The sequence below is a fragment of the Oncorhynchus mykiss genome, chromosome 10 (assembly GCF_057628025.1).
Source record: "Oncorhynchus mykiss isolate SJ-2025 chromosome 10, ASM5762802v1, whole genome shotgun sequence".
In the NCBI taxonomy this organism is placed as follows: Eukaryota; Metazoa; Chordata; class Actinopteri; order Salmoniformes; family Salmonidae; genus Oncorhynchus; species Oncorhynchus mykiss.
The window spans coordinates 54,533,222-54,587,685 of record NC_143031.1 but is presented as its reverse complement, the minus strand read 5'-3'; the positions used below and the strand labels follow the sequence as shown (position 1 = coordinate 54,587,685).

Sequence of the window (54,464 nt, the reverse complement as noted above, 5' to 3'; positions counted from 1 at the left end):
ATCTCTGTGCATTCAAATTGCCATCGATAAAATGCAATTCTGTTCATTGTCTGTAGCTTATGCATGCCCATACCATAACCCCACCGCCACCATGGGGCACTCTGTTCACAAGGTTGACAACAGAAAACCTATCAATCACACAACGTCTGTAGTTGTGAGGAGTTGTGAGGTGCAGTTGTGAGGTGCGCGTAATGATGAGTGCCAGGCGTGATGCTGAAACCCAGGACCTGTGGTGTCAGGTATGATGGCATGGAGCAGCACGGGATGAGGGTCAAGGACCAGTAACACATCTGTAAATGGCATTCTTAATGTCTCCTCGGATCTCTACCGAATTAGGTAACTCCGCTTTTAGTTTTAATGCACCTCATTGCTGGAACCAACTGCAAAATACACTGCAATTGGACGCTCTGATGCAACTTGGGCAATTTAAAATGGTGCTATGTTTAGGTCTGAATGTATTAAAATTGTATTTGTTTTACCTTTATTTAAACAGGAAGTCACCATTTAGACCAGGGTCTCTTTTGCAAGGGACCCCTGCACATACAATTCATAGACAAATCAAAAATACAGCACAATCAAGAAAAACAGCCACAGTCCTTAGCAAACAGATATTGCAAATGCCTTAGACACATATGTCAGAGTCAAGGCCCGCGGGCCACATCCGGCCCGCAAGAAGGTTTTTTACGGCCCCTGGGATGATCTTGATTTATTATTAGAACCGGCCCGCAGCAAGCCGGCAGCCCGCAGATCTTTTACACGCACCAATACTACATTTCCCACAATGCAAAGGTGACGCACCGAGCAGTAGGCTGCTTCATTTCAATATTTATTGGCACAGCAGTCGTCAGCATCACAGTAAAATTAACTTTCAGATACCCATCAAAAATGGCAAAACGGAAGGTGGATACTGAGAACCGGGGGTTTCAAACAAGGTGGGAGTCGGAGTATATGTTCACGAAGGTAGCTGGAAAACCTGTGTGTCTTCTGTGTGGAGAAAGTGTGGCGGTACTGAAAGAGTATAATCTGAGACGACATTATGAAACGAAACACGCGGACAAAAACAAGAATATGGACATGGAACAAAGGCTACAAAAGGCAGAGGAATTAAAACGAGGCCTCAAATCTCGACAGGCTCTGTTCAAAAAAGCCAAATCACAAGGCCAGGCTGCTGTCAAGGCCAGTTTTATTTTGGCAGAAGAGATCGCTAAATCAGCCCGGCCATTTACGGAGGGGGATTTCATCAAAAACTGCATGATTAAAGTTTGTGACGAAGTTTGCCCAGAAAAAAGGCAACTCTTTTTAAATGTGAGTCTGAGCAGAAACACCATTGCCGAGAGAGTAGACCAGTTGTCCATCAATCTAAAAGAGCAGCTTGTGAAAAAGGGAAAAGATTTTATTGCATATTCCTTGGCTGTGGATGAGAGCACCGACATTTCTGACATTGCCCAGTTGTCAATTTTCATCCGCGGAGTGGACTCCAGCCTAAGCGTGACAGAGGAGTTTTTGGCTTTACGTCCTATGCATGGCACAACTACGGGGCATGATTTGTATGAAGAGGTGTCAAGATGTGTAAATGAGATGGAGCTGCCTTGGGAAAAACTCGTGGGTTTGACAACCGACGGAGCACCTGCGATGTGTGGACACAGGAGCGGACTGGTGGCGAAGATACAGGAAAAGATGCAAGAGGAAAACGCGACAGGTGAGCTGACAGCTTATCATTGTATCATACACCAGGAAGCGTTGTGCGGTAAAGCCTTGAAAATGGAGCATGTAATGAGCATCATCACGCGCACAGTTAACTTTATCAGAGCCAAAGGTTTGAATCACCGCCAGTTCAAGGCATTTCTGACGGAGTTAGAAACGGAGCATGGTGATTTGCCTTATCACACAGAGGTGCGATGGCTAAGCCAGGGAAAGGTGCTTCAAAGATGTTTCGAGCTTCGTGAGGAGATTTGTCTATTCTTGGACAGCAAAGGGAAAGACACAACACAACTCCGAGACGAAATGTTTCTGTGTGAAATGGCTTTTCTGTGTGACATTACGAGTCATCTGAATGCAATAAACTTGCAGCTGCAGGGTCGGGATCGTGTCATCTCTGATATGTACAGTACAGTGAAGGCATTTAAAACCAAACTGACTCTGTGGGAGACGCAGATGCGGAAAGAAAATTTGAGCCACTTTCCCAGCTGCCAGACCATGAAAGAGAAGCTCTCTACCAGTGCGTTCCCGAGCACACAGTTGGCTGATAAAATAGGTATGCTTACCACTGACTTTCGACGCCGATTTGCTGACTTTGAAGCACAAAAAAGCAGGTTGGAACTGCTCGGTAACCCATTTGCTGTTGACGTGGAAAGCTCACCACCAAACCTCCAAATGGAGTTGATTGACCTCCAATGCAATGATGCACTGAGGGAAAAATATGCGGCAGTGGGTGCTGCGGAGTTTGCCCGTTTCCTCCCCGGCACAATGCCCCAGCTGCGCATCCAGGCTGCTCAAACGTTGTCTATGTTTGGCAGCACATACCTGTGTGAACAACTGTTTTCTTTGATGAACCTGAACAAAACATCACACAGAAGTCGACTTACTGCTGAACACCTCCACTCAATTCTGAGGATTTCTTCAGCTCAGAGCCTTACCCCGAACATTGATGAACTTGTGGAAAAGATGGGACACCACCAAGTATCACCCTCAACCTCAAACAAGTGAACATTACTGTGCAATCACATATTTAGAGTTTTTACTCAGTTCAAGTTTAAAAGTTAAAATTTAATATTTGTTTTCACTGCATGTTACTTCTCCTTAAACAAAGTGTTGTTTTTGATTAATAGATTTTTGCACTTTATTTTTTTGTATTTCAATCCAATTATATTTTAAAAATATTTCAGTTGAGTGGATGATAGAAAATTTCTATTATTGTTTTTTCTTTGAAGTAAATTTAGCCCACTTTTGCTAAAATAGAAAATATAGTCTACTGATGGTGCCTTGAATACCGGTTTCTTTCATTTAATGTTCATGTTATGGGGATATTTATATAAAGGAAATTTGTCTTTTGTGTCTGTTGAAAATTAAAGATTACTGACAGAGCCATAAGAAAATATTGCTTTATTTATCTGATCATATTGTAATATATTTGTTAGGTTTTCAGTAGGTTCAATTAGGTTCACTAGACTATATGCGTCATTTAAAAATTTTTCAATGAACATTCGAACAGTCCGGCCCTCGTCTTGTAGCTGATTTTTTTATTTGGCCCTCCGTCCATTTGACTTTGACACCCCTGCCTTAGATGAAAGAAAGAATTGTTCTGCCATATTTGTAGACTTGTCAAAAGCATTTGATACTGTAGACAGTGTTATTCTGTTGAATAAGCGGCCCTCGATAGGGTTGGGTAGTGATGCTTGCCGATGTTTTCATAATTATCTCAATGACAGAACTTAGGCCATCAAGGTCGATGGGGTCAAATCTGAGTTCCTTGAGTTACATAAAGTGGTGACCCAAGGTTTGATACTAGGCACACCACTGTTTACAATCTATATAAATAACATTGGTAATGGTGTAAAAAATATATTTATTTGTATGCAGACAATAGTGTTGTATTCCATTGCTCCATTGGTTGGCCAAGCCTTTTCACATTTGAAGTCTAATTTTCAAGCCTATTATTGTCAAGCACTATTATTGTATCTAAAGTTAGTGCTAAATGCAAAGTCCCATAACCCAAATTTAAATTAATTTGTAATGACTAGTTTGAACGGTACACAAATTGAGTTCCTTCCTACAAATATCTTGGTATCTGGCTTGATGACAAACTGTCATTTAAAAAACATGTCACTGAGCTGGTAAAGAAGTTGAAGTTCTTTTACAGAAACAAAGCAAGTCAGACTTTTGTTAATATGAAGGAAATTGTCCAGGCTTTTGTTACGTCTATTTTCGATTATGAGGATATTATCTACACTCTAAAAAGAAAAAGTACCTGGAGTATCCTATACGTGTTCTTCAAATGGAACCTGTGGGCCCTGTAAGTTCTTTGAAGAACCCTTTAGGGGTTATTTCAATAATCCCTTTTAATGGCTCCTCAAAGAACCCTTTGAAGAACCTTTTGGGTTGATTTATTTAACTACGCCCCCCTCCCCTATTATTATTAATAGTGATAATACACATAACAATAACACAATATTTTTGTTCTCAGTGTTTATTATCATTTTAGTGCCAAAGCATAATTAAACAAATCCAAATATGAGGTAAACTCCAATGGATATATCCTCTGGCGTGTTTTGTATTTGTATTTATTATGGATCCCCATTACTCTTCCTGGGGTCCAGAAAAATTAAAGCAGTTTATTCAATTTTAAAACATTACAATACATTCATGAGGTAAACTCCAATGGATATATCCTCTGGCGTGTTTTGTATTTGTATTTATTATGGATCCCCATTACTCTTCCTGGGGTCCAGAAAAATTAAAGCAGTTTATTCAATTTTAAAACATTACAATACATTCATGAGGTAAACTCCAATGGATATATCCTCTGGCGTGTTTTGTATTTGTATTTATTATGGATCCCCATTACTCTTCCTGGGGTCCAGAAAAATTAAAGCAGTTTATTCAATTTTAAAACATTACAATACATTCACAGACTTCACAGACATATCTACAGTATTAAATCCATGTGTATGTATAGTGCGTATGTTATCATGTGTGTGTGTGTGTGTGTGTGTGTGTGTGTGTGTGTGTGTGTATGCGTGTGTCTGTGCCAATGTTTGTGTTGCTTCACAGTCCCCGCTGTTCCAAAAGGTGTTTTTTAAATATATTTTAAAAATATATTTTTACTGCTTACTTGATGAGGAATAGAGTTCCATGTAGTCATGGCTCTATGTAGTACTGTGCATCTCCCATAGTCTGTTCTGGACTTGGGGACTGTGGAGAGACCTCTTGTGGCATGTCTTGTGGGGTATGCATGGGTGTCCGAGCTGTGTGCCAGTAGTTTAAACAAAAAGCTTGGTACATTCAGCTTGTTAACACTTCTTACAAAAACAAGTTGTGATGAAGTCAATCTCTCATCCACATTGAGCCATGAGAGATTGACATGCATATTATTAATATTAGCTCTCTGTGTACATCCAAGGGCCAGCCGTGCTGCCCTGTTCTGAGCCAAATATGAAAAGATAGATGGTATCATCATAAAACAATACCAATTTAGATACTACAAGGGACACCCTTACCTTAAATTGAGGATATCTTTACATTTTTCAGTCAAGTGCCTGCACCTGCTGTCCTTTCAAATTCAAGTCCAAATGTTTCAGTTGGGCATAACTAAGGAAGAAGAACTAAGGAGGTTCCCTTTAAAAACATTTAAAAAAAACTTTATTTAACTAGGCAAGTCGGTTCCTATGGGGTTCTTGGAATAACCTTTTGGGGACCATTTTCAGTGCCAAGAACCCTAAGGTCCTTTGAAGAACTTTTAGGATCTTAGAAGAACCCTTGTTGAACCCCTAATTTTTTGAGTGTATATGCATGTAGCAGTATCTACACTTAAACCACTAGATGCTGTTGTGCCCTTAGGTTTATTAGTGGTAATGGTTATATAACTCATCATGCCTGTAGATTGCTACTAATGAAAATGTGGTGAAGGTGAGTTGGACTGATTTGATTGACTTAAAATCAATGTCCTGCCAGGGCAATTCCATGCAAGATTGCCCAAAGATATTTATAGCCTTTCACCTTGGAGTTGTGTGCACATTTTTGTTGTGATGTTTCAAGCCATCCACCTATAAAAGTGACATGATTGATTGTAACAGGGTTGATGATTTAATCTTAAAGGGCAACTGTACTTACTGATTATGCCTCGGTTTAGATTTGTTTCATTAAGAAATTCCAGCGGCATACTGAATTCAACCGTCAATTTGTTTTCTGGGTGTGGTTTGATGTGGGGGTCTCATGGTCATGGCTAGAAAGGATCCAGCTTTTGTCAAATTTACCTCAAAAGTTGACATGTATTGCATTTTTAGCTAACCCTAACCCTTTTTCCTAACCTTAATTTAATAATCTTAACCTGTGTAAATTCTCCTAGCCTGCTAAGAAAATTCAATTCTGACATTAATTTGACAAAAGCTAGATCTATTCTAGCCATGACCTTGCCTCGTGTATGTGTTCTCAGGCGGGAAGAGTTAGCAAAATGATTTAGCCAATAAGCTTCAGCCAGCTGGTGTGCAACCATGGACAAATTAGTTTGAGTTAGGAAAGTCTATTTCCGGGGCAAGTTAGGGACCGTCAATAAATTACACACTGTAAATAAAACATTATTTTCATGTTGCACACATTTTAGGTCTCATTAAATACTTTCAATATTTGTTTATACATTTATACAATTTACAGTTGGTTTGAGGTTAAGTCATTTCAATTTGGAGCCATTGGAATTTGAATGTATTGTCCCATATTAAATCAAAACCAAATCAATTTATTTTTATTGGTTACATACACATGGTTAGCAGATGTTAATGTGAGTGCAGCGAAATGCTTGTGCTTCTAGTTCCGACAGTGCAGCAACATCTATCATGTAGTCTAACAATTCCACAATAACTACCTAATACACACAAATCTAAGTAAGGAATGGAATTTGAGTATATGAATGTATGGATGAGCAATGACAGAGCGGCATAGGCAAGTATGAAATACAGTATATACATTTGAGACGAGTAATGCAAGATATGTAAACATTATTAAAGTGATTAGTGATCCATTTAATAAAGTGGCCGATGATTTCAAGTATGTACCGTTGAAGTCGGAAGTTTACATACACCTTAGCCAAATACATTTAAACACAGTTTTTCACAATTCCTGACATTTAATCATTGTAAAAATTCCTGTCTTAGGTCAGTTAGGATCACCACTTTATTTAAGAATGTGGAATGTCAGAATAATAGTAGAGAGAATTATTTATTTCAGCTTTAATTTATTTCATCACATTCCCAGTGGGTCAGAGGTTTACATACACTCAATTAGTATTTGGTAGCATTGCCTTTAAATTGTTTAACTTGGGTCAAAGTTTCAGGTAGCCTTCCATAAGCTTCCCACAATAAGTTGGGTGAATTTTGGCCCATTCCTTCTGACAGAGCGGGTGTAACTCAGGCAGGTTTGAAGGCTTCCTTGTTCTATAGGATTGAGGTCAGGGCTTTGTGATGGACACTCCAGTACCTTGACTTTGCTATCCTTAAGCCATTTTGCCACAACTTTGGAAGTATGCTTGGGGTCATTGTCCATTTGGAAGACCCAAGCTTTAACTTCCTGACTGATGTCTTGAGATGTTGCTTCAATATATCCACATAATGTTCCTCCCTCATGATGCCATCTATTTTGTGAAGTGCACCAGTCCCTCCTGCAGCAAAGCACCCCCACAACATGACGCTGCCACCCCCGTGCTCACGGTTGGGATGGTGTTCTTCGGCTTGCAAGCCTCCCCCTTTTCCCTCCAAACATAACGATGGTCATTATGGCCAAACAGTTCTATTTTTGTTTCATCAGACCAGAGGACAGTTCTCCAAAAAGTACGATCTTTGTCACCATGTGCAGTTGCAAACCATAGTCTGTCTTTTTTATGGTGGGTTTGGAGCAGGGGCTTCTTCCTTGCTGAGCGACCTTTCAGGTTATGTTGATATTGGACTCGTTTTACTGTGGATATAGATACTTTTGTACCTGTACTTTTGTACCTCCAGCATCTTCACAAGGTCCTTTGCTGTTGTTCTGGGATTGATTTACACTTTTCACACCAAAGTACGTTCATCTCTAGGAGATAGAACGTGTCTCCTTCCGGAGCAGTATGGCGGCTGCGTGGTTCCATGGTGTTTATACTTGGGTACTATTGTTTGTACAGATGAACGTGGTACCTTGAGGCGTTTGGAAATTGCTCCCAAGAATGAACCAGACTTGTGGAGGTCCACGTTTTTTTTTCGGAGGTCTTGGCTGATTTCTTTTGATTTTCCCATTATGTTAAGCAAAGAGGCACTGAGATGAAAGGTAGGCCTTGAAATACATCCACAGGTACACCTCCAATTGACTCATATGATGGCCGGTTCCCCTCTTTCCACTGGGATTCTCTGCGTCTAACCCTATTACAGGGGTTGAGTCACTGGCTTACTGTGCTCTTTCATGCCGTCCCTAGGAGGGGTGCTTCACTTGAGTGGGTTGAGTCACTGATGTGATCTTCCTGTCTGGCTTGTGGGCTATACTCGGCCTTGTCTCAGGATGGTAAGTTGGTGGTTGAAGATATCCCTCTAGTGGTGTGGGGGCTGTGCTTTGGCAAAGTGGGTGGGGTTATATCCTTCCTGTTTGGCCCTGTCCGGGGGTATCATCGGATGGGGCCACAGTGTCTCCTGACCCCTCCTGTCTCAGCCACCAGTAGTTATGCTGCAGTAGTTTATGTGTCGGGGGGCTAGGGTCAGTTTGTTATATCTGGAGTACTTCTCCTGTCTTATCCGGTGTCCTGTGTGAATTTAAGTACGCTCTCTCTAATTCTCTCTTTCTTTCTCTCTCTCGGAGGACCTGAGCCCTAGGACCATGCCTCAGGACTACCTGGCATGATGACTCCTTGCTTTCCCCAGTCCACCTGGCTGTGCTGCTGCTCCAGTTTCAACTGTTCTGCCTGTGATTACTATTTTTTGACCATGCTGGTCATTTATGAACATTTGAACATCTTGGCCATGTTCTGTTATAATCTCCACCCGGCACAGCCAGAAGAGGACTGGCCACCCCTCACAGCTTGGTTCCTCTCTAGGTTTCTTCCTAGGTTTTGGCCTTTCTAGGGAGTTTTTCCTAGCCACCGTGCTTCTACACCTGCATTGCTTGCTGTTTGGGGTTTTAGGCTGGGTTTCTGTACAGCACTTTGAGATATCAGCTGATGGGCTATATAAATACATTTGATTTGAATTGGCCTATCAGAAGCTTCTAAAGGCATGACATAATTTTCTGGAATTTTCCAAGCAGTTTAAAGGCACAGTCAACTTAGTGTATGTAAACTTCTGACCCACTGGAATTGTGATACAGTGAACTTTAAGTGAAATAATCTGTCTGTAAACAAAAAGTAGATTTCCTAACCGACTTGCCAAAACTAAATTAGTTTTAATGACTCCAACCTAATTGTATGTAAACTTCCAACTTCAACTGTATCCATGGAGTAACCATGGTAAGTCTGATGTTTAGACAAATGTGACTGACCGCCTTGTTTCGGACTTATGTAGCAAAATTTGAAATTGTGTTTTTTACGTTGGATAAAAGTAGACACACAGGGCTAGAAATGGAACAATGGGAAAGAAATTCTGCTTTGAAAGTTGATAAACTTGCAACCCCACTTTTGAGAAAATGGCCCTTTTCTTTGTCTACACCCATTTAACATTGTTCACACCCTCTCAAACCTTAGCCCCACCTGTCTCTTTAAGGATTCACATGAGACTGTGTGCTAAACAGAGTGAGTAGTTTAGTAAACAACCAAAGATTTCAAGACTAAAAATGGTCAAAGTAGTTGTCTACAATAAGGAACAATTCCAGTTAAAAATACACTATCTAGTCCTTGGCCTATATCCTAATCTGACTTGGTGCAGTTCTTCACATTACCGTCTCTGGTAAACAAACACTATATCAAATAAAATGTGTCAAATGCACAGGATACAGAAGGTGTTAACTGTACCGTGAAATGATTACGTGCATAGTAGCAATGTCAAATCCAGATAAAAATATTTTATACATATTAAACATTTTATTAGATGACACTTACCCGACATACTTGGCGAAATTCATGGGGCATGTGAAAGAAATGCTATAACCAACCCCAAGCCACATCTAGCTAAGTGGATGGGTCACAGTTGTCTAGAGTACACTACCGTTCAAAAGTTTTAGAACACCTACTCATTCAATGTTATTTCTTTATTTTTTACTATTTTCTACATTGTAGAATAATAGCGAAGACATCAAAACTATGAAATAACACATATAGAATCATGTAGTAACCAAAAAAGTGTTAAACAAATCTAAATCTATTTAATATTTGAGATTCTTCAAATAGCCACACTTTGCCTTGGTGATAGCTTTGCAAACTCTTGGTATTTTCTCAACCAGCTTCATGAGTCACCTGGAATGCATTTCAATTTCCAGGTGTGCCTTCTTAAAAGTTAATTTTTCAAATGTCTTTCCTGCTTAAAGCATTTGAGCCAATCAGTTGTGTTGTGACAAGGTAGGGGGTATACAGAAGATAGCCCTATTTGGTAATAGACCAAGCCCATATTATGGCAATAACAGCTAAAATAAGCAAAGAAAAATTACAGTCCATCATTACTTTAAGACATGAAGGTCAGTCAATACGGAACATTTCAAGAACTTTGAAAGTTTCTTCAAGTGCAGTCACAAAAACCATCAAGCGCTATGATGAAACTGGCTCTCATGAGGACTGCCACAGGAATGGAGGACCCAGAGTTACGTCTGCTGCAGAGGATAAGTTCATTCGAGTTTATTTTTTATTATTTATTGAATATTCGAAACATACAATATACTTCCAGTGAAGCCGCTCAATAACTACATCATACCAGTCATCCAACAGATTCCCATTCAGAGCGACACACAGAAGCATCCAGGGTCAATGCCCTGCTCAAGGGCATGTTGACCGATCTACCACCAGGACAAAAAACGTGAACCCGAACAATCCAAGTTCCCCCCACAGTTCCCCAATAGCTGTCCCTCAACCATTCGAGACCCCTGCCACAGTCCCACCAGGAAGAAAAAAATAAAAATAAAAAATACAATTAATTCCATTCCCCACCCCCAAGAACCCCCCAATGTACCAACAACCAAGAGAATGAACTAAAGAAAAAAAAGGAAAAGACAGAAGAAAACAGCAAACAACAATGCAAAACATAAAACTAAACAATACATTTAAAACAAAGGACATCAAGGACAACTAAAATCACAACAGCAATGCCAACTGTATATGTTTGTGTGCATGTCTGGCACTATTACATGTTCAGTATATCACAAAAGTGAGTATACCCTCACATTTTTGTAAATATTTGAGTATATCTTTTAATGTGACAACACTGAAGAAATGACACTTTGCTACAATGTAAAGTAGTGAGTGTACAGCTTGTATAACAGTGTAAATTTGCTGTCCCCTCAAAATAACTCAACACACAGCCATTAATGTCTAAACCGTTGGCAACAAAAGTGAGTCCACCCCTAAGTCCTCTAGTAAACTTTGATTAAATTTCCAATATCCCCGTCCAATCTATAAGTGTTATGTGAATGCCAATTAGATGATGATCCGACCGCATTCTGTCTCCTATTAAAACTTTTTTAGCCTTTGATGCAAGAGAGAAAGAGACAAGAAATTATTCAAGACGACTAGCTTGATTAATTCTCCATGTATATCTCACTAGGCTATGTATATCAGATATACTATGTATATCTCACTCACTAGGTTTTTTAGTCTCCAAATATCCACCATTTCTAATGTGTCCATAATATTTGTGATTTCCTTAAGTGATGATTTTTTGTAGAGTGATTACCTTTACGGTCCATTGAGGTACTCAACACTGTGTTATAGTCTCCTACCATAACAATTAGATAATTTGTTGTCTGTAAGTTCAATAAATTGGTATAAATGTTTTGAAAGAAGTCTGGATATTCCTGATTTGGACCATGTAGATTGATGAGCCAAATGTATTTTTCGTCTACTTTCATATTCAAAAGGATCCACCTTCCTTGTGAATCATTCCTGACTATTTGCACAGTCAGATCAACATTTTTGTTAATTAATATCATCACACCCTTTGAGTTCCTTTGTCCATGACAGAAAATTATTTATCCACCCCATTCCTTTTTCCACACAACTAGAGTGAGTTTCCTGTAAACAGTATATGTTATATTCCTTTTCCTTTAGCCATGTAAAGACTGATCTTCTTTTTTTATAATCTGCTAAACCGTTACAATTATAACTGGCTATACTTATTTCACCCCTTACCATAACTAGATACTATTCTCAGTCTAAATTGACCATAATTAGTGCTTGTAAATTTACTGCCATCAGAGGTATTATGAAGGTCAAAACTAGAGCTTTCAAATGTTTGATATTTAGAATTGAAGAAATAGGTTCCAGCAATATTCATTTTTTTCCCTTGCCTGTTTGCCTGTGAGCCAATGCCACAGATGTTAGAAAATTGAGACAAGATATTATGTGTGTAGCAAATCTGAGTAGGTTGATGTGTATGATATTGGATGTGATATAGTGAGAGTGTGTACGACGTCTGTATAAGAGTTCATTAGAGTTACCAGCCTCAGAAATTGCACACTGAATAAATGCTTCACAGAGTTCAAGTAACAGACACATCTCAGCATCAACTGTTCAGAAGAGACTGTGTGAGTCAGGTCTTCATGGTCAAATTACTGAAAAGAAACCACTTATAAAAGGACAAGAAACACAAGCAATGTCCATTAGACCGGTGGAAATGTGTCTTTTGGTCTGGAATCCAAATTGGAGATTTTTGGTTCCAACCACTGTGTCTTTGTGAGATGCGGTGTAGGTGAACGGATGATCTCCACATGTGTATTTCCCACCGTAAAGCATGGCGGAGGAGGTGTTATAGTGTGGGTGTGCTTTGCTGGTGACATTGTCTGTGTATTTTTTTTTATTCAAGGCACACTTAACCAGCATGGCTACCATAGCATTCTGCAGCAATATGTCATTCCATCTGGTTTGGGCTTGGTGGGACTATCATTTGTTTTTCAACAGGACAATAACAATAACCCAACACACCTCCAGGCTGTGTAAGGGCTATTTTACCAATAATTAGAGTGATGAAGTGCTGCATCAGATGACCTGGCCTCCACAATCCTCCAACCTCAACCAAATTGAGATGGTTTGGGATGAGTGTCTTTTGCAGATTGAAGGAAAAGCCGCCAACAAGTGCTCAGCATATGTGGGAGCTTCTTCAAGACTGTTGGAAAATCATTCCAGGTGAAGCCATTTGAGAGAATATCAAGACTGTGCAAAGCTATCATCAAGGCAAAGGGTGGCTATTTGAAGAACCTCAAATATAAAATATGTTTTTATTTGTTTAACACTTTTTTGGTTACTACATGATTCCATATGTGTTATTTCATAGTTTTAATGTCTTCAATATTATTTTACAATGTAGAAAATAGTTTAAAAAACAACAACCCTTGAATGAGTTGGTGTTCTAAAACCTTTAACCGGTAGTGTACTCATGTTCATGAAATACAATTGATGGCCGTAATCACACCCAGAAACACCTGGCTAACTTGATGGATCATGTTATCATCTGACAAAGTTGAGTCTTTTGTTTAGACATGTACAGCAGCTAGCTAGCTAAACAATGAACCGGGATAATCCCAAGTCATACTACTAGCGTAGCACCCCATATTATTGGCATATTCAACAGCGTTTAAAAAATATGTTACCTCCATCGGTGTTATCTTGTGATCAAGCCATCAATGTTTTGTGATTATTGGTGTCGTAAAAATGTTAGCTAATGGGTTAGCAATTAATAGGAAATACTACTACTATCAGCTTTTTGATAAGCGGTTTTGCAAAATAAATATGTCCCGTATTATCGGCATACCCAGTTATTGGCCACCTTACTATTTTTTAAATTACAAGGTATATCCGTTTAATTTTGTTCATAAAAGAGACACCAACCTCGTATCCGAAGTGTTTACTAGATAGTTGACTAGTTGGCTAACCTTCCAGTAAAAAAAATGACTTGCCTGTCAACTTTTAGAATTTTACAATATACAGTGTGTCCCACAAAATGTGTATATATATATATATATATATATATATATATATATATATATATATAACTTTTTTGAAAACTCTCAAAGCCTAACTTAACTTACATAAACGGCAATAAAAATTGGTAGTCAGATAGCTAGAAGGGTGTCTTTAGTCGCAAACGTACCGTTATTTTCCAGGCCATTTAAATGTTGAGCTCGAGGTGATTTTATCCTCTAACCACTAGAGAGTGTCCGAAGTTAGGGGGTGTCCAATGTTGGGGGGAAAATTAGCTACCAATAAAACATTGTCATAACTGTAGTATGAATCTGCAGGTTGCTAAAGCTAACAACTAGGTCCAATGTTAGCTAGCTAACAATAGGCTATAACTATCATTGCAAATGTATTTTGGATTCGAATAATATTACTACACAAATCATCGCTAGCTACCGAACAGTATGCTTTAACTTGCAATAAAAATGAATTTGAAACGCATAATATCTGAAAATGTAGCTAGACTCTTACATGGATGAATGCTCCACTGCAGACTGGAGCCATTTAACTCAGTTTTGTTTGTAGATACATCTTATTTGGCCAGCTTTGTGTCAAGTCACTCCGGTTCACACTGGCCGAGGCATGTGCAGAAAGTAGGCCATCACTTTTTCCAACTGATCTGTCGATAGCGCTTGCTAAATTCAGGGCGTCAATGTTGTTGAGAAATGTACAAAACCTTTGTAGTTTGACGGCTAAGGTTATATCTTTTAAAAATGGTGCGGTAGAATGGTTTATCAACACATACTGAGCAGGTCACATTTATAGATGGAAGCCTGCTATATGGCAGACCAATCCATACTCATCTCCCAGCATGTCCAGCCCATCTAGTATCTCAGCCAATCATGGCTAGCGGGAAGGTTCCTGACTTTTTCTGTGACTAAACCAGATGGGCACATAATTTAAGAATTGTATTCATGGATACAATACAAGTTTGTTATTAAGGCACATGAAAGAACACATATTCCAGAAGGCATTTCTGCCCCCCCAAAAAATTTTATGTTAAAATGCCTCTCCTGTGACATATGCCTAGTTTCCTGAAACAAGTCACAAATAAAAACATATCTAACTGGTGGGATACACAAGCTACATTCCTTGCCAAATTAAGACAGTTTTATAACATTCTAAATGGACTGGTTGATTAAAGTATGGAAATACTTGTTCCACCAACGAGCTGCAGTTTTCGAATAATTGCGTCCAGTCTATTTTCCACAGGCTACTTTGCGATCTGCTACTGCCATTTATACTGACTGAATATATATATGGGGCAATTTAGCAGTTAGGAATTGTTACCTGTAATGGTTATCATAAATTAGACATTATTGCGAACTGTTGGCATATAGGCCTAGATAAATGTGGACATATTTTCTTAAGGTATTGTGTTCTAAAAATATCACATTTTTTTCATTCAAGTACTTGAGTTCAATATAATTTATTGTGGCAGTAGCTAAGAAAAACTGTTGTGTTCTGTTCATAAAATATGGATTCCCCCTGTGAAGAAACAGTGTAGAATAGCAGGAAATAGTTATTAAAAACAAATGTTTTTAAATGTTTAATTCATTCATTGTTTTTTGCACCCCCAATTTCAGACAGTCAGGCACCCATGAATGTTGTTTTTCTATTTCAATTTGTAATGTAAAGTAAAAGAGTGATGCAAAAACTTTGAGTGTTGAAGATTGAACATCATATAGATACTAAGTATTTATACCAAGTATAGATAGTAAGTATATATTGAATAAGTTCATATTGTTTTAATACAGAGAAACGTCACAGAGACCCGTCATCAGAGTGCGCAACAGGACACTGTACTGTCGGGTTGTTGTTAACATCAATACATTTTCATTAAATCGATTTTAATCCGAACGAAAGTTTTGTTTCTAAGGATTCCACGACGCGGTTAGCCTTTACGGCTGGGATTGCAAGTTTGCATTCCTTTTTTTGCGTGTATTCCGCGAGTGCTAACTGGCTTTACTACAGCCACCTGTCGTCGTCGTGGGAAATACTCATCTTTTCATAAAAAAAACTGGCTGGAGTAAAGAGATCCTGAGGGAAATCGACGAGTACCAACAGCTTTACGCTATGAAGGAACAACATACTCCTTCATGGAAAGATCCGAACACCTCACAAAATAACTTTAACCCAACAAGAAAAGAAAAACAGGTTCATATACAGACACGGACGATTTACTTACCTAAAAAATAATTTTCTGTGGCTCAGTAGCCGCCTTGTACCTTGTAATCTGCCTTCTGAGCTCTGGCCCAATTGTAGACAGAATATTGTTAATTTGCTCTTGGCTCATTCTAAAGTACTGGTGATGGTGTGCTCCATCTAGACAAAGTTCAGCAACCAGGTGGTAGTAATCTCCCTGCTGTCTTCTCTGTTGGTTGATAAGGTGCTCCCAATGTGCCTAGCTTCCTGATATGTCTGTGAAGTTATATTTTGAAAAAGAAAATTTTTAGGTTAAAGAAAAAATTAGTATAAACCCAAATCAAATGTATTTTTAAAGCCATTTTTACATCAGCCGATGTCACTAAGGGCTATACAGAAACCCAGCCTAAAACCCCAAACAGCAAGCAATGCAGATGTAGAAGCACGGTGGCTAGGAAAAACTCCCTAGAAAGGCAGGAACCTCGGAAGAAACCTAGAGAGGAACCAGGCTCTGAGGGGTGGCCAGTCCTCTTCTGGCTGTGCCGGGTGGAGATTATAACAGTACATGGCCAAGGTGTTCAAACGTTCATAGATAACCAGCAGGGTCAAATAATAAGAATCACAGTGGTTGTAGAGGGTGCAACAGGTCAGCACCTCAGGAGTAAATTTCAGTTGGCTTTTCATAGCCAAATATTCAGAGTTAGAGACAGCAGGTGCAGTAGAGACACAAAAAATAAAATAATAAAACACTCCCTGATGCTTCTGTTAGGTGAGGTGTTATTCCGTAACGAGTGCGCTGAAAGTCTGGAAGCAAGTTCAGGGAGTGAGTGTTTTAATAAATAAAAGAAACAATGAACACGAAACACAAACAATGCACCGACATGAAAACAGAGTCAATAACACCTGAGTCAATAACACCTGAGGAAATAACCAAGGGTCGTGACAGATATAGGGAAGATAATCAAGGAGGTGATGGAGTCCAGGTGAGTGTCATGAGGCGCAGGTGTGCGAGACGATGGTGACAGGTGTGCGGGATAATCAGCAGCCTGATGACCAAGAGGCCGGAGAGGGAGTATACATGAGGTACTCTGATATCCTTGGGTAGGTGGAGGGAGTCTGGAAGGGCATCAGGAATCTTTGGGTTGTCCGAGAATTTATAGCACAGCTTTCGATGATCCTTGGTTGGGGCCTGAGCAGATTATTTGTTGCGATTGCAAACGTAATAAAATGGTGGTCTGATAGTCCAGGATTATGAGGAAAGATCCACAATATTTATTCCACTGAACAAAACTAGGTCCAGAGTATGACTGTGGAAGTGAGTAGTGAGTCATGTAATATTTAAATTGTACAGTGCCTTGCGAAAGTATTCGGCCCCCTTGAACTTTGCGACCTTTTGCCACATTTCAGGCTTCAAACATAAAGATATAAAACTGTATTGTTTTGTGAAGAATCAACAACAAGTGGGACACAATCTTGAAGTGGAACGACATTTATTGGATATTTCAAACTTTTTTAACAAATCAAAAACTGAAAAATTGGGCGTGCAAAATTATTCAGCCCCCTTAAGTTAATACTTTGTAGCGCCACCTTTTGCTGCGATTACAGCTGTAAGTCGCTTGGGGTATGTCTCTATCAGTTTTGCACATCGAGAGACTGAATTTTTTTCCCATTCCTCCTTGCAAAACAGCTCGAGCTCAGTGAGGTTGGATGGAGAGCATTTGTGAACAGCAGTTTTCAGTTCTTTCCACAGATTCTCGATTGGATTCAGGTCTGGACTTTGACTTGGCCATTCTAACACCTGGATATGTTTATTTTTGAACCATTCCATTGTAGATTTTGCTTTATGTTTTGGATCATTGTCTTGTTGGAAGACAAATCTCCGTCCCAGTCTCAGGTCTTTTGCAGACTCCATCAGGTTTTCTTCCAGAATGGTCCTGTATTTGGCTCCATCCATCTTCCCATCAATTTTAACCATCTTCCCTGTCCCTGCTGAAGAAAAGCAGGCCCAAACCATGATGCTGCCACCACCATGTTTGACAGTGGGGATGGTGTGTTCAGCTGTGTTGCTTTTACGCCAAACATAACGTTTTGCATTGTTGCCAAAAAGTTCAATTTTGGTTTCATATGACCAGAGCACCTTCTTCCACATGTTTGGTGTGTCTCCCAGGTGGCTTGTGGCAAACTTTAAACTACACTTTTTATGGATATCTTTAAGAAATGGCTTTCTTCTTGCCACTCTTCCATAAAGGCCAGATTTGTGCAATATACGACTGATTGTTGTCCTATGGACAGAGTCTCCCACCTCAGCTGTAGATCTCTGCAGTTCATCCAGAGTGATCATGGGCCTCTTGGCTGCATCTCTGATCAGTTTTCTCCTTGTATGAGCTGAAAGTTTAGAGGGACGGCCAGGTCTTGGTAGATTTGCAGTGGTCTGACACTCCTTCCATTTCAATATTATCGCTTGCACAGTGCTCCTTGGGATGTTTAAAGCTTGGGAAATCTTTTTGTATCCAAATCCGGCTTTAAACTTCTTCACAACAGTATCTCGGACCTGCCTGGTGTGTTCCTTGTTCTTCATGATGCTCTCTGCGCTTTTAACGGACCTCTGAGACTATCACAGTGCAGGTGCATTTATACGGAGACTTGATTACACACAGGTGGATTGTATTTATCATCATTAGTCATTTAGGTCAACATTGGATCATTCAGAGATCCTCACTGAACTTCTGGAGAGAGTTCGCTGCACTGAAAGTAAAGGGGCTGAATAATTTTGCACGCCCAATTTTTCAGTTTTTGATTTGTTAAAAAAGTTTGAAATATCCAATAAATGTCGTTACACTTCATGATTGTGTCCCACTTGTTGTTGATTCTTCACAAAAAAATACAGTTTTATATCTTTATGTTTGAAGCCTGAAATGTGGCAAAAGGTCGCAAAGTTCAAGGGGACCAAATACTTTCGCAAGGCACTGTATATAGCTCCCTTAATGTTGCTGGACCCCAGGAAGTGTAGCAGCAGCTAATGGTGATACTCTAGGTAACGTTAGGTAGTTAAAATAAAGGCATTGGGTCTCTTGTGGAGTTTATGTAGTGTAGCTACATGTTGTAGCCATCGTTAGATTCCTTTGAGTACAAAGCAGTGTGAATACAGACAATGTTATCTTGCTAAGTGTTAGCTAGCTAAGAAGCCGTGTTAGCTAGCTTTAACATTGAACACACTAAGGTTAGTAACTAAAAACACTTACCTACCAGTCCTTGAGAACAGTGGCCATTTTGTCATCACTCTTCAAACCATTAATGCTCGCCACCTTTCAATGTTAATTCCAATGTTTATCCGGTTTCTGGATTGGTCATGAGCAGTCTTTTTCTCGCCTTCTCTCTTTTGGGGTCAGGTTGATTTAGATTCAATAACCGAGGATGATGTTTGTTTCTGTCAACATTTTCTGAAAACGTTGTCCCTGCTACCAGGACAGTATTCGGCGCATGTGACAAATACTATTTGATTTGATGTTAGCTTATCCCACAATAAAAATAACGCTTTCATTTCAAGTGTTTTTATTTCAGGAAACAATAACTCTCAAAAGTTAGTTCAGAGCCAACCTCCCAGGGGGCTCCGATCTCCCAGGGGGCCCAACAAAAAAACTAAAAACATTTTAATTTCACGTTTTTAGTTCAGGCAACAATAACTCTCACCAGTTAGTTCAGAGAATTTGTGGCCCTGACCTCCCCATGGCACGTGCTCTGCATGCCCATTCGGTAATCTGGCACTGAGTACCAGGACATTTTAGCCAAAAACCTGGTTGCCTCTGCTTGGAGGCTGTCACTTGGCCGCAAGTGCATCTTCCAGCAAGACAATAACCTCAAGTACTAATCAAAATCCACAAATAAATAGTTAATTAACCACAAAATCAACATGTTGCAATCGCCGTCTCAGTCCATGGACTTGAACCCTATTGAAAACGTGTAGTTTGAATTGAAGAGGGCACTCCATAAGCACAGATGAAGGATATCAAGGATCTGGAAAATTCTGAATGGAGGAATGTGTTTTCCAATCTCATAAAACATTTTAGAAAAACTGTGTCATCCTCACAAGGGGAGGGTGCTAGAATATTGAAAACAGGGGTGCCAATAATGTTTACTCCTATATTTTTTTCTTTTTTACTTGCTAAACAAAATCTCTTCCTCTGAGCAATTGTATTAGTATAAAATAATATAATGTCCCCTTTTTTTGCATACAATATAGCTGATTATTTGTATTATTTATTTTATAAAGTATTTTTTGCTCATCTTTATCAAGGGTGCCAATAGTTATGGAACCCACTGTATGTGCATCAGATGCAGTAGTATGTTGGCTTTGTCCACATTTGGGGTCAACTTGGTTCCTCCCAGAAGTATGAGAAGATTTTTCAATCACTCGTGCCAAAAGGAATTGAGTAAGTATTTTACTTTATTTAATTAACCCTACTAGAAATATACTTTTCACAGTAACAACATATTGGTAGTAGGCATATGGCAGTGGTGGAATGGTGTATATATAGTAGCAATGTTTAGATTTGTACATGTGCACTACAGTTTTGTAACCTAAAACTCTGGATGCAACCTTTTAAAAATAACCTCACACCCTGTAGCTTCTTACAAGATACTTGACTAGGAAGACTTTCCATGCACGAAGACTTCAGTTGGACTCCACTAGCAGTTTAAAAAAGGTTTTGCTGACCTTTGTCAAGTATGATACCGTATGTTTATCTGTGGAAGTGTTAATTTGTCTTCTTTGATCAAGTGAGTAGTAATGTATAAATTGTAACAAATTTGTACATTCTCTTATGTATTTTTCTGTGTTTAATTGAAGTTACTTTTGATTACTTTCCTTCAGATCTAGGCACCTTTTGTGCCTAGGGGCAGCTTAAACTTGAACAAACCTATGAAACTTGAACATTGATTGGACATCGGTGTCATTGTGCCGTTATTTTATTGTGTTACTTTTAAAAATGTATTTAAATATATTACTTTATTTAGTAAATATTTTCTTAACTCTTAGTTTTCTTAAGGGCTTGTAAAGTAAGCATTTAAATCAGGGTAAGGTCTACCTGTTGTATTCAGCGCATGTGACAAATAATATTTGATTTGATTTGGGGTGGAGAAAGCAGGCAGAGACGGAATGAATGACATTGCCTTTCTAAACAAAGACGGGGACAGTTTTCCTACTGAGTCCAGAAAGCAGAGCCCAGTGGTATCTGCTGCCGCCACGTTATGCGGGTATCTGGACAAGCTGAGCGGGCCACTGAAGGTCTGGAGGTCCCTCTGGTTCATATACGAAGAGAAGGAGTGTCAGCTGGTCTACTACAAGTGTGCCCAGGATGTGAATCCACTGGGTTGGATTGACCTGTCCAATGCCATACTGGGAGACCTACCACAGGCAGACCAGGGGACCTTCTACATTCAAACACCCGAGCGCACCTTCACCCTCAAGGTAAACTTGTCCAAGCGCAACATGTGCCTTCAGAAAGTATTCATATATGACAATAGGAAAAATAAAAATAAATTACTCACAATCTACAGCAATCCTGGACCACAAAAAAATATTAAATACTTAGGATGCTTAATAAGTTACAACAAACAAATATATAAAAATAACTTTATTCCATTACTCAACAATATGAAAGCAGATCTAATTAAATGGAATAATCTTCCAATAAATCGTACAGATAGAATTAACCTCTTTAGAATGGCGTGGCTGCCAAAGTTTTTGTTATCATCTCTCTCTCACTCTACGGCATCTGCTGTCTCGACCTGAATGCTCTGCTATGAAAAGCCAACTGACATTTACTCCTTAGGTACTGACCTGTTGCACCCTCTACAACCACTGTGATTATATTTGACCCTGCTGGTCATTTATGAACATTTGAACATCTTGAAGAACAATCTGGCCTTAATAATGACCATGTACTCTTATAAAAATAAAAAATACATGTTTTTGCGGTTTTACTTTAGTGCCTTATTGCAAACAGGATGCATGTTCTAGAATATTTGTATTCTGTATAGGCTTCCTTCTTTTCACTTTGCCATTTAGGTTAGTATTGTGTAGTAACTACAATGTTGTTGATCCATCCTCAGTTTTCTCCTATCACAGCCATTAAACTCTGTAACTGTTTTAAAGTTACCATTGGCCTCATGGTGATATCCCTGAGCCGTTTCTTGCTCTACGGCAACTGAGTTTGGAAGGGCGCCTGTATCTTTGTGTGTATTGATGCACTAATGGGTATGTTGGTACACTTTGGATAGTGTAATGCTTAACTTCATCATGCTCAAAGGGATATTGAATGTCTGCATTTTTTTTGTTTTACCCATGGCCTTCTTTGCGAGGCATTAGAAAACCTCCCTGGTCTTTTTGGTTGACTGAGGAACCTTACAGATAATTGTGTGGTACAGAGATGAGGTAGTTATAAAAAAAAAAAAAAGTTAAACATTATTATTGTACACAGAGTGAATCCATGCATCTTTTTATGTGACTTGTTAAGCACATTTTTTTACATTTTGAATACGTTTGTAAACATTTCTAAAAACATAATTCCACTTTGACATTATGCGATATTGTGTGCATTTCCAGCAATACGGTGCATTAAAACTAAAAGCAGACATTTTTGTGAATGGTTTAATGATGATTACAAAGAAATAACGACACAACAGGTGTCACAGTTGTTGAACTGGACGGACCAAGGCGCAGAGTGTGTTGAGTTCCACATCTTTTATATAAGTGAAGCTTTCAAACAATAAACAAACAACGACCGTGAACTACGTGGTGCTGAATGCACTCTCTCAAAACAATATCCCACAAACACAGGTGGGAAACGTGACCACCTAAATATAATCCCCAATTAGAGGCAACGATTACCAGCTGTTTCTAATTGGGAACCATACAAAACACTAACATAGAAATATTTAACTAGAAAACCCCCTAGTCACGCCCTGACCTACTACACCATAGAGAACCAAGGGCTCTCTATGGTCAGGGCGTGACAACAGGCGTTTGCACATTTCAATATAGTGACATACATAGAAATAAATAAATAAGGAATATGAAGTCTTTCCATTGAGTGTGCAAAGTCTGATAAAGTGCAGCTCAGCAGTCCCATGAAGTAGGTCTGGCGGAGTACAGTGTACAGAGAGTTGTGGTTATGGCTTTTGGTGCTGAAATCTTAGACAAGTGGTGTTTCATCTGTGGGAAAGAGGGAAGTGCCTTGAGGAAGTCTAAGGTCACAGCTGTCTACATATGTTCAACCAATGACAAGAAGAAAGTGGACACACCCACAACCTTCCTACCACCTTTCTATGAAATGCATAATTCAATGTCCTGACCAAGTTTAATGCAAATCACCCACAGCAGGACAAAGGAGTTAAATTTGGACCTTACATAGGCATCATTCCCCCAACCTCTTTAAAGTATACATTTTTCAATAGATTCTATACAAACACTGCAGAGAAGCATGCTCTGAAACAGTAAAGAGAATCAAAGGACCTCAGCTCCATTAAACCTTTAATGCTGTATTAGGTAGGCACCCCGTGGTATACCGTTTTGGGGCTATTTCTGTTTTTTTTCCTCACTCCAAATGTGCTTAGAAAAGTTATTTATTTGGAAGTAAAATGTTCCCCTGAGGTCCTACTTCAGGTCATTCTCAAAACCTGTCTTGAATTTCAGGCTGTGAATTGCGAGTCTATGATATACTGGCTGAAGCAACTCCAGTTGAAGAGGTGGCATCATGGGAACATTTCTGAAAAGCTGGGAATGGTCACCAGTCACCATGCACTACGACGATACGCCACGCTGAGTGACGTCCTCCTCAGACACACTCCGACAGGAATTCAGTCAGTATACACAAATATGAACCCTATTCATACATCTGCAAACACACACACACACATTAAACAGAATTGGTCTTGGTTCACTCTAGAAATTTGACATAGCTTTTTAGACTGGGAGGAAATATCAGAATTTTGTATTTTATTAAGATCCCCATTAGCTGTTGCTAATGCAGCAGCTACTCTTCCTGGGATCCACACACAACATAAAACATGGCATAATACATGTTTTAAAAGACTAGAACAGCTCAAGGACAGAACTACATAAAAGTAATTATATCTACTCATTGATTCTTGAAGAATATAACTTAGAAATACCTCATGAGCAAAGTACAACTGTCTTACCCTATCATAACCCCAAAAAATGAGCTTGCTTAACTGTAATTTGAGTCTTTATAAAAAAATGTCAAGTTTAAATGTTTTACATAAAAAGAGTTAGTGTGTGATTATTTACTGTATGTTTATGTCCATCTGTGGTTGTAGTAAGGAATACTTACTCCGGAGCCGCTCCTCACAGGAGCTCAGCCACAGCCTCAGCTGGGAGGAACTCTGGGATCCATTCCTGCCACTCAAAGACATCCAGGCCCCTCCATATTTTGACCAGGACAAATCACGTAGGTCTCTCCTAGACCACCGGATCCCCCTTTTTGGATGTTCACAGATATGAAAGGGCTGGATAGTAGAAAGCAATATGACAGCGGCTTCATTGAGCGCAAGACTGAGGAATGGCCGTTTTGCTGCCATCAATCCAGTCTGTTTAGACCTGTGAATGCTGAGTGGATGGTGCCTGTGGGAAAGATTTTCACTATTATATAACCACCAATGCCACCTTTGTAATTAACAGTGATATTTTAAAGTAATTGAAAACCATTTGTCTCTTTGCATAGCTCCAAAAACAAATATTGAGCCCTCTGGGCCAAAAACACAGTGGGTCCAGGAGATAGAGGCACCAAAGGGACACCAGAGCTCCCTAAGCAGTGAGGGCTCCTCTTCTAAACCCGCAGACAAGACTGCTAGTCCCCAGCAGGAAGAGCCTCCAGACACTGCCCGTCTTCAACAGGAAGTGCTCAGTCTGGCAGGCCAGGTCAAGGCCCAGAAGGTGAGGTCTGGAATAACACAACGACTCAGTCCTGGAATATTTCTGTATCAGTAAAAAAAGCTAAACTACATAAATAACTAAATACATCGAAAGTGTCTATATAGCCCTATATTTCTCTGAGGTCCATGTCAAACATTTTACCCAAGATCATGTTAATTAGACAACTGTTGACAACTGTTGACACATTGTACTATAGCTGGGTGTCACATCTAAGCCTGTCACTGTAATCTCTGATGTCACTTCCTTTTTAGGATCTAGTATCCCTGTTGCAGAAAGCCCTGGAGTTGGCCCAGCAGGAGAAATTGACTCCTGCAGTAGAGTCCCCGAGGTCGGAGTGTGAATGGAAGAGTTCCAACTCACAACCATGGAATCAAGGCGAGTGCAACACAGATCATTCGTATGGCCTGCAGGTTGTGCCACTGCTGCGGCACGACTGTGTGGCCGAGTCTCAGGATCACCTCCGGCTACTGGCTGAGAGGAACCAGGCTGAGAGAGAGTTGGTCCTCCGTCTGTCCCAACAAGTGGCTGAGAGTTTGGCCGACCGCCAGCGAAGCCTCGTCCGCGGTTGGACTGTCCTTGAAACGCAGGAGCAGCTGAGACAGGAGATTAGGAATCTTAAGGTGGGGAAGGTTTCAATGGCTTAGGGGACTAGCTAGCTAGAACATGGGGCTGTAAGTCACTTTAGTTGAAAGCTTCCACTTAAATTACCAATATTGGGAGGATCAAGATGGACATCTCTTAGTAGAGTGAAGCCCGTATTCAATCAAACCTGCCGTTGCAATATTTATGCAGCATCAAAGAACTATTGCAAGCACACACACACCCACTCACTAACTCACATTCTGGAAGATGGAGGGGAGTCTCTGATGTTTTTTCAGTTGTGAAATAGTTACTACAACAATAACAGTATATCAAACAATAATTCAGGAGCAACCTCTGTAAACTTGAAATACACTATATAAATGTACTGAAGGCATTAAGTTTAAATGCTCTCTTCCCTCCCCAAGGACAACATTGAGGCCTACAAGACTCAGAATACTTACTTGAATGCAGAGATCTACAAGTTAACCAAAGAATGGAGGAAGAGTACAGAACAAGAGAAGTGCTTGATGATAAAGGTACCTGCTGCTGCATGACATTTACAAGACCTGACTTTGATGTTGCATTGTAGAATGTGTGGTATACTTTTGTGGCTTTTATTGAGGCACTTTGCTTTTATTGGTATTTCCAGCATGATTCACTAGGTTTGCTGCAGGTAGAACATTCTAAGAAATGTTCTTTATTTGATGCAAGCCATCTCCAATCAATCAATCAATGTCTGGTTGGGTGTGTCTTTGGTGGGGGGGGGATCACCTAAAAGCCAATTTATGCTTTATCTGGAATTGTGGTCCGAGGCTCCATATTGAGGGTGTGATGCAATTGCTGAGCGTCTGGAGGCATGCAGAGGCTAAATTGAGCTCTGTACCACATCGTCGTGTGCCTCCCAAATTTTGTAACAATGCGGAGGGCTTTGTATAGTTCTGCATTAACAAGATTGATTGACCGTAGGTCAAGCATAAACAGACACTCTTCCTTCACAACAGCTCTGCTCAGAAGCTCTGTGCTGCTGCGCGAAGCGCAAGAGGTATGATTGTCCTGACTTCTGCACAGACTGTATCACAGTAAATGTTGCACAGCCAATGCAGACATCAGCTTGACCCTGCAGCGTCTTTAAGCCAGGGGAGATGTAGGCAGAGACGTGCCTATTTCTACAATTTCTCTTCTTAAAATCTGATTTTATACCTAACCACACTGCTAACCTTATGCCTAACCCTAAATTATGACCAAATATATTTTTTTCATGAATATATACAATATTGGCAATTTTGACTTTGCGGCTGTGGTAACTAGTGGAAAACCCTATTGCATTGGTGTCTATGGGAGACAAACCCAGTTAAGTAGACCGGAACTTTGCCTGGGGACCAGACAGTGAATGTCTAAATACACTGTCTGGAACATGGTTCTAGAAATGGTCTTCTACAAGCCGGAATGTTGAAAACAATTCAGCTGCTCATCATTTGAGAAAAAATATCCACAGGAAAGTATTGTTTACCCAACTGTTTAGATCACCGTACTGAAGTTGACATTTCACCTGACACATGCGCACAACCACAACCACAACCAACCTGCAAGACTTTGGCACCTGCAAGACTTTGGCACCTGCAAGACTTTGGCATGGTTCGCATATATACTAACATGTACCTTTGGTTGGTTTAATAATAATTTCCTGGGGATATTTTGTCTCAAATTTCTACCAACACCACGGACAATCGGCAAAGTTGACATTTTATTTTATTCAACATTCGTGACAGACAAGAAACGTTTAGGATTTTTCTATATAAATGTGTGTGGCGTTGTCTACATAATTTGAAGCGGAACTGGCATTTTTTTCCAATGGTAAACAGCCTGAGTGAACATCATCTATCCACCATCTTTGGTTTTGGTTTGCTAATCATAATCGCACTTAGCGTATTTGGCATTGAATACTATTTGGAGATCAGTGATTCTACACCCCCCCACCAAACACACACGCACAACCAGACATTGATCGATTGAATCCTAGGATTTTCTACATGCAGCAAACCTAGTGGATCATGCTGGAAATAATGGTAAAAGCATGGTCTCTAAAAAATCCCCAAAAGCATGTCTTTTTTTGAGACAATAAGTACTGTATGTATTTGTAGTATGCTTAAATCCAGATGAGTAGCAGTGTACCTTGTAAAGTGTTACATTCCTTCTTCCTCTTGTGCTTTGTGTATGTGTCAGTGTGCCCATCTGGAGGCCAAGGTGTTCCGGATGGAGAGCAGGTCTCTGACAGTCCTCTTCAAGCTACAGGAGAGCAGAGGTTTGGAGAGACACAGGGAAGCCATAAAGACCCTGATCACCGACACTCTTCGGGAGGGCGGGAGGGACATTCTGGAACTGAACCCTGCCAGGTGTGTGTGTGTGTGTGTGTGTGTGTGTGTGCGTAGCATTAATTGAAACTTTTTCATGTAAGTTAACCTCAGTAAGAGTGTTCATTGTAATCACACTTATGATTCCTATCATTTCTTGTGAGTACTTGTTGGTAAAGTTAAGTGATGCTAATCATGAGAAAATACAAAGAACTTCCTAGCAGAGTTAATGAGCTGTCGTCATTTGTGTGTTGTGTAGGGAATATGATGAGTATGGGTTTAGAATCTCCACTGACATCCAAATGGATGATATGAAGCTGCTCACCAAACTGCAAGCATTAGGGATTCATTCCCACGATGCCCCACAACAACAGAAGGATGGGGAAGAGGAGGTGGACAGCGAGCGTCTTTGGGGCCGCTGGGCACAGCACTTTGATGGCAGACGATCAGACAAGGCGGTGGCCTCTCCGAAGCTGAAGGGGCTTCTGAGAAAGGGCGTGCCGCACCACTACAGGCGTCGTGTGTGGCGCTGGATAGTGTGGAGCCGCACCCGCTCCCTGAGAGAGCGCCAGCCCCACTGGTACCAACAGATATGCTTTAGGAGCCAGGCTGCTTCGACCCACCGGGTCTCGCAGCAGATCTGGTTGGACCTGGAGACCACTCTGAGGGGGAACCGCCACTTCTCCTTCCCCGCCAAGCGTGCCGTCCGGCAGCTACATCGTATCCTCCTGGCCTTTTCTTGTCATAACCGGTCTGTCGGCTACTGCCAGGGCCTCAACAGGTACATTCAAAGACTTTAAAATTTAAAAAAAAAATGTATTTGTTGATATCTTCTGTAATAGAGAAAATATATAGAAAACTTCCATTGTTTAACTAACTTTGTGGAGTAAAACAATTGTACACTTCAGTACTGTGTCAGTAACTATACTGAACAAAAATATAAATGCAACATGCAGCAATCTCAAAGATTTTACTGAGTTCCATATGAGGAAATCTGTCAATTTAAATAAATTCATTAGGCCTTAATCTATGGATTTCACATAACTGGGAAGACAGATATGTATCTGTTAGTCACAGATGCCTTAAGAAAATTTGCCTAAGAATGGGCCTCAGGATCTCGTCATGGTACATTTGTGCATTCAAATTGCCAATGATAAAATGCAACTGTGTTTGTTGTCCGTAGTTTAAGCCTGCCCATACCATAATCCCACCGCCACCATAGGGCACTCTGTTCACAACGTTGACATCAGCAAACTGCTTGCACACACAGCTCCATACACATGGTCTCCAGTTGAGGCCGGTTAGATGTATCAAATCAAATGTTATTGGTCACATACACATGGTTAGCAGATGTTAATGCGAGTGTAGCGAAATGCTTGTGCTTCTAGTTCTGACCATGCAGTAATATCTAACAAGTAATCTAACAATTTCACAACAACTACCTTTTACACACAAGTGTAAAGTAATGAATAAGAATATGTACATATAAATATATGGATGAGCGATGGCCGAATGGCATAGGCAAGATGCAGTAGACGGTATAGAGTACAGTATATACATGTGCGATGAGTAATGTAGGGTATGTAAACATTATATAAAGTGGCATTGTTTAAGGTGACTAGTGATACATTTATTACATCCAATTTTTAATTATTAAAGTGGCTAGAGATTTGAGTCAGTATGTTGGCAGCAACCACTCAATGTTAGTGATGGTTGTTCAACAGTCTGATGGCCTTGAGATAGAAGCTGTTTTTCAGTCTCTCGGTTCCAGCTTTGATGCACCTGTACTGACCTCGCCTTCTGGATGATAGCGGGGTGAACAGGCAGTGGCTCGTGTGGTTGTTGTCCTTGATGATCTTTTTGGCCTGGTGTAGGTGGGTGGTGTAGGTGTCCTGGAGGGCAGGTAGTTTGCCCCCGGTGATGTGTTGTGCAGACCTCACCACCCTCTGGAGAGCCTTACGGTTGTGGGCGGAACAGTTGCCGTACCAGGCGGTGATACAGCCTGACAGGATCCTCTCGATTGTGCATCTGTCAAAGTTTGTGAGTTTTTTTGGTGACAAGACAAATTTCTTCAGCGTCCTGAGGTTAAAGAGGCGCTGTTGCACCTTCCTCACCATGCAGTCTGTGTGGGTGGACCATTTCAGTTTGTCCGTGATGTGAACGCCGAGGAACTTAACACTTTCCACCTTCTCCACTACTGTCCTGTCGATGTGGATAGGGGGTGCCAAATTCTCTAAAATTCGTTGGAGATGGCTTATGGTAGAGAAATTAACATTCAATTCTCTGTCAATAGCCCTGGTGGACACTCTTGCAGTCAACATGCCAATTGCACTCTCCCTCAAAACTTGAGACATCTGTGAGATTGTGTTGTGTGACAAAACTGCACATTTTAATGGCCTTTTATTGTCCCCAGCACAAGGTGCAACTGTGTAATGATCATGCTGTCATCTTCTTGATATGCCACACCTGTCAGGTGGATGGATTACCTTGGCGAAGGAGAAATGCTCAATAACAGTAAACTAACAATAAACAAATGTCTGCACAACATTTTAGAGAAATACATTTTTGTGCGTATGGAACATTTCTGGGATCTTTTATTTTAGCTCATGAAACATGGGACCAACACTTCACATGTTGCGTTTATATTTTTCTTCCATGTAGGGTTCCATGCAATTGGCAACAGATATTATAGATATACAGTGCCTTTAGAAAGTATTCAGACCACTTGACTTAATACAGTTAAAGCCTTTTTCTAAAATGTATTCAAACTTTTTTTCCCAGCAATCTACACACAATACCCTATAATGACAAAGCGAAAACAGGTTTTTAGAAATGTTAAAAAACAGATACCTTATTTACATAAGTATTCAGACCCTTTGCTATGAGACTCGAAATTGAGCTCAGGTACAGGTATCCTGTTTCCATTGATCATCCTTGAGATGTTTCTACAACTTGATTCGAGTCCACCTGTGGTAAATTTAATTGATTGGACATGATTTGGAAAGGCACACACCTGTCTATATAAGGTCCCACAGTTGACAGTGCATGTCAGAGCAAAAACCAAACCATGAGGTCGAAGGAATTGTCCGTAGAGCTCTGAGACAGGATTGTGTCAAGGCACAGATCTGGGGAAGTGTACCAAAACATTTCTGCAGCATTGAAGGTCCCCAAGAACACAGTGGCCTTCATCGTTCTTAAATGGAAGAAGTTTGGAACGACCGTCCACCCGGTCGTCCACCCGGTCAAACTGAGCAATCAGGGGAGAAGGGCCTTGGTCAGGGAGAGACCAAGAACCCAATGATCACTCTAAAAGAGCTCCAGCGTTCCTCTGTGGAGAAGGGAGAACCTTCCAGAAGGACAACCATCTCTGCAGCACTCCACCAATCAAGCCTTTATAGTAGAGTGGCCACACGGAAACCACACCTCAGTAAAAGGCAGATGAAAGCCCACTTGGAGTTTGCCAAAAGGCACATAAAGATATCAGACCATGAAAAACAAGATTCTCTGGTCTGCTGAATCCAAGATTGAACTCTTTGGTATGAATGACAAGCGTCAGGTCTGGAGGAAACCTGGCACCATCCCTACAGTGAAGCATGGTGGTGGCTTTGGGGATGTTTTTCAGTGGCAGGGACTGGGAGACTAGTCAGGATCCAGGGAAATATGAACAGAGCAAAGTACAGAGAGATCCTTGATGAAAACCAGCTCCAGAGTGCTCAGGACCTCAGACTGGGGTGAAGGTTAATCTTCCAACAGCACACAGCCAACCCTAAGCACACAGCCAAGACAAAGTAGGAGTGGCTTCGGGACAAGTTTCTGAATGTCCTTGAGTGGCCCACCCAGAGCCCGGGTTTGAACCCGAATGAACATCTCTGGAGAGACCCAAAAATAGCTGTTTAGTGACACTCCCCAATCAACCTGACAGAACTTGAGATGATCTGCAGAGAAGAATGGGAGAAACTCCCCAAATCAGGTGTGCAAAGCTTGTAGCGTCATACCCAAGATGAGATTATTATGGATAATAGCGAGAATATTTTTGTCAAACTGCAGTCAAGCATTGATCATCATGTCAGGAGAATAGGACCCTCAATATTTATCAGAATCATCACCATGCACTTTCACCACCCTGTGAAGTTCATCATAACTTACTTCACCATACCCTCACTTGACTCCAAGTTAACTTTGATATGATGGTTATTATATCAATATTTACACATAAAGGCGCTTCCAGTTCCAAAAAGATCCTACCATGTCGAACAAACAAACTGTATTCATAAAATTGTACCGTGATTTATTAAAAATATATGGCATGACTTTACTCCCATAAAAACTGTGGATGGAAACGTAATGTATGGGATACTATTTTGGGTTTGTACTCACTATGAGGAGGCATTGACCGTGTCCGAATACCCATACTTCCATCCTAAATAGTAGCCTTTTGAAGTATAGTTTAAATGCCCAGATGTCATACTAAATTCGGTTAATTTCACACCGAAATCAACCAATACATGGAAACAATGAAAATTGTGCATGATAAATTCTCAGTAAGCAAAAATATGTTTTACAGTATGTGAATTTTTGAACATCGAGTATGGCTCTTTATTTAGTAGAATTCGATGCACACTTTTCCACAATGCATTGGAATAGATGGGTGGCAAGTGATAGGCCCTAGTTCCTAGGTACCCTAGGCCCTAGGTTACTTCACTGGGAAGCGAAGCTTCTGCAGTGGTGTTCAAATGTTAAAACCTGATGACGGGTTAGGGATCCCTTTTGGGAACATCCCCTCCCACGTTCAGCTGGAACGTGGCGCATGGAACGCAAAAATATTCTTAGAAATATTTAACCTCCACACATTAACAAGTCCAATACCTCAAATGAAAGATAAACACCTTGTTCATCTACCCAGCATGTCAGATTTTTTAAATGTTTTACGGCGAAAACACACCACATATTTATATTAGACCACCACCGAAACGAAGACAAGAGGCAGCCATTTTGTCCCAGAAAATATAAAATGATAAAAGCAGGATTAAAAAATAAATCATTCACTAACCTTTTGAAAATCTTCATCAGATGACAGTAATAGGACATGTTACACAGTACATTTTTTCAATAATATGCCATTTATATCCATAAATGTCCATTTACATTGAATTCATGTTCAGAAAATACTCAAAAATGTCAGCAGAAAATATAGGTAGCGCCGCAAGATAACGTAAATAGACATCATAAACTTTGACTAAATATACATGTTCTACATATAGTTAGAAAGATACACTGCTTCTTAATGCAATCGCTTTGTTACATTTCTTTTTAAAGTTACAGAAATCGCTCACTATTCAATATTCTGAGACGGCGCTCAGATATAAGCTATATTTCTCCGCTATGTTGGAGTCAACAGAAACACACAATTTCAGCATAAATATTCCCTTACCTTTGATGGTCTTCGTTCAGAATGTACTGGAAGGGTTCATACTTACCCAAAACATTGTTTGGTTTCAAGTCTTGTGTCTTTCTATTAGCTACTGCTAACAATATCAGCTGAAATGCACCCAAAATGTCCTCTGGTCCGGAAAAGTTGCGCATCAAAACTTCAAAATTACATATTATATGTCGACTAAACAGGTCAAACTAAGTGCAGAATCAAGCTTTAGGATGTTGTAAACATACAAAACAATTTTCAATTCAACCGGTCATTGTTAGTTCTCCTCCGGAGTGCTGGAACAAAGGAACGGCTGGGACCAATTCGCGCCCCAACGCACAGGTATTTTCTCGCGGCACTCACTCAATTCACTCCCATAGGGCCAATTCTCGCGGGATTTGAACGATTAAACGCTCTACTGAATGAGGACATCTAGTGGAAGACATAGAAAGTGTCCCCAGATCCATAGCTGGTTGGGAAGGGTGGGGGCGATCACGTCAAAGTTGCCCCAACTTTCATGACCACAAAACTAGTTTGGAAGAATGCCTGCCCTGTGAGTTCTGCTATACTTACAGACATAATTCCAATGGTTTTAGAAGCTTTAGAGTGTTTTCTATCCAATAATAATATTATGTGCATACATTAGCAATTTCTGACAGATTTTTTTTCAGTTTACTATGGGCATGCAATTCCTCCAAAGGGGGCAGTATTCTGCCTAGCCTTAATTAATTAACTAAGTAGTTTTTGTCCTCCTTAAAATGATCACAATTATTTTATCATAAGCTACATCTTTGAAATAAGAAGTATTTTTACCCAAAGTGGATTTCTGTTTTCTCATTGAAAAGTGTTTCTTGTTGTCTTGGCCTTCGTCGGAGCCTTTAAACAAAATACTGAACATCTTTCGATTTGTGAGTGTGTCGGCACCGGGACTCGGGATGTGGATGCATTATTGATGTCATGTTAGCAATGCCATTTGATTTGAACATATGGATTGTTATAGTTTTGTAAGCTACCTATTGAATTATTTAATTTATGGATCAAGCCTTAGCAGTCATTCTGATCTTGTTCCCAATGATCAGTGTTTATTATGTTGCTGTACAGTGGTTCTGAATTTGCGATGCTGTCCACGTTTTGCTGCGCAATACCCTTTTGATTTAAACATTTTGATAAGCTTTGATGTGTGTACTAGGCTATTTAATTTAATGTATTTATGTTACAGCACTTTTGTTTCACAAAAAAATACTGTATGTTACAATGGAACCAAATTATCTGTTTCTATCTTCAGTGCTTTTTAAATAGGAAGATGGTTTATATGGGCTACGGTAGGCTATAGCTCGAATTTGGTAGTCTGCTTATAACCAACCTGAGTAGGCCTATAACTCCATTCCTATTCTATTCCGAGAATAGAGAAATCAATAGAATTGGAAATGAGCTATTATCAGGCTGGTTAGTGTCTGTTGAATTTGGAAAATCCACCCGCACTCGGCCCCACCCCACCTACTCAGCCAGTCAGGAGCCGTGGCATACTGCATACTTTTTACTAAACAGTACGTACTAAATATTATGCGACGATGAGTACATAACATGCAGTTTAAGTATGTTGTATGCTAGTATGTGTATTCAGACACAGTAACTGTATTAGTCTTGTCATTGCTTTATCTGCCTTCTTTTTTTCTGTCAGATTGGCTGCAATGGCCTTGCTAGTGTTGCAGAGCGAGGAAGAAACTTTCTGGTGTCTGGTGGCCATTGTCGAGACCATCATGCCTCAGGACTTCTATGGCAAGACTCTAACAGCATCTCAGGTATGTGAAACGATTCCTTTGATAGTTTTTAATATATGTTTTGCTGAAGTTGCAATGTGGGTGGATATCCATTAATGTACTTGTAATGTACTTTAATGTAAAAAAAATAAAATAAAAAAAAACACTCGAATGGAGCAGCTAGTGAAGCATAAAAATTCAAGCATTGGTTCAGGGTTCGATACTGTTACCAAATCTGTCATTTTGGGACGTTTGACTTTACATTTTTTTATCAGTCACAAGGGTGCCAGTGAAAACAATTTACCTGGTCACGTTAGTTCCGTGATTTTATTTATTATCAATTTTTATGAGAGATGCAGGCGCTATTGTTTGTTTCCCGCCGTTTCAGTTCATTATTATGAGCTAGATGACATTGAATGTTGGCTTCAACTTGGTTTTCCATACAAAGCATTCCACTACAAATAAACCTTTGACACTTTCTCATTTTAAAAACATGAAACAGTACACTACAGATTTTGGCCCCGATTTTTCTGTTCCAAACAGGTTTTTGAGATCGGAAACAAAATCCCCATGTCGTTGCCTACTCGGAACACGCGGCCGTCACCATCGCTTGCCTAGTGTGAGTGTATCAGAGACGCAATCGAAGGCCTACGGATCTCGTCTTAGAGCAGTCCCTGACCTCCCGATACTTGGATCAAAATCTGCAAAGCTCTTTTAGTGTGAGATGTACAACAACAAGTTTTAAGAATGGTGTTGATATAATTTCATTATTCCAATATGTTTTCATTAATTGAATTCACTTAGTCTATTTTATGAGAATTTGTAAGATTCTTATTTGCATAGAATAGACGGAGACCAGTCTTATCAAAAATTGATAATAGTATTTATTCTCGGAGCGCGCTGCCATGTAACCACGAACAACAGTTTATATACAAAATATGACGTCATTGGTTCTAGAATGAATCTTCTCCTCTCGACCAAGACAAAGCAAGTTTAAAAGTTCATTCCGACCTACTAGCACACACACGACACATAATATAACTGAATCAACTCTTGACCCCTCACCACTTAGCTGACAGTTCCAGTTAACGGAAAACCTAAGAAAACAGTCTTTATCTGAACATTCCAGTGCTAAGTTGAGTCGGTTCAACCATAGGTTGATTACCCTTTCTGCTTACTTAAAAAAAAAAACACTTCCAATCTTCTCCAAACTGGCTGGAATAGTATTTATTTAATTTGAATTGCCCCCTGTTTCAGGCTCCACAATCCCTCACTTATGAATTCATATTGTTAATCAGATATAACAAAACAGAGTATAAGTTTACTTAGTTACAGTTCTATTTATAATGGGGATATTGTTTAGTAATTTATTCATAAAATTCCTAACAAATGGTGATTAGCAATAGCTTTTGAGAGCTCGCCAGAGAAGAAGCGAGTGAGATGACATTGTTTTTCATCACCCAGGAGACTCTCAAGCAGGAGCGATGACTACTACTAGTATGCATTTGTACTTGCCTTTAACCCAAGCCAAAGTGTCAAATAGTTGCAGCTCTGATTTGAACAAGCAATGTTATTAAATTCTAAATGTTGGGTAGACATTTCAACTCTATGGCAAGCGTGAATGTCTGACTGAAAACGTTTATAAGCTTGCAGCTTGTTGTAGCTACAGTATGTTCAATCTAATCACATTGTTTTTGCTAGACAGTGTGGTATTGACAATCCTCACGAAGTGAAGAATCTTGTAGTGTGTGACCCCCGTCTGTGCCACATCGTTAAGTGTGCGCACCACTACGTTGGAAAGACAAAAAAAACTACAGAAAAGGTGGTGGTTTAATGTGAGAGGCTCAGCCATTTTGAAAGTTGTTTTAAATTTTTAATTTCACCTTTATTTAACCAGGTAGGCCAGTTGAGAACAAGTTCTCATTTACAACTGCAACCTGCCCAAGATAAAGCAAAGCAGTGCGACTAAAACAACAACACAGAGTTACACATAAACAAACGTACAGTCAATAACACAATAGAAAAATCTATGTACAGTGTGTGCAAATGTAGAAGAGTAGGGAGGAAATGCAATAAATAGTCCATGGACGCGAAATAATTACAATTTAGCATTAACACTGGAGTGATAGATGTGCAGATGATGAAGTGCACGTAGAGATACTGGGGTGCAAAAGAGCAAGAGGATAAGTAACAATATGGGGGTGAGGTAGTTGGGTGTGCTATTTACAGATTGGTATTGTACAGGTACAGTGATCGATAAGGTGCTCTGACAGCTGATGCTTAAAAGTTAGAGAGGGAGATATAAGACTCCAGACTCAGTGATTTTTGCAATTCATTCCAGTCATTGGCAGCAGAGAACTGGAAGGAAAGGCGGCCAAAATAAGTTTTGGCTTTGGGGATGACCAGTGAAATATACCTGCTGGAGCGGGTGCTACAGGTGGTTGACGCTATGTGACCAGTGAGCTGAGATAAGGCGGGGCTTTACCTAGCATAGACTTATAGATGACCTGGAGCCAGTGGGTTTGGCGAAGAATATGTAGTGAGGTCCAGCAAACGAGAGCATACAGGTCCCATTGGTGGGTAGTATATGGGGCTTTGGTGACAAAACGGATGGCATTGTGATAGACTACATCCAGTTTGCTGAGTAGAACGTTGGAGGCTATTTTGTAAATGACATCACCGAAGTCGAGGATTGGTAGGATAGTCAGTTTTACGAGGGTTTGACTGGCAGCATGAGTGAAGGAGGTTTTGTTTGCGAAATAGGAAGCCGATTCTACATGTAATTTTGGATTGGAGATGCTTAATGTGAGTCTGGAAGGAGAGTTTACCGTCTAACCAGACACCTAGGTATTTGTAGTTGTCCACGTATTCTAAGTCAGAACCGTCCAGAGTAGTGATGCTAGTCGGGCAGGAGGGTGCGGGCAGCGATCGGTTGAAGAGCATGCACTTAGTTTTACTTGCATTTAAAAGCAGTTGGAGGCCACGGAAGGACTGTTATATGGCATTGAAGCTCGTTTGGAGGTTTGTTAGCACAGTGTCCAAAGAAGGGCCAGATGTATACAGAATGGTGTCGTCTGTGAAGAGGTGGATCAGAGAATCACAAGCAGCAAGAGCGACATCATTGAAATATACAGAGAAAAGACTCGGCCTGAGAATTAAACCCTGTGGCACCCCCATAGAAACTGCCAGAGGTCCGGACAACAGCCCCTCCGATTTGACACACTGAACTCTGGCTGAGAAGTAGTTGGTGAACCAGGCGAAGCAGTCATTCGAGAAGCCAAGGCTATTGAGTCTGCCGATAAGAATGCAGTGATTGACAGAGTCGAAAGCCTTGGCCAGGTCAATGAAGACGGCTGCCCAGTACTGTCTTTTATCGATGGAGGTTATGATATCATTTAGAACCTTGCTGCGAAGGGTGCTGAGATGTTGGCCAGGGTAGGGGTAGCCAGGTGGAAAGCATGGCCAGCCATAGAAAAATGCTAATTGAAATGATCGATTTTCGTAGATTTATCGGTGGTGACAATGTTTCCTCTCCTCAGGGCAGTGGGCAGCTGGGAGGAGGTGCTCTTATTTTCCATGGACTTTACAGTGTCCCAAAACTTTTTGGAATTAGTGCTACAGGATGAAAATTTATGTTTTGAAAAAGCTTAGCTTTCCTAACAGAGTGAGTATATTGGTTCCTGACTTCCCTGAAAATGTGCATATCGCGAGGGCTTTTCGATGTTAATGCAGAACGCCACAGGATGTTTTTGTGCTGGTCAAGGGCAGTCAAGTCTGGGGTGAACGAAGGGCTATATCTGTTCTTAGTTCTACATTTTTGTAATGGCGCACGCTTATTTAAGATGGTGGGGAATGCACTTTGAAAGAGCAACCAGGAATCCTGACGTGATGAGGTCTATATCCTTCCAGGATACCCGGGCCAGGTCGACTAGAAAGGCCTGCTCGCTGAAGTGTTTTAGGGAGTGTTTGACAGTGATGAGGGGTGGTTGTTTGATCGCGCCCCTATTTCGCACACAGAAAATGAGGCAATGATCGCTGAGATCCTGGTTGTAGACAGCGGAGGTGTATTTAGAGGGCAAGTTGGTCAGGGTGATATCTAAGACGATGCCCATGGCTATGGATTTAGGGTTGTACCTAGTAGGTTCCTTGATCATTTATATGAGATTGAGGGCATCTAGCTTAGATTGTAGGACGGCTGGGGTGTTAAGCATGTTCCAGTTTAGGTCACCTAACAGTACGAACTCTGAAGATAGATGGGGACAATCAATTCACATATGGTGTCCAGGGCACAGCTAGGGGCTGAAGGGGGTCTATAACAAGCGGCAATAGTGACAGACTTGTTTCTGGAAAGGTGGGTTTTAAAACGTAGAAGCTTGAATTGTTTGGGCACAGACCTGGATAGTATGACAGAACTCTGCAGGCTATCTCTGCAGTAAATTGCAACTCCGCCCCCTTTGGCAGTTCTATCTTGTCGGAAAATGTTATAGTTAGGGATGGAAATTTCAGGATTTTTCGTGGCCTTCCTAATCTAGGATTCAGACATGGCTAGGACATCCAGGTTGGCGGAGTGTGCTAAAGCAGTGAATGAAACAAACTTAGGGAGTAGGCTCTAATGTTAACATTCATGAAACCAAGGCTTTTACAGTTACAGAAGTCAACAAATTAGAGTGCCTGGGGAATGGGAGTGGAGTTACAGTGGGGAGAACAAGTATTTGATACACTGCCAATTTTGCAGGTTTTCCTACTTACAAAGCATGTAGAGGTCTGTAATGTTTTATTATAGGTACACTTCAACTGTGAGAGACGGAATCTAAAACAAAAATCCAGAAAATCACATGGTATGATTTTTAAGTAATTAATTAGCATTTTACTGCATGACATAAGTATTTGATACATCAGAAAAGCAGAATTTAATATTTGGTACAGAAACCTTTGTTTGCAATTACAGAGATCACACGTTTCCTGTAGTTCGTAAACAGGTTTGCACACACTGCAGCAGGGATTTTGGCCCACTCCTCCATACAGACCTTCTCCAGATCCTTCGGGTTTCGGGGCTGTCGCTGGGCAATACGGACTTTCAGCTCCCTCCAAAGATTTTCTATTGGGTTCAGGCCTGGAGACTGGCTAGGCCACTCTAGGACCTTGAGATGCTTCTTTACAGAGCCACTCCTTAGTTGCCCTGGCTGTGTGTTTTGGGTCATTGTCATGCTGAAAGACCCAGCCATGACCCATCTTCAATGCTCTTACTGAGAGAAGGAGGTTGTTGGCCAAGATCTCGCGATACATGGCCCCATCCATCCTCCCCTCAATACGGTGCAGTCGTCCTGTCCCCTTTGCAGAAAAGCATCCCAAAGAAGGATGTTTCCACCTCCATGCTTCACGGTTGGGATGGTGTTCTTAGGGTTGTACTCTTCCTTCTTCCTCCAAACAAGGTGAGTGGAGTTTAGACCAAAAAGCTATATTTTTGTCTCATCAGACCACATGACCTTCTCCCATTCCTCCTCTGGATCATCCAGATGGTCATTGGCAAACTTCAGACGGGCCTGGACATGCACTGGCTTGAGCAGGGGGACCTTGCGTGCGCTGCAGGATTTTAATCCATGACAGCGTAGTGTGTTACTAATGGTTTTCTTTGAGACTGTGGTCCCAGCTGTCTTCAGGTCATTGACCAGGTCCTGCAGTGTAGTTCTGGGCTGAACCCTCACCTTCCTCATGATCATTGATGCCCCACAAGGTGAGATCTTGCATGGAGCCCCAGACTGAGGGTGATTGACCGTCATCTTGAACTTCTTCCATTTTCTAATAATTGCGCCAACAGTTGTTGCCTTCTCACCAAGCTGCTTGCCTATTGTCCTGTAGCCCATCCCAGCCTTGTGCAGGTCTACAATTTATCCCCGATGTCCTTAAACAGCTCTTTGGTCTTGGCCATTGTGGAGAGGTTGGAGTCTGTTTGATTAAGTGTGTGGACAGGTGCAGTTAATACAGGTAATGAGTGGAGAACAGGAGGGCTTCTCAAAGAAAAACTAACAGGTCTGTGAGAGCCGGAATTCTTACTGGTTGGTAGGTGATCAAATACTTATGTCATGCAATAAAATATAAATGAATTACTTAAAAATCATACAATGTGATTTTCCGGATTTTTGTTTTAGATTCCGTCTCTCACAGTTGAAGTGTATCTATGATAAACATTACAGACCTCTACATGCTTTGTAAGTAGGAAAACCTGCAAAATCGGCAGTGTATCAAATACTTGTTCTCCCCACTGTAGGCACTACAGGGCCTGGGTTAACCTCTACATCACCAGAGGAACAGAGGAGGAGTAGGATAAGGGCTAAACACTATAAGAACTGGTCGTCTAGTGTGTTCCCGAGCAGAGAGTAAAAGAAGCAGATTTCTGGGTGCGGAAGAATAGATTTAAGGCATAATGTACAGACAAGGGTATGGTAGGATGTGAATACAGTGGAGGTAAACCTTAGGCATTGAGTGATGATGAGAGAGGTTTTGTCTCTAGAGGCACCATTTAAGCCAGGTGAGGTCACCACATGTGTGGGGGGGTGGAACAAAAGGGCTAGCTAAGGCATATTCAGCAGGGCTGGAGGCTCTACAGTGAAATAAGACAATAATCACTTACCAAAACAGCAATAGACGAGGCATATTGACATTAGGGAGAGGCATGTGTAGCTGAGTGATCATAGTGTCCAGTGAGTAGCTAGGCGAGCTGGAGACACGGCGATTCAGACAGCTAGCAGGCTAGCAGATGGGCCTTTGGGGGACGTTGCAACGGGACAGCCTGTTGAAACCCCTTCAGATGGTTACATCGGCACACCTGTCGTGATGGATCGGCGGGGCTCCGTGTTGGCAGTAAAAGGGTCCAGGCCAATTGGCAAACAGGTATTGTAGCCCAAGAATTGGCTGGTGGACCTCTTCAGCTAGCCGGGAGATAGCCTGGAGTTAGCCTCAAGCTAGGCCTAACTGGTGCTTTCTTTGGGACAGAGACATTAGCCAGGAGTAGCCACTCGGATAGCAGCTAGCTAGCTGTGATGATCCGGTGTAAAGGTTCAGAGCTTGCTGTAGGAATCTGGAGATGTGGTAGAGAAAAAGCAGTGTGATGTGCTCTGGGTTGATATCGCCTGTGCAGACTGGCAGGAATTGCCCGGGCTAAGGCTGGCTGATGTCCGAGTTAATGATGACCGCTAAAAGTGGTTAACTGGCTAGTAGCTAGTAGCTAGTTAGCTGGCTAGCTTCTGATGGGGGTTCCGGTTCTAGTGTAAACAATAGGTTCTAGTGTAAACAACAAGTGTAAACAATAGCAGATCGGTACCACATTGGATGAGGCGAGAAGGAGGAGAGCAGGTTCAGTCCGTAGACGGAAATATAAAAAATATATGCAAAGAAAAGTATATATACATGGGACGGATGGGGGGGGACAAGACAAACAGACGTCCTACTGCTATGCCATCTTGGAATCAGTAGTCGTGTAATGTACACCCGGCTTAACTCTTCAACATCTCAAATGTCAAGACTGACTAGCTACACATGGACAGACTTCATTAGTGTGTTTGTGTCGGGAGCATGCTGTCTATTTAGCCAGTTAATGCCCACATTATTCTGTCATATTTTAGAATGTAAAAAATGATGTGAATGTCAATGCATAATGCCATTGGGTAGGCCTATTAAAAAATGCATTATTCTTTTACCACTACCACTGTTTTTGGGTAGATGGAAAGTCAATTAAAAGGTAACTACAAAGTAACAGAATCATGATTATTTGCATCAATCCAGTGCCCATTTTGTTTTTAAAACTCCATCACAAGTGGGCTACAGAAACACAGAAAACCAAACTGTCTGGCTGGTTCTCACCTGAATTAAAGGGTAACTACATGCAAAAAAAAAGTGATTTTTTTCCAGACCTAAAAAATGGTCCCCAGATGTAGTTTAAACATTGTGGTGGACTTGGAACATCCAATTTTGTTGTTTCCTATTTTAAAAAGTGTGATTTTGAGAGAGAAAAAATGAAAATCAGTCCTCCGCTATATTATACAGTATATATATTTTTTGTCATGGTATCGTTTTGGTATCAATAATCTTTATTTTATTTTTTATTCTGCCCTCTAAAGGATTTTGCAGAAAAGAACATGGCAAAAAAATACATTTTGCACTTTATTTTAACTATTTTCTTTGCTGTTACAGTAAATCTATCCAAATCAATGTAAGAACACAAGGGCATGCTCATTTAAATTATTAGCCTGGTTCTGTATGGAATGCAGGACTACAAAAATATATAGCAAAATTGGTGTGACCAAATAATGTTCTGGTGCCACCAGTGGAAAAAGTTAGTGTAGAACCCTGTGTTGGTTGTTCACCCACTAATAGGGAGCGTGAACTGGGTTTAGACTGTGGTGGGACAGAAAGGTTTGTTTAACCCATCTTGTGTCTTAATCTCAGGTGGAGCAGCGCGTGCTCAAGGACTTCATGGCAGAGAAGATGCCGAGACTAACAGCCCATTTCCACTGTCACGGAGTGGACGTGTCCCTGGTCACCTCCGACTGGTTCCTAGCTGCGTTTGTGGAGAGGCTGACCAGTGACGTCCTGCTCAGAATTTGGGACGCCTTCCTGTACGAGGGCACCAAGGTCAATGGGGCTTGAGGAAGGGGTTAGGGTTTTTAGGCTACAGGTTACAGATGACAGGTTTTGGACGTATATTTCAGTGATATTGATGTTTTGATATGTGGATTGTACCATATTAAAGTTACTTTTCATAAAGGTAATTGAGTCAAATTCTTCAGAGAGGAATACCATTGCAATAATAGTCGGATGAGAGTGGTTGTTTGGTGTTTTAGACATATTTCCAGAATGGGTCTCTATGGTAGTACTGAGAAATGACAATAAGTCATTTAAATATACAGGCAACTGCCAAACTAAAGGAAACACGAACATAAAGTGTCTTAATATGGCATTGGGTCAACACAAGCCATCAGAACCGTTTCAATGTGTCTTGGCAGAGATTCTACAACTGGAACTCTATTTGAGGGATGCGACTCCATTCTTCCATGATAAATTCCATAATTTGGTGTTTTGTTGATAATGGTGAAAAACGCTGTCTCAGGTGCCACTCCAAAATCTCCCATGTGTTTAATTGGGTTGAGATCTGGTGACTGACACACACACACACACACACACACACACACACACACACACACACACACACACACACACACACACACACACACACACACACACACACACACACACACACACACACACACACACTTTAAACCCCCTATGCTCCTTTGAGACCCCTCTTTCAAAGTCACTAAGATCTCTTCTAGCTATGGTAGGCAAAATAATGGGCAACTGGGCATTTTTATACATGATGGGATGTTTTAATTGCTTAATTCACTTTGGAACCACACCTGCTTTCAATATACTTTGTATCCCTCATTTACTCAAGTGTTTAGTTTATTTATCAGTAATAAAGGAAGCACTTATATCCAAAAAACAAAAAGGATTATGTAATTCACTGGGGTCAAGCTTCCTGACATCCAGGACCTATATACTAGGCGGTGTCAGGGGAAGGCCCCAAAAATTTGTCAATGACTCCAGTCACCCAAATCATAGACTGTTCTCTCTGCTAACGCACAGCAAGCGGTACCGGAGCGACCAAGTCTAGGTCTAAAAGGCTCCTTAACAGCTTCTACCCCCAAGCCATAAGACTGCTGAACAATTAATAAAATGGCCACCCGGACTATTTACATTGAAACCCCCCTCCTTTGTTTTTACACTGCTGCTACTCACTGTTTATTATCTACGCATAGTCACTTTACAAATGACCTTGACTATCCTGTACACATTCACTATTGTCATAGTAGCAAGAAACATTACTACTTAATGGACATAATATTTTATCACATATTTTTACAGGTGATATTTCGCTATGCATTGGCGCTCTTCAAATACACAGAAGAGGACATTCTGAAGATTCATCATAGTGTGGATATCTACCAGTACCTCCGTTTCATCACCAGAACCATCACAGACAGCAGGTAAGATATGTTATCCCCTAAGCTCTTCTATAGATCTAATGAAGGACAATCTGATTGATGGCAATTAAACCAACTGCAGTAGTGCAACAATATACAATGTTAATTGCCTTGTGATGACAAATTTATTTGGCAGTCATTTTTCTTTTATTTGTAATCTCAGTAGCTAGGTTACCATCCATTTGGCGGCAGATTTCCGTGCGACTATTCTAAAAATAATGTGCACATTTTCCCACCAGAGGTGTGTTTCCATCAAACTGAATTGGTACAGATAAATCTTCTTTGGGATTTTTTTCACTTTTGGATGAATATCGTTCCCAGAGTGAACTGCCTCCTACTCAGTCCCAAATGCTAACATATGCATATTATTATTAGTATTGGATAGAAAACACTCTGATGTTTCTAAAATTGTTTGAATTATGTCTGTGAGTATAACAGAACTCATATGGCAGGCAAAAATCTAAGAAAAAATCCAAACAGGAAGTGGGAAATCTGAGGTTTGTAGTTTTTGAACTCAGCCCCTATCAAATTCACAGTGGGATATGTGTTATTTTGCACTTCCTAAGGCTTCCACTAGATGTCAACTGTCTTTAGAACGTTGTTTCAGGCTTCTCGTGTGAAGGGGGCCGGATGGAAGCTGTTTGACTAAGAGGTCTGCCAGCAGCCTCGTTCTCAGTAATGCGCATTTCACATGAGAGGTATCTCTTGTTCCATTGCTTTTCTACAGACAATGGAATTCTCCGGTTGGAAAATTATTGAACAGTTATGATAATAACATCCTAAAGATTGATTCTATACTTAGTTTGACAAGTTTCTTCGACCTGTAATATAACTTTTTGAACTTTTTGTCCGACTGGACCTGAACGCGATTTTGGATTTGTTTACCAAACACCCTAACAAAATAAGCTATTGGACATAAATGAACATAAATGATGGACATTATCGAACAAAACAAGCATTTATTGTGGAACTACGATTCCTGGGAGTGCATTCTGATGAAGATCATCAAAGGTAAGTGAATATTTATAATGCTATTTATGACTAATGTTGACGACCCAACATGGCGGATATTTCTCTGGCTGGTTTGGGCTCTGAGCGCCTCTCCTTAATGCAACCGCTGTGTCAGATTTTTTTTTAACTTTACGGAAAAAGACATGCATGCAATAATCTGAGACGGCGCTCAAAAGTAAAACCACCACAGCCGCAAAGATGGTTCCTTTACCTTTGATGATCTACATCAGAAAGCACTACAGGAATCCCAGATCCACAAGTTTGTTTTGTTCGAAAATGTCCGTTATTTATGTCCAAATACCTTCTTTTGTTAGCGCGTTTGGTATACATATCCAAGCGCTAATTCTGGTCAACGTTATATTTGACAAAACGTCAAAAATATATATTATCGGTCGAAGAAACATTTCAAACTAAGTACAGAATCAATCATTAGGATGTTTTTAACATATAGCTTCAATAAAGTTCCAACCGGAGGATTCCTTCTTGTCTTCGTGAGCAATGGAACGCAAGTGACTACCATGAGGAAAAAGCACGATCACAAAATGGCTGCTTGATGGACATCTGATATATTCTGCTCTCATTCACTCCCACAACAATATAGAAGCCTCATTATAATTTCTATTGATGGTTGACATCTAGTGGAACCCCTAGGCAGTGCAACAACATTCATATCTCAAGGGGATTTCATTGGGGACTCTGGTGAATACATACAAACTCAGATTTCTGACTTCCTGTTTTGATTTCAACTCAGGATTTTGCCTGCCAATATGAGTTCTGTTATACTCACAAACATCATTCAAACAGTTTTAGAAACGTCAGAGTGTTTTCTATCCAATTCTAATAATAATATGCAAATATTAGCAACTATGACTGAGGAGCAGGCCATTTGATATGGGCACCTTTCATCCAAGCTACTCAGTACTGCCCCTGCAGCCATAAAAAGTTAATGGTTCGTCGGAGGGCATAACGGGATTATAAACTTCAGGGCTACTTGAAAGCGGCAGCTCTACCCTTTTGCTCAGTGCGGATGTTGCCTGTAATCCATGGCTTCTGGTTGGGGTATGTACATACTCTCTTGCTACAGCTTATCATGAGATACTCTACCTCAGTTGAGCAAAACCTTGAGACTTCCTTAGATTTTGTGCACCAGCTGTTGTTTACAAATATACATAAACCGCCACCCCTTGTCTTACCAGAGGCCGCTGTTCTATCCTGCTGAAAAAGCTTAAAACCTGCCAGTTGTATGTTATTCATGTCGTCGTTAAGCCACGACTCGGTGAAACATAAAATATTACAGTTTTTAACGTCCCTTTGGTAGGATATACGTGAATGTAGTTTGTCTATTTTATTATCGTTGGCTAATAGAACTGATGGTAAAGGTAGATTACCCTCTCGGCGACAGATCCTTACAAGATCCTTACAAGACCTGGACCTTACCTGGAACTTCGTCCTCGATACCGCCGTCTCTTTCTCCTGCGAATGACGGGGATGAGGGCCTTGTCGGGCATCTGAAGTAAATCCTTCCCATTCGACTCGTTGAAGAAAAAGTATTCCTCCGGTATGGGTGGGTATTGCTGTCCTGATATCTAGAAGCTCTTTTCGGTCATAAGACACGGTGGCAGAAACATTATGTACAAATAAGTTACGAATAACGCTAAAAAACATACACAGTAGCATAATTGGATACTGGATCATCAAACAGCAGCCATCTCCTTCGGCGCCATTCTCTCAAGTATGCCTCAGGTAATTAATCCGCATTAAATGGTTGGATGGAAACCTGGTTATAGAGACTGTTCTTCTCCCCAAAACGATTTTAATACAATTCCCATGAATTTGTCAACACTTGTCAACAGGACTGAAAATACTTCTATATACTTATAGTGTGTGACAACATAAGCATCAAAATATACAACTGATACACACAAATCACACACTGCTTTTTCCTTCCCTCCACAGGAGACTGACAACCATTGCATTCAGCGACATGAACCCGTTTCCTTTCAGGCTGCTCCGTCAGAGACGGGCCCTGCACCTTCAGTGTGTGCATGTACAGTTGAGTGAGTTAGAGCGTATCCAGAGGGAGCTGGGTAGAGAGCGACGCCAGCACAAGGACAGGGAGCTTGGGCTCGTTTCCAGCGAGGATGAGGGGGACACATGAGCTCTGGATAAAATGCTCTGGCCAGCGTCCTGTTACTCACTTATCTCGGTAGATATTGTCGGTTTGTCATTTCTTGTTTGATGTTTTCAATGTTCATGTTTTATTGTCACGTGCATAAATACAGTGAAATGCCTTTCTTGCAAGCTCTTTCGCAACAATGCAGTAATCAATATCAATAGTACTATAAAATGTATAAAGTAGAATAAAAAATGACGAGAAATAGAAATTAGAACACGAGGAAGCAAGTAAGCTATATACAGGGTCAGTACCAGTACCATATCTACAATGCCATATTTACAATGTGTTGGGAGTGGTAGGAGTAGATACATCGAGCTCCAAAAGTATTGGGACAGTGACACATTTGATGTTGTTTTGGTTCTGTACTCCAGCACTTTGGATTTGAAATGATACAGTGACTGACTGTGAGGTTAAAGTGCAGACTGTCAGTTTAAATCTGAGGGTATTGTCACCCATATCAGGTGAACTGTTTAGAAATTTCAGCCCTTTTTGTACATAGTCTCCCCCCCCCCCATTTTAGAAGACCAAAAGTATTGGGACAAATTCACTTGCGTGTATTACAGTAGTAAAACGTTAAGCATTTGGTCCCATTTTCATAGCACGCAATGACTACATCAAGCTTGCGACTCTGTTGGATGCATTTGCTGTTTGTTTTGGTTGTGTTTCAGATTATTTTGTGTCCCAAAAAAATGCATGGTCAGAATGTTTCAAAACACTTCTGCATTACTGTGGGTGCTACCCTATTTATGGATAATCCTGAATGAATTGTGAATAATGAGTGAGAAAGTTAGAGGCATAAATATTTTTCTCACTCATCATTATTCATGATTCATTCAGGACTTTGTAACTGTCCCAATACTTTTGAAACTCACTCTTTGTATAGGGCTAAATTGACTAGGCATCAGGATATATGATATGTGGCAGACCAGGGGGTTTGGTCAAGATGTTTACACAGATCAGACACTGACAGAGTAGGATTAGCTCAGTTTCAAGGGTGTTTATTTAAATAATAAATCAAAAAGAAAAGGATAGGATAGGTCTCCCCCATGAGACCCTCTACGGGATACCGTCTTCTGGGCTCCAGGTCTTGCTGTATCCTGCCAGGATCAAAACTGCACTCACTCCTGTTACCTCTGTAACCATCCCCAACTATACAGGAGTCCTTTCTTCCCCCCCACTCTCCTCCTGTGTGCTGCCCTTCTGGCAGCTTTATGGGCCTTGCACAGCTGGTGTGCAATCAGCCCTTGATTACACACCAACTCCCAATCAGCTCCCATTAGTCCTGGCTGGAGAACCCGTCGAGACCTGGCATGTCCAGAAGATGGAGCCATCGCCTCGTGATGTACACACCGTCTGTCACCAGGCCTCGATGAGTCTCCCCCTGGTGGCTGACTTGCTGTATGCCACAAATTATTGTGTGTGTGTGTGTGTGTGTGTGTGTGTGTGTGTGTGTGTGTGTGTGTGTGTGTGTGTGTGTGTGTGTGTGTGTGTGTGTGTGTGTGTGTGTGTGTGTGTGTGTGTGTGTGAGCAAATGAAGCGTGAGTGTGCATAATCAGTTAATAAATAATGCAAAAATACTGTGCTGTTGTACCATTGCAAAGCGGGCTTGAGTGCTAGAAACATGCTTTGTAAATCTGTATTATGATTTATTTAATGGTGAGATAAGTATAGCTAGTTATGGCTTAGCAGATAATAAGAAAATAAGAAAAGACAATCAGTATTTACCTGGCTAAAGAGAAGGAATATAATATCTATTGTTTACAGGAAATGTATTTAACAATTTTAGATGTAGTTGTGTGGAAAAAGGACTGGGGGCGAAATAAACTTCTCCGATGGGCAAAGAAACTCAAAAGGGGTGTTGATATTAATTAACAATATTTTTTTCAGAATGTGCAAACTGTTCAAACAGATCCGCAACGTAGATGGATTATTTTAAATATGTTATTGGACCATAAACATATTCATCTAATTAATCTATACGGTCCAAATAATGATGATCCGCGCCACTTTGAAACTACAGTATATATAATAATGTTTCAAGACTACAAGCAATACACTATTTTTATGGTGGGAGATAATGCGGTTTTACATACCTTAATTTGGGGCAGCAGGTAGCCTAGTGGTCAGAGCGTTGGGCCAGTAACCAAAAACTTGCTGGATCGAATCCCTGAGCTGATAAGGTAAAAATCTGTCATTCTTCCCCTGAACAAGCCAGTTAACTCACTGTTCCCCGGTAGGCTGTCATTGTAAATAAGAATTTGTTCTTAACTGACTTGCCTGGTTAAATAATAATTTTTTATTAAATGGACCGTAAAGGAAATCACACTACGAACTATCACCCTTATGCACTTAATAAGGTAATCACAAATATCATGGATATATTGGAACTAGTGGATATATGGAGACTTAAATATCCTGACCTAGTAAGATATACATGGCAGATGCTCAGTCAAATTAGTCGTCTTGACTACTTTGTCATTCTCGCTGGCACCAAAAGTAAAAAAAAAAAACTGTGGATAGGGGACAGAATGCGGTCGGACCATCAAATAATTGGCATATACATTACTCTTACAGAATTTCCACATGGGCGAGGATATTGAAATTTTTGTTTTTAACCAGGATAGAATAATTTATAACGGACTTTTTCCGACATAACATCCCCTTATGGTATGGGACACTTTCAAATGTGCCTTTAGAGGCCATGCATTTCAGTACACATTTTTAGATCAAAATAGTTCATATTAACAAAGTAAATAGAGGGACTAATGGTACAGATAGAAAGTAATGAAAAATATGCCATAGAGGCACAGAATACATTAGAGGAAAAACAAAAGGAAATGGAACTTATTCAAAGATTAAGTGTAATATATTAAATAAAGAGAACTGGATGGAATTTGGGAAAAAAATGCTCCAAATTATTTTTTCATCTTCAACATAGACTATCATTTTTTTACTGAAACTTGTTACCTATGATTCACCAAACAATATTTTGAAAAGAGGAAGCAAAGTACTTTAAGAATTTGTTTTCGTTTCAGTCTCCTCAATCTCCATAAACCGAAGTTAGCTCTAAGAATTTTTTTCTACTAATAATGTAAAATTAACAGCTGTACAGAAAGATGCATGTGAAGGCCAAATTACAGAGGAGGAACTTCTTGATGTAATTAAAGCCTTTAAGTCAGGGAAAACTCCAGGGCTGGATGGTGTTAGGTTCTAAATATCAGAGTAAGAACTTGACAGACACTATGAAAGCTTAAACCAAGTTTATTCATCCCAAAGGATCGAACAGCTGAACAGACAAAGACATGGTTCTACCAGTGGTGGTATATATACCTCCATTTGGGGTGGAGTCTCCTCGCTAAACATTGCGTCTGCATTGCTAGGCAGGAAATTAAGTGATATGTGCCATAAACTGTTCCTTCTCCTTAATGTGACCTGATCTCGACCCCCTTCATCACCAATCCACGGCTCTCTCCCCTTATCAGTGCTGCTACATGTGATTGTTTTTATTTTCTTCTAATGATCAATTAGCCTTTTAAAATGATCAACTTGGATTAGCTAACACAATGTGCCATTGGAACACAGGAGTGATGGTTTCTGATAACGAGCCTCTGTATGCCTGTGTAGATATTCCATAAAAAATGTGCCGTTTCCAGCTACAATAGTCAGTTACAACATTAACAATGTCTACACTGTAGATCAATTTTATGTTATTTTAATGGACAAAAAATAGCTTTTCTTTCAAAAACAAGGAGTTTTCTAAGTGACCCCAAACTTTTGAACGGTAGTGCACATTTATAAACGGGAAATTTTATTGCCGGTAATAACTCTTCTCATTATAACCACCATTTGTCCCTGCTTTCCTGTCTCGAGTGGCATGGTAATGAAAGATCGGCATCTCAACTCTTGATAACTCCATGAGGAAATAATAGTATCCCATAAGATAATGGTAAAATAGACTAGTGACTGGTGTTTCTCATTCATTTTATAATTAAATCCCACCTGTTTCGATCATTTCTCCTAAACAATATCATAACCTCCATCGATAAGAGTGCAGCTGTATTCATCGACCTGGCCAAGGATTTCGACTCTGTCAATCACCACATTCTTATTGGCAGACTCAACAGCTTTGGTTTCTCAAATGACTGCCTCGCCTTGTTCACCAACTACTTCTCTGATAGAGTTCAGTGTGTCAAATCGGAGGGCCAGTTGTCCAGACCTCTGGCAGTCTCTATAGGGGTGCCACAGGGTTCAGTCCTCTGGTCGACTCTTTTCTCTGTATACATCAATGATGTCGCTCTTGCTGCTGGTGATTCTCTGAACCACCTCTACGCAGATGTGACCATTCTGTATACTTCTGGCCCTTCTTTGGACACTGTGTTAACTAACCCCCAGACAAGCTTTAAATGCCATACAACTCTCCTTCCGTGGCCTCCAATTGCTCTTAAATGCAAGTAAATCTTCAATGCTCTTCAACCGATCGCTGCCCACACCTGCCCGCCTGTCCAGAATCACGACTCTGGACGGTTCTGACTTAGAATATGTGGACAACTACAAATACCTAGGTGTCTGGTTAGACGGTAAACTCTCCTTCCAGACTCACATTAAGCATCTCCAATCCAAAATTAAATCTAGAATGGGGTTCCTATTTTGCAACAAAGCATCCTTCACGTGTTACTCTGAGTTGTTGTTTATGTCGCACTGCTTTGCTTTATCTTGGCCAGGTCGCAGTTGTAAATGAGAACTTGTTCTCAACTGGCCTACCTGGTTAAATAAAGGTGAAATAAAACTGAAATTAAACTATGCGAAATCTTAATCAGCAATCCAGAAGTATTAATTATAAACCAAACATGATAATGGTAAATCCACTGCCCATACTCCAATCATTAAACGTTTGTTTTAATTCACCCCATCGTTTATTTAGCATGTTAGCAGCATCCTTAGACACGCCGACATTATCTCGCCACCGAGTCTAACGATACACTGGTCTCTTTTCCCCATAAAATGTCAAGTTAATTTTAGGTTTGGTAAACCCAATGCTAATTCTTCGTGACCCCTCCACCTTTTCGTCCATTCTATAAATCTATTTCAGAATAAGACGACATAAAATGTAAATCTATTTCATAATAAAACAACATTTAATGTCTCATGAGATTAGGTTTTCTGAGTTTGCAAGGAATGTTTGGCCAGATCATTTTAATTTGTTACCTTTAGAATTCATCCCCCTGGCATTTCGCCTAGATCCAAAATACTTTTCCCCGTAGCAAATTCAGCCCGTTTCTCATGATAAGGAACCCGCAATATTTGATCCCTGGCATCTTTTCTAAAATGTTGTTTGAGACTTGGGCTCCCTTCACATAGAAACTGTAATATCTATGAGCCACTATTGATGAACCGAGGCCATACACTGCTATGTAACATTTTCCTGTCCCGCTGCTTTCAAAAGGATTTGTTGCTGTTGTTTTGACAAAGATGCAATGCTTGTATCCCTGAATGCAGCGGGCTCAATTCCTACCTTACACTCTCTTTTCCAGTGACCAATAGCCCCACACCTTTCCTCCCTGTTTCCTTGTCTTACTTGGGCCATTGAAACCACTGTTAGTGACTTTCACTGTGGCTGCATTAACAGCTCATACATCTGCGGAGTAAACGGAATTAGCTTCTCTCTCCACACCGCTTGTACTATTTCATTCCAGTGAGAATGCTGGTCAAATATCCTACCATCAAAGCCAACGTACATATTCCATCAATGTACTCACGTACCCAGTTTTTCTGAGGCTGAGTACATCTACTAATTCCGGGTTTATCGGTTTGTAATTTTTATTGATAGAACGCTGACATCAAAACGCTGGTATATTGCGCTTTTGATTCTGGTTTTATGTCATTGTGCCAAGTCACAATTGCCTACCGGAATTCTCTATTAGATTGGAATTTTCTGTTAGCCGGGAATTGCTGACCAATTTTATCCAGTTTGCAAAATTTTCCCATATTTGAGCCGAATTGCTCAAGTGCATTCTGCACGTGTGACTTTTTCAGCACCTCTATGGCTCTATTAAACTTCTCTTCTTCTAGCCCTGCTTTACTGGGAGCATCGGGTCCGCCGGTCGCCATTTCAATAGTTATTATTCTGACGCTTCCCCGGACGGTGTCCAGGATGTTTAGACTTCTTCACTCCAATCTCTAAATCCCACCTTCTATTAACTGTTTTCCA

At 40.5% G+C, this 54,464-nt stretch overlaps 1 protein-coding gene and 1 long non-coding RNA gene across 5 annotated transcripts; one reads left to right on the top strand and one right to left on the bottom strand.

The window, feature by feature from the left end:
- The first annotated feature begins 20,595 nt into the window (after positions 1-20,595).
- On the top strand, positions 20,596-50,101 carry LOC110534268 (TBC1 domain family member 2A). Of its 4 annotated transcripts, none has more exons than XM_090187126.1 (13): positions 20,596-20,740; positions 21,148-21,431; positions 23,658-23,824; positions 24,302-24,432; positions 24,706-24,917; positions 25,169-25,537; positions 25,925-26,035; positions 27,723-27,892; positions 28,110-28,631; positions 34,951-35,071; positions 43,475-43,660; positions 44,951-45,072; positions 48,037-50,101. In XM_090187126.1, the coding sequence occupies exons 3-13, from the start codon at positions 23,676-23,678 to the stop codon at positions 48,236-48,238; spliced, it is 2,295 nt and encodes a 764-aa protein (XP_090043252.1). In that variant the 5' UTR covers positions 20,596-20,740; positions 21,148-21,431; positions 23,658-23,675; the 3' UTR covers positions 48,239-50,101. The 4 variants fall into 4 exon arrangements, with proteins under 4 accessions (XP_090043252.1, XP_090043250.1, XP_021474698.3 ...); XM_090187124.1 differs by having other exon boundaries at positions 21,106-21,431; XM_021619023.3 differs by having other exon boundaries at positions 21,102-21,431.
- On the bottom strand, positions 22,692-25,510 carry LOC149980074 (uncharacterized). Its single transcript, XR_016483829.1, has 2 exons — positions 24,316-25,510; positions 22,692-23,859 (listed from the first exon to the last, which is right to left on the bottom strand). It is a non-coding gene; the product is annotated as an uncharacterized LOC149980074 (long non-coding RNA).
- Positions 50,102-54,464: the final 4,363 nt, after the last annotated feature.

Bases quoted from the DNA above. Each gene is read 5' to 3' on its own strand.
- LOC110534268 (XM_090187124.1), top strand. From the start codon at position 21,120: ATGAATGACATTGCCTTTCTAAACAAAGACGGGGACAGTTTTCCTACT. The intron at 27,893-28,109 runs GTGTGTGTGTGT...TGTGTTGTGTAG, and splicing joins CTGGAACTGAACCCTGCCAG to GGAATATGATGAGTATGGGT. The intron at 28,632-34,950 runs GTACATTCAAAG...TTTTTCTGTCAG, and splicing joins TACTGCCAGGGCCTCAACAG to ATTGGCTGCAATGGCCTTGC.